Raw genomic sequence first — 72,089 nt, forward strand, 5'->3', positions numbered from 1 at the left:
TTATATGCTTTTATTTGGATTTTGTATGTGTAAAAGTGTTTTACCATGCCTCCGCTGCGATTAAAATCCAACACCATATACTTCTTTAACTCTTCGAATGCCTTCTGGTTTTCCTCATTCCATACAAAGTCCATAATATTCTTTAGTGACTTGAAGAATGATAAGCACTTGTCTCCTGACTTAGAGATGAATCGTCCCAAAGCAGCAACCCTTCCTGTGAGCTTCTGAACATCCTTGATAGTTTTTGGTGGTTCCATGTCCAGGATTGCCTTTATTTTATCGGGATTAGCCTTGATTCCTCTCTTGGAGACCATTAATCCCAAAAATTTTCCAGACCCTACTCCGAAAGCACACTTTGTAGGATTTAACATCATCTTGTGGTACCTCAGGACCTCAAAAGCTTCCCTCAAATGGGCTATATGATCAGTCTTTACTAGACTCTTGACTAACATGTCATCAACATAGACTTCCATTGTCTTGCCAATAAGATCCTTAAAAATTTTATTTACCAACCTTTGATAGGTGGCTCCTGCATTCTTGAGACCAAATGCCATAACAAGATAACAATAAACACCAAAGTCAGTGATGAATGATACCTTTGGAATGTCGTCCTTGTGCATCTTGATCTGATTATATCCACTAAATCCATCCATAAAGCTCAGCATTTCATGTCCAGCAGTGGCGTCTATCAAAGTATCGATCCTTGGTAACGGAAAACAATCCTTAGGACAGGCATCATTTAGATCAATGAAGTCCACAGACATCCTCCATTTTCCATTAGTTTTCTTCACTATTACAGGGTTTGCTAACCATTCTGGAAATTGAATCTCCTCAATGAAACCAGCCTCCAAGAGCTTCTCTACTTCTTGTTTTATAGCTTCTTGCCTTTCTGGAGCAAAACTTCTTTTCTTTTGTTTTACTGTCTTCCGATTTGGGTCCACATTCAACTTCTGAGTAATTAGTTCTGGGTCTATGCCTGGCATATCAGCTGCTGACCATGCAAAAACATCACTATTTTCTTGCAAAAATTTTACCAACTTCCCTCTAAGGGGCTCCTCGAGCGTTGCTCCAATAAAAGTCACCTTCCCAGGATCTTCGAGGGCCAAAGGAATTGAAACCAAATCTTCTGCTGGTTTTCCTCTTTTCTCATCATTCTCTCAGATATTGTAATAACCCCAATTTTTGGAAATTTTTGTAACCCTTATGAATAGTGTTTTTGCTGAATGAGAAAACTTTTCATGCCACACTATGTAGGGGTTCTGTTATGGATATTCTGAGATTTTATTAGTACTCTATATGGTATATAAGTGTATGTAAAGATCGTCAGAATCTAATTCCGAACACTTTGGTTTTTCCCGGAAATCCACTAGATACGGAAAGAATTGAGTATAAGGTAACAGGATAAAAAGGATTTAAATAAAAGAATTATAAGAGAGGATCATAAAAGGATTAGAATGTATTGAGAAAGGTTAAGGAAACCCAAGTAATAAGATCCCGGGTATGATTCCTCAAACGATAAACAAAAACGAAAGTTAAGTGAACCGTATAACAGATCAGCGGTCATTAGGCAAACAATTAGGAAGTTAATCAAGGAGGTTAGGGATGATGAGGTCATCCAACCAATAAGGAGAGGACAAGTAAGGGATGATGACACAATAAGGTGATGTAAGCATGACATAGGAGGGAAGGAGGTGTGGATGAATGATAACCACACAAAGTTCAAGGTTATTAAGGTAATTAACCAAAATCTAAACAACCAACCAAAAAACAAATCAAAGCAAAAAACACAAAAATCTCTCTTTCTTCCAAGCTTGCTCTCGGCTTTTCTTCTTTTTCAAAGAAGAAATTTCCAAAATTCAAGATCCAAGGCTTGTTAATTAGTGAGGTAATTATCTAAGGTTCCTTGTACATAGATATGGATGTCCTATAAGTTTAAGCTTCTAATTCCTTCACAATCTCTTCCAATAAATCAAGGAAGAAGATGGTGAATAGTAACCTTCAAGAAATAACTTTGGTTTTCTTGATTTTTTATGAAAGTTCAAGGTAGCTTAAACATAGATCAAGGCTTCCATGGGCATTCCAAGGATCTTTCATTGATTAAAAGCTTCAAGGAAGGTATAAATCTTCATTATCTTAGCATTTAGTTGGTTGGTAAAAATGTTTATGATAATGGAATGATAGATTAAGTGTAGTAGTTGTTTTGTCATGTTGAGATCTTAGTGGTTAAGTGCTTTTGTTGATTTTGGAGTTAAAAAGTAGCACTAGTTGTTCTTGATGATTCATGGTGTGATTTGAGATTGGTTTAAATGGTTTAAAGTGTTTGATGAGTGATATGGTCATATGGTTGTATTGGGATTGATTGGTGATGGTTTGGTGTTGAATTGGTTGGTAAAATTTTGGGAAATCGCGTAAACATAGCCGTCGTAATGTCCGATTTACTTTAGGCTGTTTTTGTTCATAACATTAGGACCCGAGAACTCCCGGCTAGGTTTTGACCATTGCTATTTTTAGATAGTTCATGTTACGAGCTTCGTTTTGATATGTGGTTCGTTTGATTCCGATGTACGGTTTAGGAGAAACGGCCGTTTTAAGTAACGACATTTCGCGAACGAATCATTACCCCTCGCCTTACTTTGAAACATAGGTTAAAGACCTAAAAGGGCTAATTGGAGTAAGAAACATTTATGTAAAGTGTGATAGGCAGTTGGTAAGACACTCGCGAAAGAATCTCCTTGAAACTAATAATGGTTAATTTATTAAAAATGGTGGAGCCGAGGGTACTCAAGCGACTTAAGAGAATCACTAAGCGCAAAGCGAGCGTTAGAGTCTAATTTGGTTAAAGTATAGGTTTACAAGTGACTTTGGTTTAATTCCAACTTACATGTTGTTTATAGGTTACCAGACTCGTCCCGAGCCATTTGTAACCCCCAGTCGCTCAGGCAAGTTTTCTACCCGTTATACTGTTGTTGTGATGTATACATATGTATATGCATTATCTTGTGATAGATGCATGGTGGTTAATTAGCAAATCTTGCGATATATTGGAGCATGTGATATGGTATATATGCATGTCTGTTTCGTAATCTTGATATATATTGTTGATTCAATTGCTTATAAGTTGCATAATACCTATGCCAGAGATAAGCAGTAGTTGCGTATACCCTTAGTATAGGGGACCCAAAGGTGAATATTTTTCTAAAACCGGGAGTCGATGTTCCCGAGTATATTATATATATTTATATATATATAGATATAGTTTTTAAAACTATGAATCAAATAAGGTTTATTCGATAACTTTATTTTATTAATGAATATTATTTTGAATATTCATTCGAGGGCTTATGACTCCGTTTATTTTACTAATGAATATTATTTTGAATATTCATTCAAGGACATATGACTCCGTTTATTTTATTAATGAATATTATTTTGAATATTCATTCGAGGACTTATGACTCCGATTATTTACTAATTAATATTCTTTATTTTATTAAAGAATAATGTGTCGATAATCAAACTTATTTTTGATTATTCAATTAAAGATAGTACTTTCGTATAAGTATATCTTTGGTTATTTAATATTCATTTAAAGTATAAGTTTTAAAACTTCTAATTCAATTATTTTTATAAAGATTATTCTTTATGGGAATAATATTTAAATAATAATATTCAGATATTTTCTAATATATTGGGACAGATTTATTTTATTAAATCAGCATCACTCCAAACATTCTTAAAAATGTTTTCGAGTCATCAAAATGATTTTTAAAGGTTCGGGCGGATCCCAAAACTTATTTTTATATTTAAGATCCTCCTTTCGAAGGGGATTTAAATACTCGCTCAAAACCTGAGGGATCCGGCTCTGTGGTGTATTTTATATTCGCAACAAGGTTGCTATTCTGATAAAAGAGTTTTTGATTACCTACCCAACACTCGGGAAGTAAAATTCTTGGAACAAGTTAATCCATTAACAGGCATCGCCTGGGAAATATCGGTGAGTTTTCCTTTCCATCTAGATACGACTTCTTAGTGGAGCCGTATCAACAAGTTTCCACTTGGGGAAAGGGAGAACGAGCTTTACGTTTCAGGGTCATGAATTTCATCTGAACTAGGAGTGGCGTAAGTGGTCGAGTAGCGCCGGCCCAGCCTTATTATATTGGCCCAAATGGCCCGGAAGTTCCGCTAAGACGGTCCATTCCTTAGGAGTTCAGTGTTCGGTTGACAAGTAAATCCGACAGGTTCTCCTCTACATGTAGAAAATGGTGGGGTTGCACTACTACGACTGATCATCGTAAGTGGTCTTCCTGGCGCGATAAACTCCCGTAATGAGTTCATCATCCAATTGGATATTTCTGCAACACTACCCAGAGCACTTCGATAGAAAGGCTACGGTTGGGCGATTGTTGAGTGTTGGCAGGGTCAAGTTTTCAAAATGATGTTTGCATCAAATGAAGTATCTCGTAACTTAATTTTATTTTGATGATATTTTAAAGATTGATTCTATACAAGTTTTGTCTCGTAGCTTAATCTATGGGATGAACTATTTATACATTGAACGGTGGTAGTTCAAGTAGTATTCGGAAAAGATATAAGTATATTGGAGTATCTTGTAACTTCATCTTTTAAACTTATATCTAGTAAATGATTATCTTGTGCATGTCAAAGATTTTCAGAAAAACGTTGAGACAAGGTTAGATATATGAGATCACCTTGCAACGATATTTTTATACAGTTATAAACTGGAACTCTGTGTATATTATACATGTCAGAGGATTTCAAAGATTGTGAAAAGTATATATGTATATATATACTGAATATTTTGTGACTTGGTCGCGTTAAGATATCAGCTTGGTTCATTTCTTCTTGACCAAGACTTTCATGAGTACTATGAGAATGCTCATATATTGTTAATCATTATACATATTATTTGATGGGCTTGCTGCTCACCCTTGCTTTCTTCTTTCATCACACAACAACAGATAGAAAAGATGAACAGGACCAAGCTCCCGATTCGCAAGCAATTAGGAAATGTTCCGCAGTTTCCTATAGGCGTTGATGTCGCTGTAGCTGAGGTAGGAACTACCAATAGGCTAGGCTTTCAACTTTTGATGTACCAGACTTATGTATCTTTATCAATTGTAATAATGGTAAAGAAATGTAAATTTATTCAGAAACCCTTTTAAGGTGTATTGGCATATAATTATGGAATTAAACGACTTGTGATTATTTTTTTGGATATTCATCTCTGAGACTATAACTTGTGGTGTGTGTGTTTATTGTGGGGTCACAGTACAGAGTAGTTGATTATTTATTAAGATTGGGTGTTATTAAGGGAAATGGAACTCGTGACAACCCGGATCCCCGACCCCGGATTTGGGGGTGTTACAGAAATGGTATCAGAGCTAAGCGTTATAAACCTCAGAGATGATGTGACATAAAGATAATAAGTTCACTAAGATAATAAGAACTCTTGCCAAGTTCATAGTCGGGCTACCTAACGTAGTACTGACAGTTAAAACCCTTATGGGAACCCTTATAAATATCGTGATAGTAACATAGTTCGTTCTCGTATAGGGCAGCGGGGCACCGAACCCTGAGGTTCAAGAGTATCTGCATGAGGATGTTTTATTACAAGTTGGAGATCAAATTGTGAATCCGATAGAGTACCCTAATGAGGGACCGGATGAGATTCATGAGATTCATATTGAGAATGTTGCGGTTGAGGATGTTATTCCGGAAAGGATTGTGGCTGAGGAGGATCTCATGGAGGATCCTGATGAGAATGAAGAGAGGACCGCTGAGGAATTGATGACCGTAGTCAGGGCGACTACCAGAGCAAGAATGGCCGCGAGGGTGGCACTAGAGGATGAAGAGTTACCAAGGGCACAAAGGTTAATGAGCGCAGAAGGAGTGGGGCCTTCCACGACCCCAATTATACCAGTATCAGACCCTCTTCCAGAGGTTCCTGTAGACATCCATGAGGTTCCACCAATTCCTATTCCCTCCCCTGTACAGAGCCCAGCACCTACTGAGGAAATGCCACCTTTATCTCCTGCACCATTGCCACCTGATACCGTGTTTGGTTATCCGTTTGGATCTCTTGGGTCTGCGCCACCTGTACCCCATGGACTTCTAGATGCTACCACTCAGGCTTCTCTTATCGCCAATTATCACATGACTTTGGGTGGCCTGTCCGAGGCCCGTAATGTTAGGAGTGATATGTTGGATCGACTTACTGCACCAAGGATTGAGAGCGGGGTACTTCCGGCAGGATTAGCTCATAGCATGGAAAGGATTGAGGCTACCACCCGTGTTACAGCTAGAGGCCATCTTGAGGGTCAGATTGATCCAGCTCTACTTGCAACTATCTTAGACCTCATCACCTCTGTGATGGAGCAGGTTAGGGATGTCGTGTGTGCCCGCATGTTTTGATCCATGGTAGTGTGCAGAGCCAGAGCAATCAGACAAGGGTTTCATGTAGCACCGCTGTTGGAGGATTAGCTTAAGTTATGAATGATTAGTTTTAATGACTAGATGATTATCTATGGTAGTACTTTTGGGATAGAAGCAATCAGATCACATGATGTAATTCTCTTTAATGTGTTCAGTTGTTGTACCCTCGAACAAATGGTTATGTATATATTCGTTAATTTCAGTTCAGATCAGTTTGTTTGTGATAAGATCACATTGTTAATTGCTCTATTAACACTTAAGAGAGTGTCATGAAGTTTATCGAACTTGAGAATTCATAATTTGCAATCGTGCAAGGACTGAACGAGGGAAAGACTTAAGCAAAGTAAGTAAGACAAATATCCAGAGATTCTCAAAAAAAATTTCCAAGTAATATGCCCCCACAAGGAATAAGATTAGGGGCAAACCTTGAATGTGATAATCAGGGAGGTCGTAATTAAGATATAAGGAACCCAGAATATAATAAAGTGGAAAATGAGGATTTTAAATTTAAAGATGACCCCAATTATGGGGAGTAGGAAGAAATATTTAGACTGGGAAAATAGAAGTCGAGCGAGATAGGGAGACCCGAGACGGTACTCCTATACGGAAATTCATGGACCTGTCTAAACAGAACTTATACTTTATTCCCAACCACCACCTTGAGGGAAACAATGTAGTGGGAAATTCTTTCAGGACCTTTAAGTCACTAAGCTCTCAGAGTTTCAAGGAACAAGTTGACCCAGTCAAGGCAAAAGCCTGGCTAAAGGAAATAGAGGAATCATTTGAGATTCTAAATGATTGATGAAGCGCAAAAGACTATTTTTGTCACCTACCTTCCTAAGAGAGAGCCCCCCCGCTGGTGAAAGACCAAGAAAGGCACGGAGCCAGAGGTTAGGATAAACTGATTAAAGTTCAGTCAATTGTTCTCGGGAAAGTAATTCCCAAGGTTATGGAGATAGTATAAAAGCTTTAGAGCCAGAACAAAGGCGAACGAGTATGATGAATTATGAAGCTAAGTTGTAAAAGTTGTCAAGATTCGTTCTGATGATAAGAATCCCAGAACGACGTGATGTTTGAAGTTAATGAGTAGTGGTTTCATGAAATGATTGTAATAGAAAAGAAAATAAAAAGAAACTGAAGTGGAAAGGAAAATAAAGATAATAGAGTTTGAGGAATGATAAGGGAGTTGGGTATGAGGAAACCCTAAGACTCGTAACAATAGAAATAGAAAAGTATGTAATCGTCAGGATAAGGGTGATTCCCCATGAGTTAAAGTTGATGGTTGAGGGCATAAGAGATACATATATTTTATCCCCTGTAAGTTGGGAGGATTCGAGGAAACCTTGAGATAGTCCGAAGGATAAATAATGAGACGCGGATAGACTGAGGAGACAAGAAAGTAAGAAATTAGGAAAATTGGATGAAGGAAGTGACCTTCAAGAATGTGAAGTATAAGATCGGTGGCATGATACCCAGAAAGGGAGACGCCAGGTATGAAAGATATCCCAACATTGAGATGACTGTTGAGATAAACAACAAAAGTAAATGAGGAATTATTAAGAAGAAGTTCATGTTGAACACGACCAATATCTTCTAGAACATCCCTGTTATCATTACCAAATCAGGCAAGAAAAGTGGATAATCGTTGTTATCTTTTGGAGGCCATATGGATTGACCTCATTTTGGATAAGGATATTATTATGAAATTAGGCATAGACTAGCGAGGTGAGAATGATTGAATAAGATAATCTATCAAGGATATATGAATTGATTTATCCATGGAAGAGTGTAAGTATCTTTTAAAGGTGGAATTAAGGATAAAACCCCGATAACTTGAAATGAATCCTAGGGAAATGCATAAAGGTTGGCATTGCACCCTTAATAGGGACATCATGAGTTTTGACAGTATGAATTGGAAAGGATTAAGGTAACAACAACCTTTAAGGATCAGTGGAGAAATTTTTCAGAAGCATATAGACAATGATTCTGGTATTAGTAAATGGTATCTTGATATGCCCTGTGCCTAGGGTGTACCTGATGAAGGATTTAAGGATAACCTTAAAGATTTTACAAGGAGAAAGGTAATATTCGAAATTCTCAAGAATAGAAATGTTGATAAAGGAAATATGACGTAATTATAATGATGCCAAGTGGGGCACGTGTTAAACCACGAGAAAGTATGGATCGAACCAGTAATGGTCGAAATTGTTCAGGGCAATTAGGACTTAAGATAAAAAGATGTTCTAAGTATGATTAAAAGTCAGTCGTGACAGTGATTAACCTCTAAAGACTGAGGCAATAACTTATGGAAAAATGGTGATAATTTTTTTTTTATTTTACTCATCAGACTTTAAGGAAAACATCTTCACAGAAGCTGTGATTGAAATGAGGTGGAAAATTATTTAGGGGTGGTTAAAATGACATTGACTATAAGGAAATTTTACTATCAGGAAAGGCCAAAGAGGTGGCCGACACTTTAAAGGTAAGAGAATAATTATAGGCGCTTGTGCCAAAAGAATACAGTGATGATGGTTAAAGCTATGAAGGTTGTATTATGGTTTAGAAGATTGACATTCCTTCTGATGACTGTGCAATACCCAACCATAATAGTAGTTGGTAAAGGTTTAATTCGTGTAATCGCCATGAGCGGGCTATCTATCTCAGAAGATACTATCTTGAGATAAGCCAGGACCATGTTTCAAAAAGGACTAGACGAACCCTTGAGTTAAGTCTTCTATTTAAGGCATACGATTAAGAATGGTATTAACCTGCTATCGTTGCTTTGATTGAAACTCTTCTGCAATTTTATCTGCTTCATGTCATGTATGTATGTCAGGATCAGGAGTGTTTTGCATGAATCATGAATGGTGATTATGTTACCTCCTTAGAAGAATTCTATAAGACATGTATGGACTCCGTATGGTTAGATATTAAGATTTCATGGAAAGTGAATGATGACAGTAGGTCAGTGGTGGACCATAGTAATGCAGCAATGATTCTGCGAGTAATGAGCTGATTACAACCGTGAGAGTTGTATTGGAATGGATGTTGAGATTGAGTACCACTAATCGGGTCGTGGTAGTGTATAAGTTATCATTGATAGACTAATTAAGTAGAGTATCTACCTATTGAATATTTATTCCCTCTTATGAAAAGAGAGTCGTATTACTATATGAGGAAGGTTGCGGTGCAAGCATAGAATTCTAGTAACGATGATGTCTAGAATGAGATCCCAGATTTGATTTTCGATGTCCAGGGAGTTTCAAAGGTGATTGTGTATAAGCTCGAGCAAGAGCATGGGTCCATAGAATGATGGATGGAATAGTAAATATTTAAGCATGTGAAATGCGATGCTATTATACTTGATGTGGATTTATATACATATATGTTTTATTCTCCTATGTTAAACCTCTATAGTTCAGAGGTAGATTCCAAGCCAAATATTTTGTGGCAGTATATTTTTTTTATATATATACAATTCTCTTCAATTCGTTCTTTTCTCTCCTTTTCATTTCATGTAAGCCGAGAAGAACAACCCTTCCAGAAGGGGAGGTATTGCCGAATGACTATCTATCTGTGTGATAGAAGCCTAGTAGGATACCACAGGTTGTTTAATTGCTTGTCAAGTACTAAAGGCTGGCCACCTTCTGTACTAACTATGCAAAAGAACAAGTGTTCATGATCATAGTGATCTCTCAACAAATTCCTTTACTTCTATATGATTGATCAAACTTTGGGAAAATAGAAACAGCTGAAAAAGGAGTAGTAAAGTTATGGTGGTATTCGGAATGGAAAAACATTCGTGATACTAAGGTTGACGTGGTTATTAAAAGGTTATAGAATGCTAACGAGCAAAAGTATAACCAGTATAATATTAGGAACGGAAGGTAGTAGCGATTACGAACTGGAAAAGAGTGGGTATTGAGAAGCAAAACCTATAGCGCAAAAAGCTATAATAAGAGTCTGTGCGATAGACTTGGAAGAATTTGGAATGATCACTTAACACGGATTGAGTTTTCTTACGACAATAGATCATATGTCAGTATTGAGATATCGCCTTATGAGATCCTTGAGGGAAAACAATGTCGATCTCCCTTATGTTAGGATGAAGTTGTAGAGCGCAAGATGCTCGGACCCGCAGTAGTCCAAAGGACCAGGGATATAATAGATCTAATCAGAGGACGGCTGGTAGTAACCCAAGATGGACATAAGAGGTATGCTAATTTGACTCGAAAGGACAAAGAGTATGAAATAGGGGACCTAGTGATGTTATAGGTATCCCTTGGAAAGGATTGATGAGGGTTGGAAAGAAAGGAAAGTTTAAGTCCATGAATTGTTGGACCCTTGGATATACTAAAACATATTGGGAAGTTAGCATACGAGCTAGCCCTACCCCCGAACATGTAGCAAGTTCTTAACGTGTTCCACGTATCAATGTTAAGGAAGTGTAATTCGGATGCCAGATAAATAGGGGCATATGAGCGCATAGACATGCAACCCGACGTAACCTATATGGAGCAACCAGGAAGGGTTATAGAGTGAAAAGGAACAAGTGCTTAGGAAAAGGGTTATCAAACTATTCAGAGTTTGATGGAAGAACCACAATGTGGGAAAATTTACTCGAGAGTTAGAAAGTGCAATGTTAAGAGAGTATCCCTATTCATTTTCTATCTGATTCCGGGATGGAATCCTTTTAAGGAGGGGAGACTGTAATAACCCCAATTTTTGGAAATTTTTGTAACCCTTATGAATAGTGTTTTTGCTGAATGAGAAAACTTTTCATGCCACACTATGTAGGGGTTCTGTTATGGATATTCTGAGATTTTATTAGTACTCTATATGGTATATAAGTGTATGTAAAGATCGTCAGAATCCAATTCCGAACACTTTGATTTTTCCCGGAAATCCACTAGATACGGAAAGAATTGAGTATAAGGTAACAGGATAAAAAGGATTTAAATAAAAGGATTATAAGAGAGGATCATAAAAGGATTAGAATGTATTGAGAAAGGTTAAGGAAACCCAAGTAATAAGATCCCGGGTATGATCCCTCAAACGATAAACAAAAATGAAAGTTAAGCGAACTGTATAACAAATCAGCGGTCATTAGGAAAAACAATTAGGAAGTTAATCAAGGAGGTTAGGGATGATGAGGTCATCCAACCAATAAGGAGAGGACAAGTAAGGGATGATGACACAATAAGGTGATGTAAGCATGACATAGGAGGGAAGGAGGTGTGGATGAATGATAACAACACAAAGTTCAAGGTTATTAAGGTAATTAACCAAAATCTAAACAAAAACAACCAACCAAAAAACAAATCAAAGCAAAAAACACAAAAATCTCTCTTTCTCCCAAGCTTGCTCTCGGCTTTTCTTCTTTTTCAAAGAAGAAATTTCCAAAATTCAAGATCCAAGGCTTGTTAATTAGTGAGGTAATTATCTAAGGTTCCTTGTACATAGATATGGATGTCCTATAAGTTTAAGCTTCTAATTCCTTCACAATCTCTTCCAATAAATCAAGTAAGAAGATGGTGAATAGTAACCTTCAAGAAATAACTTTGGTTTTCTTGATTTTTTATGAAAGTTCAAGGTAGCTTAAACATAGATCAAGGCTTCCATGGGCATTCCAAGGATCTTTCATTGATTAAAAGCTTCAAGGAAGGTATAACTCTTCATTATCTTAGCATTTAGTTGTTTGGTATAAATGTTTATGATGATGGAATGATAGATTAAGTGTAGTAGTTGTTTTGTCATGTTGAGATCTTAGTGGTTAAGTGCTTTTGTTGATTTTGGAGTTAAAAAGTAGCACTAGTTGTTCTTGATGATTCATGGTGTGATTTGAGATTGGTTTAAATGTTTTAAAGTGTTTGATGAGTGATATGGTCATATGGTTGCATTGGGATTGATTGGTGATGGTTTGGTGTTGAATTGGTTGGTAAAATTTTGGGAAATCGCGTAAACATAGCCGTCGTAATGTCCGATTTACTTTAGGCTGTTTTTGTTCATAACATTAGGACCCGAGAACTCCCTGCTAGGTTTTGACCATTGCCATGTATAGATAGTTCATGTTACGTGCTTCGTTTTGATATGTGGTTCGTTTGATTCCGATGTACGGTTTAGGAGAAACGGCAGTTTTAAGTAACGACGTTTCGCGAACGAATCATTACCCCTCGCCTTACTTTGAAACATAGGTTAAAGACCTAAAAGGGCTAATTCGAGTAAGAAACATTTATGTAAAGTGTGATAGGCAGTTGGTAAGACACTCGTGAAAGAATCTCCTTGAAACTAATAATGGTTAATTTATTAAAAATAGTGGAGCCGAGGGTACTCGAGCGACTTAAGAGAATCACTAAGCGCAAAGCGAGCGTTAGAGTCTAATTTGGTTAAAGTATAGGTTTACAAGTGACTTTGGTTTAATTCCAACTTACATGTTGTTTATAGGTTACCAGACTCGTCCCGAGCCATTTGTAACCCCCAGTCGCTCAGGCAAGTTTTCTACCCGTTATACTGTTGTTGTGATGTATACATATGTATATGCATTATCTTGTGATAGATGCATGGTGGTTAATTAGCAAATCTTGCGATATATTGGAGCATGTGATATGGTATATATGCATGTCTGTTTCGTAATCTTGATATATATTGTTGATTCAATTGCTTATAAGTTGCATAATACCTATGCTAGAGATAAGCAGTAGTTGCGTATACCCTTAGTATAGGGGACCCAAAGGTGAACATTTTTCTAAAACCGGGAGTCGATGTTCCCGAGTATATTATATATATTTATATATAGATATAGTTTTTAAAACTATGAATCAAATAAGTTTTATTCGATAACTTTATTTTATTAATGAATATTATTTTGAATATTCATTCGAGGGCTTATGACTCCGTTTATTTTACTAATGAATATTATTTTGAATATTCATTCAAGGACATATGACTCCGTTTATTTTATTAATTAATATTATTTTGAATATTCATTCGAGGACTTATGACTCCGATTATTTACTAATTAATATTCTTTATTTTATTAAAGAATAATGTGTCGATAATCAAACTTATTTTTGATTATTCAATTAAAGATAGTACTTTCGTATAAGTATATCTTTGGTTATTTAATATTTATTTAAAGTATAAGTTTTAAAACTTCTACTTCAATTATTTTTATAAAGATTATTCTTTATGGGAATAATATTTAAATAATAATATTCAGATATTTTCTAATATATTGGGACAGATTTATTTTATTAAATCAGCATCACTCCAAACATTCTTAAAAATGTTTTCGAGTCTTCAAAATGATTTTTAAAGGTTAGGGCGGATCCCAAAACTCATTTTTATATTTAAGATCCTCCTTTCGAAGGGGATTTAAATACTCGCTCAAAACCTGAGGGATCCGGCTCTGTGGTGTATTTTATATTCGCAACAAGGTTGCTATTCTGATAAAAGAGTTTTTGATTACTTACCCAACACTCGGGAAGTAAAATTCTTGGAACAAGTTAATCCATTAACAGGCATCACCTGGGAAATATCGGTGAGTTTTCCTTTCCATCTAGATACGACTTCTTAGTGGTGCCGTATCAACAAGTTTCTACTTGGGGAAAGGGAGAACGAGCTTTACGTTTCAGGGTCATGGATTTCATCTGAACTAGGAGTGGCATAAGTGGTCGAGTAGCGCCTGCCCAGCCTTATTATATTGGCCCAAATGGCCCGGAAGTTCCGCTAAGACGGTCCATTCCTTAGGAGTCCAGTGTTCGGTTAACAAGTAAATCCGACAGGTTCTCCTCTACATGTAGAAAATGGTGGGGTTGCACTACTACGACTGATCATCGTAAGTGGTCTTCCTGGCACGGTAAACTCCCGTAATGAGTTCATCATCCAATTGGATATTTCTGCAACACTACCCAGAGCACTTCGATAGAAAGGCTACGGTTGGGCGATTGTTGAGTGTTGGCAGGGTCAAGTTTTCAAAATGATGTTTGCATCAAATGAAGTATCTCGTAACTTCATTTTATTTTGATGATATTTTAAAGATTGATTCTATACAAGTTTTGTCTCGTAGCTTAATCTATGGGATGAACTATTTATACATTGAACGGTGGTAGTTCAAGTAGTATTCGGAAAAGATATAAGTATATTGGAGTATCTTGTAACTTCATCTTTTAAACTTATATCTAGTAAATGATTATCTTGTGCATGTCAAAGATTTTCAGAAAAATGTTGAGACAAGGTTAGATATATGAGATCACCTTACAACGATATTTTTATACAGTTATAAACTGGAACTCTGTGTATATTATACATGTCAGAGGATTTCAAAGATTGTGAAAAGTATATATGTATATATATACTGAATATTTTGCGACTTGGTCGCGTTAAGATATCAGCTTGGTTCATTTCTTCTTGACCAAGACTTTCATGAGTACTATAAGAATGCTCATATATTGTTAATCATTATACATATTATTTGGTGGGCTTGCTGCTCACCCTTGCTTTCTTCTTTCATCACACAACAACAGATAGAAAAGATGAACAGGACCAAGCTCCCGATTCGCAAGCGATTAGGAAACGTTCCGCAGTTTCCTATAGGCGTTGATGTCGCTGTAGCTGAGGTAGGAACTACCAATAGGCTAGGCTTTCAACTTTTGATGTACCAGACTTATGTATCTTTATCAATTGTAATAATGGCAAAGAAATATAAATTTATTCAGAAACCCTTTTAAGGTGTATTGGCATATAATTATGGAATAAAACGACTTGTGATTATTTTGTTGGATATTCATCTCTGAGACTATAACTTGTGGTGTGTGTGTTTATTGTGGGGTCACAGTACAGAGTAGTTGATTATTTATTAAGATTGGGTGTTATTAAGGGAAATGGAACTCGTGACAACCCGGATCCCCGACCCCGGATTTGGGGGTGTTACAGATATCCAGATCTTCAATAGGTAGAACCTGCCCCCCAACTCCATCTGCCCTCAAGGAGGCTACATAACAGCTTCTAACCATTTTTTGATCTCCTCTCTCCTCGCCAATCCCATTCCGGTTGGGAAACTTCATAACTGAATGGTAGGAATAAGGGACTGCCTTGAAGGCATGTATCCATGTTCTCCCCATGATAGCATTATAAGTTGAACTAGCCTTTACCACCACAAAGCCCAACATCTGCGTTGCTCGCCTCGGTTCCTGACCTATTGTGGTTGGCAACTTGATTATCCCTTCCATAGGACATTCTATTCCTGCAAATCCATATATTGGCATGTCGGTTGGTGTCAACTGGGAGTCGTTATACCCCATCCTTAGAAAGGCGTCATGGAGCAAGATATCCACTGAAGCACCATTATCCACAAGGGCCCTCTTGACCGGGCTATTTCCTATTACCGGTGTTATGACCAGCGGGTCGTCATGAGGAAACTTCACACTCTCTAGGTCAGAATCATCAAAAGCCAATGTTACTTCTGTCCTGGCCCTCTTCGGGGCTTCTCCAACAATATGCATAACCTCTCTAGTATATGCTTTTCTGGAGTTTTTGGATAATCAAGCAGTAGTTGGACCTCCAAAGATCGTGTTTATCACAGGCCCTCGAGGTCGCGGCCCTCCATAAATTGTGTTTATAACTGGTCCTCTAGGCTGGGGGTTTCGCCCCTGATCGTCTTGGTCCCTCCTACGATCTTCAAAGTTCTTCCTTCCATTATTATTCCGGTCCCCTCCTTCTCCAGTGTATTTGTTCAATCTTCCTTTTCGAATGAGGAACTCAATTTCATCTTTCAGCTGCCTACACTCATCGGTGTCGTGACCAACATTTTTGTGAAATCTGCAATACTTGCTCTTGTCTAGCTTGGCAGGATCAGCCTTCAGGGGCTTAGGCCAATGAATATCTCGATCTTTCTCGATTTCCATCAAGATCTGGCTTCTAGGAGCATTCAGCTTAGCGTATTCGGTGAACTTTTGCCCAGGTCCTCCCTTCTTGGGGGTTAAATCAGGGTTTTGCTCGATTGTAGGATACTTGTCCTTAGCGATATACTCTAGATCAGTCTTCCGCTTCTTGCCTACAGCGGGCTCATTACTCACTACGGTCTTCCTCATGCTTTCTTCGACTTTGATATACTTCCATGCCCTCTCCTGGAGCTGCAACATGCTTTCAGGGGGGCGTTTGGCCAAGGACATCTTAAAAAACTCATCCCTAGTTCCTTGTTGCAGTGCTATCATGGCTACCTTATCATCAAGGTCTGGGACTTTTAAAGCCTCCTTTGTGAAACGATTCAGGTAATCTCTCAAGGATTCCTTTGTCCCCTGCACAATGCTCATAAGAGATGCTGAACTTTTCTCATGAACTCTCCCACTGATGAATTGCTTAATAAAAGCCTGGCTTAATTCTCTGAACGACCAATATAGTTTGGGGGCAAGCGACTGTACCACCTTTGAGCCATACCCGATATGGTTTGAGGGAAGGCCCGACACTTTATAGCATCATTCACGGGCTGCAACAACAGTGCATTAGAGAATGTTCTAACATGATTAGCGGGATCACCCGTGCCATCATAAGCTTTGATAGTTGGCATCTTGAACTTCCTTGAGATATGGTTATTCATTGGGTTAAATATCAAAGTGGTCACTTAACTGAAACTCATATATCAGTTTAATCATCAAACTTAACGGGGTATCATTTGAGTCACTAAAGTCATAATAAATATCAAACAGATACCTCAAAATATGTGCTCGAGGATTAAAAATTATTTTATGAAGTTCTAAACATTTTTCTTAAATTATATTACAACCAAATGAAAAGTGATGAATTCATAGTATTTTAGATGATGTAGTGAGATTTTTAAAAAATTATCCACTAATTATTTTTATTTAAATAAAGAAAATGACTACAAAAATAAAAATAAATAGTAGATAAAATTTTAAAAATCTTACTATATTATATAAAATACTAGATATCATACATTTGCATTTGGTTGTAACAAAATTTAAGAAAAATATATAGAACTCCATAAAATAATTTTTAATTCTCGAACACATATTTTGAGGTATCTGTTTGATATTTTATTATAATTTTAGTGATTCAAATGATACCCCGTTAAGTTTAATGATTAAACTGATATATGGTCTTCAGTTAAGTGACCACTTTGATATATAACCCGTTATTCATTATTCCTTCAGTGAATGGTGGAGTAGGATTATCAGGATCTCCAAGGGGAAGAAGATTGCTTAGATCAGCCCTTAGGACAACAGCCCTTCTCTGCACCGGACCGTCCAGGTCTATGATGGGAGGATGATTTCTCCCTCTAGGAGGTGCTTGGGGTCTGGTGGTCTGGTGCGCCTCCAAGTCGCGCCTCAGCCTTTGAATCTCAGCCTCATGAGCCCTGATCCTTTCCTGCACTTCTTGGGGATTCACTCCTTGGGTGCTTTAAGGGCGTTGGCTTCCATCAGCCATCGACTCTTTGCTAGCACGCCTCCTTCTTGGGGCTACTTCATTATCCGAAGATTCGGAGTCTCTCTCAGTGTAAGGACCAGAAAATTCCCGATCCTCGGGGATAGGAGCCAAACCTTGTATGTAGGGGGGTGATTGCCCTCGTGCTTCACTTCGCCCAGCATGTCCACTTCCTCCAAGCTCGGGGTAAAGGGGCATCCCATAAGGGGGGTTAGTAGTAACAACAGTTGAATATTCATACCCGACGGGTCGAGAATTCACAGGTACATGTACTTGTTGAACTTGAGGATTCGTACCTTGAATAGCCAGGGGAATCGTCCCTTGTGGCTGAGGTTGAGTTGCCCCTATCTGGGCTTCCCCTTGAGTAGATGCATAAGTTGAGTGAGGGGGTATCTCCACGGTTGACGAAATCACCTGGGTTGTCGCCGATGGTGTTCCTTCCTCCAGAGCTCTAATTATTCTCCGTGTTCTTGCCATGGTTGTTGTTGTGCTTTTCCCACAGACGGCGCCAAATGTTATGGATTAAAAACTAATATATATAATTGTTGTATTTATTACTAAGGAGCGTGAGCTTCGAGGCTCGATTTGACTGCTCTTATGTTTCGTGACTCAATCTGCCTTAACAAGATGTCTACGTACCTCGCTGATTGCCAAGGATCAAGTCAAAAAATGTAGTTCTTGGTCTGTGGGGGGAGGCCCCTTATATAGATGTGGGAGTCCTTGAATTGGACTTGGTATAGGAGACTTGGTGGTCAAGTCTCTGAATTAGGATGGACTTAGGAGTCCTAGGAAGTAGGAAGCTGATTCATTATCCTATGAGGTTCCTTGGAGGCCAATCTATAAGGATTTTTATCCCCACTAGGACTTATCTTAATAGCTGTTTTTCTCCCTTATTAATTAATTATGAAATTAATTAATAATCAGGGTTTTGGGCCTTCTTTGTTCCATCAGGCCTGATTCGGTCCATCAGGCCTGATTCGGTCCATCAGGCCTGATCAATGTATTAACCATTTGGTCTGAATATCATACATCTTCTGATTGGGCATAGCAGCCCACACCTTGTATAATCAATGTAAATTTTAATTACACAATCAGGATTTATTTATCCCTATCAATCGGAGTTCTTCGTGGGTGTAACCGGAATAGCAGTTTTGATGTTGTTTTGGTGTTGTTGATTATATAATAGAGTTTTTGGGTTGTTGTTTAGTCGATTTGGACCGAAAACCTTGTAAAACAGAGTTGTTTTGGTCGGATTTGGAGGCTGCCGGAGCTTTGGGGAGTTCGCCGGAAACTGGTGGCGTTCTTCACCATTCCGGTCATCTTCCTAACCAAATTTCTTGTTTGATCCAAGGTTGAAGACAACCCTGACTCCTAAAGCTATTCTGTGATTTATTTTTTTTAAAATAAATCAAAATTCTATTTTATATTCTAAATTTCATTTTTAATTCCAAATTAAATTTGGTTAATTATTTTTAATAATTAACTGAGTTATTTTAATTCCAATTTTTTTTCTTTTATTATTTTCGGAAATTATAATTTGATTTAATTGTTTATAATTTGTTTTGATTAATTATTTATTCATTTAATTGATTGATTAATTCATTTAATAATTTTTTTATTTATAAATAGTTAAATAAAATATAATTATTTATAATTAAGCAAAATAATTTCTAAAAATTATTTTGAACTTTTCAAATTTTTATTTTAGTATTTAAAAATCAATTAATATTATTATTAATTGATTTATTCTTATTTTATTTGTATTAAATAAACCGTTCGTCCGTTTAATACGAAACGAACGCATATAGACTCAGAAAAATATTCCGCTTTCAATAAAAATACTTTCAAAACCCAATGTCTACAGTCTCCATCTAGTAGACATGGAGAGAGGGCTGCAAATTTGCAAGGAATGATACACACAGATGTATGTGGACCAATGTCTACGCAAGCCATACGTGGATTTTTTGTACTTCATTACTTTCATAGATGATAGATCTAGATTCGAATATGTGTTTGATGAAACACAAGTTTGAAGCCTTTGAAAAGTTCAAAGAGTATAAGTATTAAGTGGAGAAACAAACCAAACATAGTATTATAATTCTTCGATTAGATCGAGGTGGTGTATACTTGAATGGAGAGTTTCTGGATTATCTCAAAGTAAATGGTATAGTCACCCAGTGGACGCCTCCAGATTGGTATCTGAAAGGAGAAATCGAACTTTGTTAGACATAGTTCGGTCCATGATGAGCTATGCAAATCTTCCAGTATTCCTATGGGGTTATGCATTGGAAACCTCAGCATATTTACTGAATAAGGTGCCTTCCAAATCTGTTCCTCAAACTCCGTATGAGATATGGAAAGAAAGGAAACCGAGTCTTAAACACGTTAAGATTTGGGGATGTCCAGCTTATGTCAAATAAGTTGACCCAGATAAGCTGGAATATCGATCCGTAAAATGTAGTTTTGTGGGATATCCTAAAGAGACTTTAGGTTATTACTTTTATACCGATCATCGGGTGTTTGTCTCCAGACATGCTACCTTCTTAAAAAAGGAGTTTATCGTTGAAGGAAACAGTGAGAGCAAAATTGAACTTGATGAAGTTCAAGTAGCACAAACTACTACGGATCAAGTGGAAACACCTGTTCTGACTGAACAACCTTCTGTGGAACAGCCCATTCGTAGGTCAGGGAGAGTGTCTCGCCAACCTGAGAGGTAATATGGCCTTGTCATTGAGAATGACAATGAGTTGTCGATCATTGATGATGACGACCCTGTGACCTATAATGAGACTATGAGTAGTGTTGACTCAGAGAAATGGCGTAGTGCCATGAAATCCAGAATGAAATCTATGTATACGGGATACAAAAGAATGATTAGAGCAGATGGCCAGGTGGAGACCTTTAAGGCCAGGCTTGTGGCAAAAGAATTCAAACAAAGGCAATGGATTGACTTTGATGAAAGCTTTTACCTGTAGCCCTGTTATAATCAGTTCGGATTTTGCTTGCGATTGCTGCTTACTACGACTATGAGATCTGGCAATTAGCCAGATGGTTTTCTTTCCAAGAGAAATGAAAACTTAGTGTGTAAGCTGCTGCGAACCATATGTGGTTTAAAGCAAGCTTCTCGTAGATGGAACATCCATTTTGATGAGACAATTAAAGAGTTTGGTTTTATGAAAAACGTAGATGAACCATGTGTCTACAAAAGGGTTAGTGGGAGCGCGATAACATTTCTTGTGTTGTATTGAATTAGAGTTGACACACATAACAACATAGCAGACCCACTCACAAAGCTACTTTATGAAAGTCGCTTTGATCGTCATAAAGACAAGATGGGTATTAGATACCAGAGTGATTGGCTTTAGTACAAGTGGGAGATTGAAAGGAATATGTCCTAAGTCCAATCATGTATTAGGATTTAGGAATAACTTTTTATGTAATCTGTTTTGATTCCATTGATATTAATAAAAGACTTGTTTTATTTTTATTACGGGCTCTATCTATTTAAGTGTTTAAATAAGATATACCATAGTTTAGAGTAAAGCTTTTTATGGATTATGATGAGATCATAATAGTGAGACCTAAAAGATGATAACTCTAAACTTAAATAGTTCCTGATCATAGGATTACTAACTGGTAATTAATAATCCGCAAAGATCGGTACATACTATGTTTGCTTCATTATGAAGGATGTCTGTTCTCATAGACATTTGTGTGGTGACACTATAGCTAGTATGTAGGTGCTTATTATAGAATAAGTTCACTGAACATGACTCGCACAGCTGAACAACTGATGGAGTTCACTCACGTGTCAGCAGTTGTTCACATAGTAATAGTTGTACAAGTATCCTTAGACTTGAGGTCATCATAGTCATCTTGTGTACACTGAACTATGCTTTGGTTTAGTTCTTAGTCTCCAGGGACAATTATTAGGGCTCTACTGGGTATAGGAATTTGTACACGAAGATAGTGTATGATCAATAAAGGATCTACCCCTTCCAGTGAAGGAAGCGAATGTTCAAGGCTGATCCACTTATGCTAGTTCAGGAATCTCTGGCCAGAGTGAATGAAATTAGAAAGGAGTTTCTAATTTGCATAGAACTAAGCATAGTAAATGGTAAGCAAGTGATTAAATTAGATAGGCTTGACACAAGATCCATGCCTTATATTTAATCAGGACATTGTAGGGTAGAAGGAGTTTATTGTACGGTAACTATTCACTGAATAGGTTCTTGGTATTCTAAGCAGTGAATTCGTATTATCCGGATAGTCGCGATATGCTGAGAAGTATATCCCTCACGATGTAGAATAAATATGATTAATTAATTAATCATATTTAATAAATTAGAGAATTTATATAAATAATGATAAAATAGTTTTATTATTACTTATTTCTACTACCGGCTTAATATTGAACCTACAGGGTCACACCATAAAAAGAGAATGATTTAATGGTGGAGAAATTAATTAATAATGGCTGATAATTATTTATTTATGAAATAAATAATTAATTGGCAAATTTAATAATTGATTAAATGAGATTTAATTGTTTATAAATTAATTAAGAAAAGTTCTTAATATTATTAATTAAGAATTTAATTTTGGAAACTAAATCAAGAGAGAGAATTATTTCTAAAGTGTTTAGAAAAAGGATTAATAATTAAAAGGTGTTTTAATTATTAATGAGAATAATAAATGGGTTAATAATAATAATTTTTATGGGAAAATTTCAGCTGAAAATTTTGCCTATAAATATACTATTATAAACCCTATTTTTATTCTAACCCCAACCCAAAAGTTTTAGAAAACCTAATTCTCTCCACCTCCTCCTCCACCTTAACATCGTTTTCTTGGTGGATCGCTATTAAAGGTTAGTAATCAATCCATATGTTTTTACCACGATTTATATGCTTTTATTTGGATTCTATATGTGTAAAAAGTGTTTTACCATGCCTCCGCTGCGATTAAAATCCAACAGGTGTTGAGTATTATGACCCCTCTCAATAAAATGTTTTAAGATTGGATGGTTGCGTAAGAGGCCATGGCGGCGGTCCAGTGGAGATTTAGGTATTATACAGGTTATAATACCATTAGGCTGATATGTGCCTTGGGTACCCCTTTGTTTAGTTGGATATGCTTTGGCATACCGGTGTTGCTCCGCGGCTGATCACCGGCAGCAACACACCGTCGTTCGAGGATTCCAATCTAAATTATTATATTATTTTTGATAATCTTATAAGGAATAATTTATCAACTATTTTGGTTTTAAATAAAGATGGAATACAGTTTTGATTCGGTTGCTGATTGATGTTGATATTTAAGTTGTTGTTAAATATCAAAGGTGGTATTAATGCAGATGATTGATGTTGACTTCCATATTTTAGCGCGGGTAGGTTGTGAGCATCAAAGTTCATATTGATATCTAATTTAATATGACATCAAAATGAATATTAATATCAAGAGTTGAGTTTTGAATAAAGTTTTATGATTCAATCCATAGTCATTGCTTCTTGTTGTTGTTGTTTTACGATATTTCCGTAAACACTGTTTTACGAGTTTGATTCTCGTCAAGATTCAAAGTATTGCTGAAGCATTTCGCTCAAAAATATCAAAATGGTTTTGAATACAATTAAGGAATCAATTTTGATATTCCTCAACTAAAATTTTATGATTCAGCAATTATAATTTTAAATGTTCTGCTCTAATGCATATGTCGGTTTTATATCAAAACGACCCTATATTCGCTATAATGATCTTGTTGAGCATTTCTTTCGCTCATACTTGCATGTTTTCAAATTTAACCTCTAGTGAGGATTAGCTTGCGCTGTTTAGCTGCGAAATTCGAGTAAGCAAAGAAAAAGCTCTTGAAAGGTGGTTAGTCCAGGATTTGTGAACTAGTGTAAGTTTTATTGTGTAAATTTGTTTTTATTGTATTATATATTATAGTTGTATATTTATTTGGGCCTAGTATACTTCATTTCGAAGTTATACTAGTGGGTTTAGTTTTGAGTTGGAATTTGTTGAAAAGAGTTTTAAGAGAAAGTGAAAATTTATTTGTGGAATTTGGATTTCTTGTTTCCAGAAACCTTAAAAGATCTTGAAGTAGTTTGGGGTCATAAATATTAATTATCTTCCGCTGGCATTTATTTATTGAGTTAACAAGTTAATTTAAATTGAGGTTTTATAGTGACGACCAAATCCTCTGACCCCGAATTTGGGGGCGTTACACATAAGGTATTGACAGTAATCATTCCTTCCATCACATCCGTATTCTGGATAACATGTTTCACAAACATATCATAAACTCTTGCTCTTGGAGACTTATTCACTATTGGAGTAGAACTCATATTTTGTAACGCCTGTAAATATTTGATATGAATGTAATATAATATTCCGTTTTGTGCACTATATAATTTTTCGTGTAATAGATGTCAGAAATTATGTGAATTCAATGTGTTCATATACATTCTTCGTTCTGTGGCATTGCAAACATTGTTAGATTATTTATAAGCGTACGCAAGAAAATTTCGTTAAGCAATTAATTAATATTTGAGTTTATCACAATTGGATAATAAAAGTTGCAATTAGACAATAAATGATAATTCTTATAATAGCGGCTTAGAATCAAATTACTTGCATTTTCTTATGTGGCTTAGAGTTGTTAATCATATTTTTATGTGGCTTATATATTAGAGTATTAATTTTAGAAATTTCTTTTAAAATATATTCTTGTTCAAAATTTTTTAAAACAATTTTATAAAACTTCTAAAATCTCATAGTATTTATGGTATTAATCTTGTGATTTGTGGAGTTGTATTTTATTTACTAAAATCCATTCTTTTTAATCATACTTTTATTAATTGATAGATTACTAGTATACCCTTGCATGCATTTTAGCTTATAATAGAGTCCTAGGCTAAGACCATAACTTCCAACCCCACTAACTTGCTACTTTACTCCTTTGACCTTGCATGCAATTTTTGTCACAACTAGCAAGAGGGACACTTGTGTAATTTCTCCATTCGACTACCACTTTTAATCAAATCAAAGTATCAAAACCAAGGAAATGATCGCGTTTCACCTCATACCCACTCAAACACCTCACCCTCTCATCTCCTCTCTCCCTCTCGGCCAAAGCACACCCCTATCCCACACTTGCCATTTTTCTTCACTTATTTTCATTTTCTTTCACTTCTCAAGCTACTCAAGCCAATACCTTCATCACCTAGAGGAGTATCTTCATTTTAAGGTTGGTTTTGTGGGTGCATATTGATAAAGCCGAAGATAAGACCTTAGTTCTTGTGAACTCAAGGTTTCAACCATGGTGGCTTATAGAAATGAGCAAGATGTGATCTTGGAGAGGTGTTGCACTTCTAATTTGCCAAGTCATAATCTTGTTCATAAACATTTGGCAATCATTTCTTAAGAGCCGAATGTTTAGAGTGTGGATCTTGGGTAGTTTTTATAAAATGACCATGCATGTTCTTTTGAAAGTCTTGTTCTTTAAAAATGTTGTTTTATCAAGTTTAAACTCTTGTATACCATTTTTTCCTTCAAGATACATTAATTTTAGCACTTGCATGTAGGATTTAGTACTTGCATGTAGGATTTAGCACTTGCATGTTGGTTTACAAGTGGTTTTCGAAGTAAAAACCATACTTGTTGATTTTGTGCTTTGGTACTAGACTTGTATGAGATGCATGCTATGGTTTTTGTTATAAAAATTCTAGATGAAGTATTCCATGATGATAATGTGATTATATTCAGTAGATATTAAGTGATTATTTTGGATATGTAGTTCAAATATTTGCTTAAAAACTCGAAGATGTGATATTGCCAATATAGTTGTTCTTTTAACCTCTTGATAATTGATTTTTGTGAGTTGCATGCCATGATTCCTTTAAGAAAAATTGTAGTTTATATTATATATGATGATATGAGCTTATGGTCAGAAGGTGTCATGATGTTACCATGCATGTTTACTTCGAATTTTTGCCTTAAAATGCTAAGTGATGGTTTGTCTCGTGATGTGTTACTTTGCTTGTCTTTATAAGTGATCTTCATGCTAAATAAATTGCAAATGGACCTTATAAGTTGTTATTCAGTAGATGTTAGTGTATGTTAGTACTTACCTTGGTTGGTTGTTGATTGATTTTAGAGTAATAAAGGGAGTTAAGGTGGAAGGAGTCGCATTAGTCTAAGCAGGGCATAATTTTGTTCTAGAAGTTTAGGTCATTTTAGACGAGTTTTAGTATGGCCTTGGTAGGCCTGAGCTCAGGGGAGTTGGAACTTGGTTCATACTTGAGTCCAGTGGCTTTAGAATCAATAAAAACTTGCATTTGGTTAGGTGCACACACACAAACACGAGAGCAGCTCAGAACAGGGCAGATTTGAGTAAACTTGACTTTTGATTGATTATCATCATGTCATAGGTTAGGCCTTCATGGGTAATTAGTCTAAATAGATATAATTAAGTGTTAGGAAGCTTAGAAAGACATTAAAATCAATAAATGAACTAGATAAGTGAGTATTAAGTTGGTAAAAAAAGGGCAGTTTGGAAATTAGGGGAGGCTGTTTTGAGTCAACTTCCACTTAAGGCCTAGGGAGGCCTGAGTGAGGTCTTTGAGTCTTTCCAACTTTGAGAGTCAGTTTGGAGTCTTAATAACCTTTGAGAGTTGGTTTGGAGGGAATTCCCAAGGTGTAGATACCCTATTTCCACCAAAACACCCGAGAGTCACCATTAGAGTTGCCTTTGGAAACTTTACAGAAGTGCATTGCATTTGTGTATCTTTTAAGTAAGGGCATGATGTCAAACCAATTTCTAAAGCTAGCTTAAAGTCATAAGAAGTAATAGGAGTCAGAATATAGCAAATGCCCAAGGTATAAATTCATATTTTTGCCAAAGCACACAATTTATGTCAAGGTGTAAATTCGGTAAGTTAAGTAGTGTGCATTGCTTTTCTGAGTTATTTGAAGTGAGGCACAAGTGTGACTTACTAAATCTAGGTTGAGTGTAGGTCTGTAAAAGAGAATTAGGAGTATTGGTCATGATATTTGTATGTTATATGGTTAATTGCTTATGTGACTAAGGTTGTAAATAGAGTCTAGGTATGTACTATTAATTAATTGATAAATTGCCATGCCATTTCTTGCTATGTGGTTTATGTGATGCATATATTACTTGTAATTAGTAGAATCTAGGTGTGTATATATGTATGTATATATATATATATTTTTATATTTATAGTATATAAGAAAGGGTAGTTAGCAAGAGTTGTGACGAGGATACTATTTATTATAGGTTCAAGTAGGAGGCCAGGAAAGGAGCCCATAGACTATTCCATACAAGTGCTCAGTAAGCATAGTCCAAGAAAGTGAACTCTCAACTTAACTCTATAATTCTGTTTCTTGTGATTAAATACTCTGTGAATGCATGACTACAGTTTTAATAGAATTAAATAGTCCCCAACATCACCTAATGATTAGATCTTGGATTTAATTAACCTCTTTCATACTTGAATTGACCCATTTTCATCACATATTACCTCATACCCTCATTGTAATAACCCCAATTTTTGGAATTTTTGAAACCTTGATGAATAGTAACTTTTGCTGACTATGCTGATTAAGAAAAATTATCAGACCACGCTATATAGAAGTACTGTTATGGAAATTCTTAGATCGTATTAGTATTCAATAAAGTAAATGAATGTATGTAAAGGTCGTCAGAATTTGAATTCGAACACTTTGATTTTTCCCAAAAATCCACCAGATACCGACAGAATTGAGTATAAGGTAACATGATTGAAAGGATTTTAATTCAAGGATTATAAATGAGGATCATTAAAGGATTATAAAATATTAGGAAAGATTTAGGGAAGCTCAAATAATGAGATCCCGGATATGATCCCTCAAACGGGTATCGAGAACGAAAGTTAAGCGAACCGTAAAACAAAAACGCAACCAAGAGATAAGCTTGTACAAGAATCCAAGGTATTATGACATCATCAAACCACAAGACAAAGACATGTGGCAAATAGATGACACAAGCAAGATGACATAAGCATGACAAGGGGTTTTGTTTTGTTGGTTGATTTTGAGCCATGTAAAATTTACCATGGTAAAAAGCTAAAACATTTTCCAAGGCAAAAAGGAGAAGCAACCAAGCAAATATCATAAAACACAAAAATTAGAAGTTGACTTTTGCTTCCAAGAGCAAAAGCTCTCGGCCAAAACAAATCCAGCAACTTTAAACTACCATATCTCCTTCAATACTCACTCAAATGTTGTGTTCTATATCTTGTTGGAAAGGTATTGATATGGCCTACAACTCTTGTTCACAAGTCTCATCCAAATTAGCATGGTAAGACCCTCATTTTTACAGTTCTTTCAATCGGACTTTTAGAAACTTCAAATCCTAACTTTGTGTTCTTGATTTCTTTGGAAAGATCAAGCTTGTAGGAGGCTCCCTAAGGTTTCCTAGCAACTTAACACCTCCCAAGGAAGGTATAAACTTCAAACTCTAGCCTTTACTTTGATTATTAGTGAGTTTGAAGGTTGAGTTTCTAAATGAGAAGCATGATCTTTGATTATTAGTAGTTTGATTTGAATTTGGAGTGATTTGGTGAATGAATCTTGTTATAGTTAATAGAACTTGATTGTGGTTGGTTGAGGTGAAGAATATGAAGAATAAGGACTGGTATAGTATTATTTAGTTGATGTTTTGATGTGTTAATGGTTGTGGGTTGTTTGGTGAGGTTTTGGTGTAGTGAGAAACTTGGAAAACTCATAAACATAGCCGTCGTAATGCCCGTTTTCCTTAGACTGTTGTACATGAACCTCGGACCAGATAACTCACTGACCAATCTGTAACTTTGCCATTATTAGATAGTTCATGTTACGAGCTTCGTTTTGATATGTAGTTTGTTTGATTCCGATGTACGGTTTTGGAGAAACGACCGTTTTAAGTAACGGCGTTTCGCGACCAAACCATTACCCCTCGCCTTACTTTGAAGCCTTGGTTAAGGACCTTAAAGGACTAATTGGAGTACGAATAATTTATGTAAAGTGTATTATGCAGTTGGTAAGGCACTCGTGAAAGAATCGCCTTAAAACCCTTAATGGTTAATTTATTAAAAATGGTGGAGCCGAGGGTACTCGAGCGACTTAAGTAAATCGTTAAGCGCGAAAGCGAACGTTAGGACTCTAAATGGTTAAAGTCTAGTTTCTTAAGCGACCGGGGTTTAATTCCGACTTATGTTGTTGTTCATAGGTTATCGGACCCACTCTAAGCTTAAGTCTACCCCGGAGCACTCAGGCAAGTTTTCTACCCGTAATACTGTTGTTGTGATGTAAATATATGTATATGCATTATCTTGTGATAAGTGCATGATTGTTATTAGCAAATTTTGTGATATATTGGACCATGCTGATATGGTATATATGCATGTCTGTTTCGTAATCTTGATATCTAATTGTTGATTCAATTGCTTATAAGTTGCATAATACCTATGCTAGAGATAAGCAGTAGTTGCGTATACCCTTAGTATAGGGGACCCAAAGGTGAACATATTTTCTAAACCGGGAGACGATGTTCCCGAGTATATTATATATATATATATTTATATATATATGAATAGTTTTTAAAACTATGAATCAAATAAGGTTTATTCGATAACTTTATTTTATTATTGAATATTATTTTGAATATTCATTCGAGGGCTTATTACCCCGTTTATTTTATTATTGAATATTATTTTGAATATTAATTCGAGGGCTTATGACCCCGTTTATTTTATTATTGAATATTATTTTGAATATTCATTCGAGGGCTTATGACCCCGTTTATTTTATTATTGAATATTATTTTGAATATTCATTCGAGGGCTTATGACCCCGTTTATTTTATTAATGAATATTATTATTTGAATATTCATTCGAGGACTTATGACTCCGATTATTTACAAATTATTATTCTTAATTTTATTAAAGAATAATGTATCGATAATCAAACTCACTTTTGATTATTCAAATAAAGATAGTACTTTCGTATAAGTATATCTTTGGTTATTTAATATACATTGCAAGTATAAGTTTTAAAACTTCTACTTCAATTATTTTTATAAAGATTATTCTTTATGAGAATATTATTTAAATAATAATATTCGGATATTTTCTAATAAATTGGGACTGATTTATTTCATTAAATCAGCATTACTCCAAACATTCTTAAAAATGTTTGCGAGTCTTCAAAATGATTTTAAAAGTTAGAGCGGATCCCAAAACTCATTTTTTTTATATATTTAAGATCTTCCTTTCAAAGGGGATTTAAATATTCGCTCAAAAACTGAGGGATCCGGCTCTGTGGTGTGTTTTATATTCGCAACAAGGTTGCTATTTTGATAAAAGAGTTTTTGATTACTTACCCAATACTCGGGAAGTAAAATTCTTGGAACAAGTTAATCCATTAACAGGCATCACCTGGGAAATATCGGTGAGTTTTCCTTTCCAACTAGATATGACTTCTTGGTGGAGCCGTATCAACAAGTTTCTACTTGGGGAAAGTGGGGATGAGCTTTACGTTTCAGAGTCATGGATTTCATCTGAACTAGGAGTGGCGTAAGTGGTCGAGTGGCGCCGGCCCATCCTAATTATATTGGCCCAAATGGCCTGGAAGTTCCGCTAAGACGGTCCATTCCTTAGGAGTCCAGTGTTCGGTTGACAAGTAAATCCGACAGGTTCTCCTCTATATGTAGAAAATGGTGGGGTTGCACTACTACGACTGATCATCGTAAGTGGTCTTCCTGGCGCGGCAAACTCCCGTAATGAGTTCATCATCCAATTGGATATTTCTCCAACACTACCCAGAGCACTTCGATAGAAAGGCTACGGTTGGGTGATTGTTGAGTGTTGGCAGGGTTGAGTTTTCAAAATGATGTTTGCATCAAATGAAGTATCTCATAACTTCATTTTATTTTGATGATATTTTAAAGATTGATTCTATACAAGTTTTGTCTTGTAGCTTAATCTATGGGATAAACTATTTATACATTGAACGGTGGTAGTTCAAGTAGTATTCGGAAAAGATATAAGTATATTGGAGTATCTTGTAACTTCATCTTTTAAACTTATATCTAGTAAATGATTATCTTGTGCATGTCAAAGATTTTCAGAAAAACGTTGAGACAAGGTTAGATATATGAAATCACCTTGAAACGATATTTGTATACGGTTATAAACTGGAACTCTGTGTATATTATACATGTCATAGGATTTCAAAGATTGTGAAAAGTATATATGTATATATATACTGAATATTTTGCGACTTGGTCGCGTTAAGATATCAGCTTGGTTCATTTCTTCTTGACCAAGACTTTCATGAGTACTATGAGAATGCTCATATATTGTTAATTATTATACATATTATTTGGTGGGCTTGCTGCTCACCCTTGCTTTCTTCTTTCATCACACAACAACAGATAGACAAGATGAACAGGACCAAGCTCCCAATTCGCGAGCGGATAGGAAACGTTCCGCAGTTTCCTATAGGCGTTGATGTCGCTGTAGCTGAGGTAGGAACTACCAATAGGCTAGGCTTTCAACTTTTGATGTGCCAGATTTATGTATATTTATGAATTGTAATAATGGCAAAGAAATGTAAATTTATTCAGATACCCTTTTAAGGTGTATTGGCATTTAATTGTAGAATAAAACGACTTGTGATTATTTTTGGATATTCATCTCTGAGACTATAACTTGTGGTGTGTGTGTTTATGGTGGGGTCACAGTACAGAGTAGTTGATTATTTATTAAGATTGGGTGTTATTAAGGGAAATGGAACTCGTGACAACCCGGATCCCCGACCCCGGATTTGGGGGTGTTACAGAAATGGTATCAGAGCTAAGCGTTATAAACCTCAGAGATGATGTGACGTTAAGATAATAAGTTCATCAGATAATAAGAACTCTTGCCAAGTTCATAGTCGGGCTACCTAACGTAGTACTGACACTTAAAACCCTTATGGGAACCCTTATAAATATCGTGATAGAAGCGTAGTTCATTATCGTAGATGGTAGCAAGACTCCGAACCCTGAGGTTGAGGAGCAACAACGCGATGATGTTTTATTAGTTATTGGAGATCAAATTGTGGATCCAATAGAGCGTCCTAACGCAGGACCGGATGATGTTCATATTGAGGATGTAGCGATTGAGGATGTTGTCCTAGAAGGGATTATCGCTGAGAAGGATCCTGTGAAGGATCCTGACAAGAATGAATAAAGGACCACTGAGGAATTGATGACCATGGTTAGGGAGACTACCAGAGGTAGGATTGGCCGGTCACTACCAGAGGTTCATTCAAGTTTGTAAAGATAGTAGCCCCTTTAACGCGGCTTACTCATAAGACTGAGAAGTTCGAATTGACAGAGAAATGCGAGAACAGCTTTTAAGAACTGAAGCAATGATTGGTGACGGCCCCTATGATGGCATTGCCGGATGGAAAAGGAGATTTTGTGATCTGTAGTGACGCTTCGCATAAGGAATTAAGGTGCTTCTTATACAACACATCAGGTAATCGCGTACGCGTCAAGACAATTAAGGGAATATAAAATTCGATATCCCCACCCATGAGCTTGGGCTCATGGCAATAGTTTTGTCCTAAAGATTGGAGGCACTACATGTATGGAGAGAAGTGCGAGATTTACCTAAGCCATAAGTGCTCTAGTACATTTTCACGCAGAAAGAGCTCAACATGCGCCAAATGAGGTGGTTAGAGCTAATCAAGGATTACGATTATAAGATTCTTTATCATTCGGGGAAAGCCAATGTGGTGGCTAATGCCCTTAGTAAAAAGGAGAGACTCAAGATGATAATGTCTTTGAGAGAGTTTATAAGTGGTTTTGAGAAAATGGAAATAGAAGTGAAGGTAACCGGAGCTGGTACCGAAAAGCTGTTTGAGATTGCAATACAGCCCAAATTATTGGAAAAAAAGAGATTGTGCCAGAAAAAGTGATGAATGAAGGCAGAGAGCCAACAAATAGATAAGAGATTAATACCGAGAAAGATGATAAGGGAATAATGAGGTATTCCTACAGAATTTGGGTTCCAAATGTTCAAGAGCTTAAAGATGAGATCTTAGATGAAAGCTAGTTTGAGGAATAAGATTTAGAGCAAACCCTGAACGTGATAGTTAGGGAGGTCGCCATCAAGATAGAAGGAACCCATAACATGATGAAGTGGAAAATGAGGATTTAAAATATGTAGGATGACCCCGATTATGGGGAGGAGGAGGGAATGTTCAGACTAAGGAAACAGAAGTCGAGTAAGGAAAGGAGACCCGAGACGGTACTCCTATACGAAAATTTATGGACCTTTCTAGACAGAACTTAGATTATTATCCCCAACCACGACCCTGAGGAAATAATGCGGTGAGAAATTCTTTCAGGACCTTTAAGTCGCTAAGCTCTCAGAGTTCCAAGGAACAAGCTGACCCAGTCGAGGCAAGAGCCTGGTTAAAGGAAATATAGGAATCATTTGAGATTCTAAATGATTGACGAATCACAAAAGACTATTTTTGTCACTTACCCTCCTAAGAGAGAGGCCACCTGCTGGTGAAAGTCCAAGGAAGGCACGGAGCCAGAGGTTACAATAAACTGATTAAAGTTCAGTCAATTATTTTCAGGAAAGTACTTCCCAAGGTTATGGAGATAGTGTAAAAGCTTTAGAGCCAGAACAAAGGCGGACGAGTATGATGAATTATGAATCTAAGTTGTAAAAGTTGTCAAGATTCGTTCTGAGGACACGAATCCAGAATGACGGGATGTTTGAAATCAATGCTTATGTTGTGTTGGTTCATGAAATAATGATAAGAGAAAGGAAAATAAAAAGAAACTGAAGTGGAAAGGAATATAAAGGCAATAGAGTTTGAGGAATGATAAGGAAGTTGGGTATGAGGAAACCCTAAAGACTCGTACCAATAGAAATAGAAAAGTATGTAATCGTCAGGATGAGGGTGATTCACCATGAGTTAAATTGATGGTTGAAGGCATAAGAGATACATATATTTTATCCCCTGTAAGTTGGGAGGATTTGAGGAAACCTTGAGATAGTTTGAAGGATAAATATTGAGACGCAGATAGACTGAGGAGACAAGGAAGTAAGAAATTAGGAAAATTGGATGAAGGAAGTGACCTTCAAGAATGTGAAGTGTAAGACCGGTGGCTTGATACCCAGGAAGGGAGATTCCAGGTATGAGAGATATCCCAACATTGAGATGAATGTTGAGATAAACAGCAAAAGTAAATACAGAATTATTAAGAAGAAGTTCACGTTGAACACGACCAATATCTTCCAGAACATCCTTGTTATCGTTACCAAATCAAGAAAGAAAAGTAGATAACCGTAGTTATCTTTTGGAGGCCATATTGATTGACCTCATTTTGAATACAGATGTTATTGTGAAATTAGGCATATACTATCGAGGTGGGAATGATTGAATAAGACACCCTTATCAGGGATATATGACTTGATTTATCCATGGAAGGATGCATGTACCTTTTTAAAGGTGGAATTAAAGATAGAACATCGGTAACTTAAAATGAATCCTAGGGGAATGCATAAAGGTTGGAATTTCATCTTAATAGGGATAATATGAGTTTTGACAGTACAAATTGGAAGGACTAAGGTAACAACAACCTTTAAGGATCAGTGGAGAAATTTTTCAGAAGTATATAGACAATGGTTCTAGTATTAGTAAATGGTATTTTGATATGCCCTGTATCTAGGGAATACAGGAGGAACGATTCAAGGATAACCTTAGAGGTCTAACAAGAAGAAAGGTAATATTCAAAGTTCTGAAGAATAGAAATCTTGATAAAGGAAATATGATGTAATTATAATAATGCCAAGTGGGGCACGTGTTAAACCATGAGAAGTATAGATTGAACCAATGGGGGTCAGAATTGTTAAAGCAAGAAGGACCCAAGATAAGAGACGTCCTAAGTATGATCGAGAGTCAGTCGTGACAATGTTAACCTCTAAAGACTGAGGCAATAACTTATGGAAAAATGGTGATATTTTTTTTACTCATCAGATTTTAAGGAAAACATCTTCACACAAGTAGTGATTGAAGTGAGGTAGAAATTGAGTTGGAGGTGGTTAAAAGGACATTGATTGTAAGGAAATTTTACTATCCGGAAAGGCCAAAGAGGTGGCCAACACTTTAAGTGTAAGAGGACAATTATCGGCGCTCGTGCCAGAAGAATACAGTAATAATGGTTAAAGCCGTGAAGGTTGTATTATGGTTTTAAAGATCGATATTCCTTCTGATGACTGTGCAATACCCAACCGTAATAGTAGTTTGGCAAAGGTTTAATTCGTATAATCGCCATGAGCGGGCTATCTATCTTAGAAGGAACTACCCTGAGGATAATCCAGGACCATGTTTCAAAAAGGACTAAACGAACCTTCGAGTTAAGTCTTCTATTGAAGGTATATGATTAAGAATGGTATTAACCTGCTATCGTTGCTTTGATTGAAACTCTTCTGCAATTTTATCTGCTTCATGTCATGAAACTATATCAGAATTTGGAGTGTTCTTCATGAATTATGAATGGTGATTATGTTAACTCCTTAGAAGAATTTGATATGACATGTATGGACTCCGTATGGTTAGCTATTAAGATTTCATAGAAAATGAATACCTACAGTAGGTCAGCGATGGACCACAGTAATACAGCAATGATTCTGCGAGTAAAGAGTCGATTACAACCGTGAGAGTTGTATTGGAATGGATGTTGAGATTAAGTACCACTAATCGGGTTATGGTGATGTATAAGTTATCATTGATAAACTAATTAAGTAGATTATCTACCTATTGAATACTTATTCCTTCTTATCAATAGAGAGTCGTATTACTATATGAGGAAGGTTGCGGTGCAAGCATATAATTCTAGTAACGATGATGTCTAGAATGAGATCCTAGATTTGATTTTCAATGTCGAGGGAGATTCAAAGGTGATTGAGTATAAGCTCGAGGAAGAGCATGGGTCCATAGAATGATGGACGGAATAGCAAAAATATTTAAGCATGCAAAATGCGATGCGATAATACTTGATGTTGATATATATACACATATGTTTTGTTCTCCTATGACAAACCTCTATAGTTCAGAGGTAGACTCCAAGCCAGATATTTTGTGGCAGTATATTTTTTTTCATATATACAATTCTCTTCAATTCGTTCTTTTCTTTTCATTTTATATAAGCTGAGAAGAACAACCCTTCTAGAAGGGGAGGTATTGTCGAATGACTATCTATCTGTGTGATAGAAGCCTAGTAGGATACTGTTGGATTTTTAAACGCAGCGGGGCGTGGCAAAACACTTTTACACACACAAAATCCAAATAAAAGCATATAAATCGTGAATAAAAATTCGAGGGATCGAATCTAACCTTTAAAAATAATTCGGAGACAACGATCAGAGATCCTTAGCAGTTTCTCCTCAAGTGTGAAGCACTCCACCGGTATCCACCAAGAAAACGACTTTTAGGAGGAGGAGGAGGTGGAGAGAATTTGGTTTTCTTAAAACTTTTGGGTTTCTGGGGTTAGAATAAAATAGGGTCTATAATAGTGTATTTATAAGCAAAATTTTTAGCTGAAATTTTCCCATAAATATTATTATTATTATCCCATTTATTATTCTCATTAATAATTAAAATACCTTTTAATTATTAATCCTTTTTCTAAACACTTTAGAAATAATTCTCTCTCTTGATTTAATTTCCAAAAATTAAATCCTTAATTAATAATATTAAGAACTTTTCTTAATTAATTTATAATCAATTACATCTCATTTAATCAATTATTAAATTTTCCAATTAATTATTTATTTCACAAATAAATAATTATTAGCCATTATTAATTAATTCCTCCACCATAAAATCATTCTCTTTTTATGGTGTGACCCTGTAGGTTCAATATTAAGCCGGTAGTAGAAATAAATAATAATAAAACTATTTTATCATTATTTATATAAATTCTCTAATTTATTAAATATGATTAATTAATTAATCACATTTAATCTACATCGTGAGTGATGCTTCTCAACATATCGCGACTATCCGGATAATATGAATTCACTGCTTAGAATACCAAGAACCTGTCAGTGAATAGTTACCGTACAATAAACTCCTTCTACCCTACAATGTCCCGATTAAATACAAGGCATGGATCTCGTGTCAAGCCTATCTAATTCAATCACTTGCTTACCATTTACTATGCGTAGTTCTATACAAATTAGAAACTCCTTTCTAATTTCATTCACTCTGGCCAGAGATTCCTGAACTAGCATAAGTGGATCAGCCTTGAACATTTGCTTCCTTCACTGGAAGGGGTAGATCCTTTATTGATCATACATTATCTTCGTGTACAAATTCCTATACCCAGAAGAGCCCTAATAATTGTCCCTGGAGACTAAGAACTAAACCAAAGCATAGTTCAGTGTACACAAGATGACTATGATGACCTCAAGTCAAAGGATACTTGTACAACTATCACTAAGCGAACAACTGCTGACACGTGAGTGAACTGCATCAGTTGTTCAGCTGGGCGAGTCATGTTCAGTGAACTTATTCTATAATAAGCACCTACATACTAGCTATAGTGCCACCACACAAATGTCTATGAGAACAGACATCCTTCATAATGAAGCAAGCATAGTATGTACCGATCTTTGCGGATTATTAATTACCAGTTAGTAATCCTACGACCAGGAACTATTTAAGTTTAGAGTTATCATCTTTTTAGGTCTCACTATTATGATCTCATCATAATCCATAAAAAGCTTTACTCTAAACTATGGTATATCTTATTTAAACACTTAAATAGATAAAGCCCGTAATAAAAACAAAACAAGTCTTTATTAATATCAATGAAATCAAAACAGATTACATAAAAGTTATTCCTAAATCCTCATACATGATTGGACTTAGGACATATTCCTTTCAATCTCCCACTTGTACTAAAGCCAATCACTCTGGTATCTAATACCCATCTCATCTTTATGACGATCAAAGTGACTTTCAAAAAGTAGCTTTGTGAGTCGGTCTGCTATGTTGTTATGTGTGTCAACTCTAATTCAATACAATACAAGAAATGTTACCGCGCTCCCACTAACCCTTTTGTAGACGCATGGTTCATCTACGTTTTTGATAAAATCAAACTCTTTGATTGTCTTATCAAAACGAATGTTCCATCTTTTGAGAAGCTTGCTTTAAACCACATTAATCGCAAGCAAAATCCGAACTGATTTTAACAGGGCTACAGGTAAAAGGTTTCATCAAAGTCAATCCATTGCCTTTGTTTGAATCCTTTTCCCAAAAGCCTGGCCTTAGAGGTCTCCACCTGGCCATCTGCTATAATCTATCTTTTGTATACCGTATACATAGATTCCATTCTGGATTTCATGGCACCATGCCATTTCTCTGAGTCAACACTACTCATAGCCTCATTATAGGTCACAGGGTCGTCATCAACAATGATCGACAACTCATTGTCATTCTCAATGACAAGGCCATATTACCTCTCAGGTTGGCGAGACACTCTCCCTGACCTATGAATGGGCTGTTCCACAAAAGGTTGTTCAGTCAGAACAGGTGTTTCCACTCGATCTGTAGTAGTTTGTGCTTCTTGAACTTCATTAAGTTCAATTTTGCTCCCACTGTTTCCTTCAAGGATAAACTCCTTTTCCAAGAAGGTAGCATGTCTGGAGACAAACACCCGATGATCGGTGTAAAAGTAATACCCTAAAGTCTCTTTAGGATATCCCACAAAACTACATTTTACGGATCGATATTCCAGCTTATCTGGGTCAACTTACTTGACATAAGCTGGACATCCCCAAATCTTAACGTGTTTAAGACTCGGTTTCCTTTCTTTCCATATCTCATACGAAGTTTGAGGAACAAATTTTGGAAGGCACCTTATTCAGTAAATATGCTGAGGTTTCCAATGCATAACCCCATAGGAATACTGGAAGATTTGCATAGCTCATCATGGACCGAACTATGTCTAACAAAGTTCGATTTCTCCTTTCAGATACCAATCTGGAGGAGTCCACTGGGAGACTATACCATTTACTTTGAGATAATCTAGAAATACTCCATTAAAGTATTCACCACCTCGATCTGATCGAAGAGTTATAATACTATGTTTGGTTGTTTCTCCACTTCATACTTATATTCTTTGAACTTTTCAAAGGCCTCAGACTTGTGTTTCATCAAACACATATCCGAATCCAGATCTATCATCTATGAAAGTAATGAAGTATGAAAATCCACCCATGGCTTGCGTAGACATTGGTCCACATACATCTGTGTGTACCATTCCTAGCAAATTTGCAGTCCTCTCTCCATGTCTACTAAATGGAGACTGCAATGCCACTATGAAGTGAGATTTTCATCATCCCTTTTCTTTTATTAGTTTGTTCAATCTGAAGTAAATTATGTCACATATATACAGACCATTATTTAAAGTACCACGTCCATAAAGAATATTATCTCTAAGAATAGATCATTCATTATTCTCAATAATAAATGAAAATCCAGCCAAGTCTAACATGGGAATAGTATTCCTCACAATCGAGGGAACAAAATAACAATTATTTCAAATAATAGTCTTGCCCGTAGGCCTATGTAAATGAAATGATTCTACATCTTCAGCAGCAACTCTTGCTCCATTTCCATCAGTAGAATCACCTCCTCTTCCTCAAGAGTCCTACTTCTCCTTGGTCCCTGCAACAAATTGCAGATTTGAGAACCACAGGCGGTATCTAATACCCAAGTAGAAATGACATATTCACTTCTATCATGAACATACCTGAATCAGAAGCGGTAGTCTCATTACCCTTCTTCTTAATTCTGCAAGGTAAACCTTGCAGTTCCTCTTCCAGTGCCCCACCTTATTACAGTGAAAGCAAACAACTTTGCTCTTGGGGACTTCAGCTTTTGGTGGAACCGACGTTTTCTCACCTACTTTCTTCTTCTTGGAAGAGTTCCTCTTCCTTTTCTTAGGATTGGAACCTTCACCAATTAGAAGAACAGAACTCTTCTTAGGGGGAAAATTCGATTCCGCAGTCTTCAACATGTTATGGAGTTCAGGCAGGCTGACATCCAACTTATTCATGTGAAAGTTCACAACAAACTGCGAGAACGAACTCGGAAGCGATTGCAAGACCAAGTCTTGGCTCAGCTCCCCATCCATGGCAAAACCAAGTTGTCCAAGACGTTCAATCAAATTGATCATCTTAAGTACATGGTCATTCATAGATGATCCCTCAGACATCCTACAACCGAACAGCTCCTTCGATATCTCATATCGAGCTGTCCTCCCCGCCACATCATACAACTCTTGTAGATGCATGAGGATAGTGTGAGCATCCATATGCTCATGTTGCTTCTGTAGCTCAATGTTCATGGAAGCTAGCATGATGCATTGAGCAACATTTACATCATCTATCCACTTACGATACACAACATGTTCATCATTATGTGCATCACTAGCAAGTTCAGTAGGCTTAGGTGAGTCAATCACGTATTCCGGCTTCTCAATCCTGAGAACAATTCTCAAGTTTCGAAGCCAGTCAGCATAATTAGGACCAGTCAATTTGTGAGCATCTAGTATGCTCCTGAGTGATAGTGCAGAAGACATAACGTACAAAGTAAATCTGTAAATGATAAACACATAACAACATTTAGCAAATATTCGATTTCATTTTAAAACACTATATGAATCGGGTCTTTATTCATAAGTGGCTCCCACTAGTTTTCCTAATTTATTCAACCCCCTACGTGAAAAATTAAGCATTCATAATGCTAGTGGGAATAGGGATCCTACATTCCATCACACAACCCCGGCTGTGGCACGAAACGCCATGTAATGTTCAATAGGCAGACAACTCTTGTCAATTACATCTAATGTTATTCCCTAATCAAACTTTAGCCTCTTGAATAATTGAGTCACGGCTGTGGCACGACAAACTTAATATTCAAAGTCAAGTCTAACCCAACATTCCATACAATTGAATCAGTCCCCAAAAGCCCACGGCTGTGGCACGTAACGACCTTTAGATTCTTATTCAATGTACACATCTCTATGTAATAGACAAGTATTTCTTATTTCGAAATCAAAGCCCTCGGCTGTGGCACGAAACGACAATGATTCAAAAATAAGAACTACTTTCTATCATGTTGGAAGGCTATGACCGACACAAGCCCGTTGTATCATTGGCCAATTACTACTTGATATTATTTAATTTTAGAGGGATTATATTACGTTACAATCATAATCATATTATAAAGAGATTCTTCCTTTTAAATTAAATATTTCAAATCAATAATCAATAATCAGATGATTCCCAGATCGGGTGGAGCATTGTCAAGAGGCGTCACTTAATAACCCTTTCTTACAGATAGAAATCTGTTGTTGACAAAATCATCCTTTCTCTCATATCGAAAATTCATATTCAATTACGTGTTTCACAAATACAAGAATCTCATGATTGTATTCATAATATTATTCTTAAGGTTATGAAACAATTTCACTATACTAGGTTGTCTAACAAACGCCTTATGTTCATTTAAGTTCACCTAAATCTATCATCGCATGATAAACTAAGCATATATCACATATATCAACATGAATAAACATCAAGGTAGGCATGTTATATCATCTAGTACATTAGTCTAAGCATTATACATCTCTATGTATCACATGAAGCATTTAAAAGCAATTTAAACAGTTAAAAACAGCTTAAAAAACACTTCTGTTAGCTTTAAACAGTTCGAAACAATTTCATAAAATATCATATAATATACCATTAGAAGCGTCTCGAAAAGACGAATCCAACGGCACCAAAATCACCCAAAACGGAGCTACCACGCGCCCTCACGCGCCAAAAGAAGTTTCTCCACGCGCCGACACGTGCACACGCGCTGTCAGGCGCATGCCTGAACTCTGCCACGCGCACCCACGCGCTTCACGCGCCTCACGCGCCCGAACCCCTATGCTGACGTCAGCATGACGTCATCTGATGACGTCAGCATGACATCAGCATGACGTCACCAGCGCGTGTCTTCCACGCGCCGCGCGTGGCACGCCAGCGCGTGAGCCCCACGCGTGCGTGGTCGACGCGCGGTCCTCCCCCTGTTTTCGAACGTCGCCATCTTCTCTCTCCCTCGATCTGCGTGCATGACAGACCTGCCATGTCTGTCTCCTCCGTGCCATCAACAGAAAAAAACCAGCAGATGCATATGACAGATATATACATACATACAATTCAAATATATATATAATTATTTAATTACGAATTTAATTGTAAGAACTTCAAAAATTCATAATAAAAAATCTATACATCATAAAATTATGAAAAAAATACCCAGATGACCTACAACACTTGTAGAACCCAGATCAACATTCAAAATTATTCTGAGAAACGATTTCTCATCAGGCAAAATTAATCCATAATATAACTTGTAAAAATCATAATTAATTCATACAAGCACATAAAATTCTGAAATTTTTACCACAGATCTATATGCATACAACCTATGCTCTGATACCAATGTTGGATTTTTAAACGCAGCAGGGCGTGGCAAAACACTTTTACACACACAAAATCCAAATAAAAGCATATAAATCGTGAATAAAAATTTGAGGTATCGAATCTAACCTTTAAAAATAATTCGGAGACAACGATCAGAGATCCTTAGCAGTTGCTTCTCAAGTGTGAAGCACTCCACCGGTATCCACCAAGAAAATGACTTTTAGGAGGAGGAGGAGGTGGAGAGAATTTGGTTTTCTTAAAACTTTTGGGTTTCTGGGGTTAGAATAAAATAGGGTCTATAATAGTGTATTTATAGGCAAAATTTTCAGCTGAAATTTTCCCATAAATATTATTATTATTATCCCATTTATTATTCTCATTAATAATTAAAACACCTTTTAATTATTAATCCTTTTTCTAAACACTTTAGAAATAATCCTTTCTCTTGATTTAATTTCCAAAAATTAAATCCTTAATTAATAATATTAAGAACTTTTCTTAATTAATTTATAATCAATTAAATCTCATTTAATCAATTATTAAATTTGCCAATTAATTATTTATTTCACAAATAAATAATTATTAGCCATTATTAATTAATTCCTCCACCATAAAATAATTCTCTTTTTATGGTGTGACCCTGTAGATTCAATATTAAGCCGGTAGTAGAAATAAATAATAATAAAACTATTTTATCATTATTTATATAAATTCTCTAATTTATTAAATATGATTAATTAATTAATCACATTTATTGTACATCGTGAGTGATGCTTCTCAACATATCGCGACTATCCGGATAATATGAATTCACTGCTTAGAATACCAAGAACCTGTCAGTGAATAGTTACCGTACAATAAACTCCTTCTACCCTACAATGTCCCGATTAAATACAAGGCATGGATCTCGTGTCAAGCCTATCTAATTCAATCACTTGCTTACCATTTACTATGCGTAGTTCTATGCAAATTAGAAACTCCTTTCTAATTTCATTCACTCTGGCCAGAGATTCCTAAACTAGCATAAGTGGATCAGCCTTGAACATTCGCTTCCTTCACTGGAAGGGGTAGATGCTTTATTGATCATACACTATCTTCGTGTACAAATTCCTATACCCAGAAGAGCCCTAATAATTGTCCCTGGAGACTAAGAACTAAACCAAAGCATAGTTCAGTGTACACAAGATGACTATGATGACCTCAAGTCAAAGGATACTTGTACATTTATCACTAAGCGAACAACTGCTAACACGTGAGTGAACTCCATCAGTTGTTCAGCTGGGCGAGTCATGTTCAGTGAACTTATTCTATAATAAGCACCTACATACTAGCTATAGTGTCACCACACAAATGTCTATGAGAACAGACATCCTTCATAATGAAGCAAACATAGTATGTACCGATCTTTGCGGATTATTAATTACCAGTTAGTAATCCTACGACCAGGAACTATTTAAGTTTAGAGTTATCATCTTTTTAGGTCTCACTATTATGATCTCATCATAATCCATAAAAAGCTTTACTCTAAACTATGGTATATCTTATTTAAACACTTAAATAGATAAAGCCCGTAATAAAAACAAAACAAGTCTTTATTAATATCAATGAAATCAAAACAGATTACATAAAAGTTATTCCTAAATCCTCATACATGATTGGACTTAGGACATATTCCTTTCAGATACCACATGTTGTTTAATTGCTTGTCAAGTACTAAAGGCTGGCCACCTTCTGTACTAACTATGCAATAGAACAAGTGTAATAACCCCAATTTTTGGAAATTTTTGAAACCCTTATGAATAGTGTTTTTGCTGAATGAGAAAACTTTTCATGCCACACTATGTAGAGGTTCTGTTATGGATATTCTGAGATTTTATTAGTACTCTATATGGTATATAAGTGTATGTAAAGATCGTTAGAATCCAATTCCGAACACTTTGATTTTTCCCGGAAATCCACTAGATACGGAAAGAATTGAGTATAAGGTAACATGATAAGAAGGATTTAAATTAAAGGATTATAAGAGAGGATCATAAAAAGGAATATAATATATTGAGAAAGGTTAAGGGAACCTAAGTAATAAGATCCCGGGTATGATCCCTCAAATGATAAACGAAAACGAAAATTAAGCGAACCGTATAACAGATCAGTGGTCATTAGGCAAACAATTAGGAGTTAATCAAGGAGGTTAGGGATGATGAGGTCATCCAACCAATGAGAAGAGGGCAAGTAAGAGATGATGACACAATAAGGTGATGCAAGCATGACATAGGGAAGGAGGAAGTGTGGTTGAATGATAACCACACAAAATCAAGGTTAATTAGGTAATTAGCCTAAAACAAATCAAAAGCAACCAACCAAGCCAAAACATTTCATTTTCATCAAAAAACACAAAATCCTCCTTTTTCTTCATGAAGCTCTCGGCTTCTTTTATAAAAAATGAAGATGCAAGCTCCACCACTTACTATTTGGCAAGGTATTTATCTAAGCTTCCCCACGGATAGTTACATACTTCCTATAAGTTTAAGCTTCTAATTCCAAGCCAATCTTTTTTTATAAATCAAGGAAGAAGATGGTGAATAGTACTTCTTGAAATTAATTTTTGTGTTCTTGATTTCTTTGAAAGATCAAGCTTGTAGGAGGTTAGATTAAGGCTTCCATGGGCATTCCAAGGATCTTTCATGGATTAAAAGCTTCACGGAAGGTATAACTCTTCATGATCTTAGTTTTAGGTTTTGTTGTTTAGATTTCCTAATGTTTAGATGATGGGTTAGTGTAATGGGTGTGTAATCATGTTTAAAGCTTGTTATGAGTAGTTTAGTTGGTGAGAGGCATGATTATTGTGTGTTTAGAGATTGGTTGATTTTGTGATATTTTTGGAGTTGAAAATCTTGGTTATTAGTCAATGAACTTAAGTAAACTCTTAGTTCATAATTGAGAAATAAGTATGAATTGGTAATATTGATTTGTTGGGGCTGTTGTAGTATGGTATGGATGGAGTTTTGATTGGGTTGTGAATTGGGATTGATTGGTGGTTGAATTGGTTTGGTAAAATTTTGGGAAATCGCGTAAACATAGTTGTCGTAATGTTCGATTTACTTTAGACTGCTTTTGTTCATAACATTAGGACCCGAGAACCCCCTGCTAGATTTTGACCATTGCCATGTTTAGATAGTTCATGTTACAAGCTTCGTTTTGATATGTAGTTCGTTTGATTCTGATGTACGGTTTAGTAGAAACGTTTCCCCTCGCCTTACTTTGAAACATAGGTTATAGACCTAAAAGGGTTAATTGGAGTATGAAACATTAATTATAAGTGGATTAGGCAGTTGGTAAGACACTCGCGAAAGAATCGCCTTAAAACTCGTAATGGTTAATTTATTAAAAATGGTGGAGCCGAGAGTACTCGAGCGACTTAAGAAAATCAGTAAGCGCAAAACGAGCGTCAGAGTCTAAGTTGGTTATAGTATAGATTTATAAGTGACTTTGGTTTAATTCCAACTTACTTGTTGTTTATAGGTTACCAGACTCGTCCCGAGCCTTTCGTAACCCCCAGTCGCTCTGGCAAGTTTTCTACCCGTTATACTGTTGTTGTGATGTATATGTGTATATGCATGATCTTGCGATAAATGCATATTTGTTATTAGCAAATTCTTGCGATATATTGTAGCATGTGATATGGTATATATGCATGCCTGTTTCATATTATTGAATTATATATCTGTTGGTTAAAATGCTTACAGTTGCATAATACCTATGCTAGAGATAAGCAGTAGTTGTGTATACCCTTAGTATAGGGACCCAAAGGTGAAAACATTTTCTAAAACCGGGAGTCGAGGATCCCGAGTAGATTTTATATATATATATATATATTTATATATATATGGTTATAGTTTTCAAAACTATTGATCGAATAAGGTTTATTCGATAACTTTATATTATTAATGAATATTACTTGAATATTCATTCGAGGAATTATGACTCGCTTTATATTATTAATGAATATTACTTGAATATTCATCCGAGGACTTATGGCTCCTTTTATTTTATTAATTGAATATTATTTGAATATTCATTCGAGGGATTATGACTCAGTTTATTTTATTAATTGAATATTATTTGAATATTCATTCGAGGGCTTATAACTCAGTTTATTTTATTAATTGAATATTATTTGAATATTCATTCGAGGGCTTATGACTCAGTTTATATTAATTAATGAATATTATTTGAATATTCATTTGAGGATCTATGACTCCGATTATTGCTGAGTTATATTCTTTATTTTATTAAAGAATAAGGTGTCGATAATCAAACTTATTTTTGATTATTCAAATAAAGATAGTACTTTCGTATAAGTATATCTGTAGTTATTTAATACTCATTTCAAGTATAAGTCTTACAACTTCTACTTCAATTATTTGTATAAAGATTATTCTTTATGGGAATATTATTTAAATAATAATATTCAGATATTTTCTAAATATATTGGGACTGATTTACTTCATTAAATCAGCATTACTCCAAACACTCTTTAAAGTGTTTTCGAGTCTTCAAAATGATTTTTAAAAGTTAGAGCGGATCCCAAAACTCATTTTTATATTTAAGATCTTCCTTTTAAAGGGGATTTAAATACTCGCTCAAAATCTGAGGGATCCGGCTCTGTGGTGTACTTTATATTCGCAACGAGGTTGTTGTTTTGGTAAATGAATTGATTACTTACCCAACTTTCGGGAAGTAAGTCCATCTATCGAGTCAGCATAAGCAACATGGGCTCAGTGGGCGTCCATGATAGTGTAAGTGGCTCAGTGGGAGTCCATCAAATGCGTAAGTGGCTGAGTGGCAGTCCAACATAAGGTCCTATTGCGACCAGGGTAATGACCAGTGGGGAATTCGTCCATCTACTAGTAGAAAAGGTTACTTATTGGTATCTTTGCCTGATCAGCAAGATATCAGGTTTATGCCAAAATTCTTTCCTTTCCAAATTTATTGGATATTGCAATTTTGTTCATACTTTACATGACAGAGGTTTTCAGGAAACGTATGTATATATATAGGTGTATATATATATCGGGACTTAATGAAGTATCTCGTAACTTCATTATTTATAATGATATTCAAAGATTTAATCTATTCAAATCTTGTCTTGTAGTCTCATCTATGTGATGAACTGTTGAAAGCTCATTATAACTTGAACGGTGGTAGTTCAAGTAGTATTTGGAAAAGATATAAGTATATTGGAGTATCTTGTAACTTCATCTTTTAAACTTATATCTACTAAATGATTATCTTATGTATAATAAAGATTTTCAGAAAAATGTTGAGACAAGGTTAGATATATGAGATCACCTTGCAACGATATTTTTATACAGTTATAAACTGGAACTCTGTGTATATTATACATATAAGAGGATTTCAAAGATTGTGAAAAGTATATATGTATATATACGGAATATTTTGTGACTTCATCGTGTTAAGATATCAAACTTGGTTCATTTCTTTTGACCAAGACTTTCATGAGTACTATGAGAAGACTCATATATTGTTAATCATTATACATATTATTTTGGTGGGCTTGCTGCTCACCCTTGCTTTCTTCTTTCATCATACAACAACAGATAGAAAAGATGAACAGGACCAAGCTCCCGATTCGCGAGCGGATAGGAAACGTTCCGCAGTTTCCTATAGGCGTTGATGTCGCTGTAGCTGAGGTAGGAACTACCAATAGGCTAGGCTTTCAACTTTTGATGTACCAGATTATGTATATTTATGAATTGTAATAATGGCAAAGAAATGTAAATTTATTCAGAAACCTTTTTAAGGTGTATTCGCATATAATTGTGGAATAAAACGACTTGTGATTGTTTTTGGATATTCATCTCTGAGACTATAACTAGTGGTGTGTGTGTTTATTGTGGGGTCACAGTACAGAGTAGTTGATTATTTATTAAGATTGGGTGTTAATAAAGGAAATGGAACTCGTGACAACCCGGATCCCCGACCCCGGATTTGGGGGTGTTACAGAAATGGTATCAGAGCAAAGCGTTATAAACCTCAGAGATGATGTGACGTTAAGATAATAAGTTCACTAAGATAATAAGAACTCTTGCCAAGTTCATAGTCGGGCTACCTAACGTAGTACTGACAGTTAAAACCCTTATGGGAACCCTTATAAATATCGTGATAGAAGCGTAGTTCGTTATCGTATATGGTAGGGGAACTCCGAACCCTGAGGCTGAGGAGCAACAGCGCGATGATGTTTTATTACTTATTGGAGATCAGATTGTGGATCCGATAGAGTGTCCTAACGCAGGACCGGATGATGTTGATATTGAGGATGTAACGGTTGAGGATGTTATCCTAGAAGGGATTGTTGCTAAGGAGGATCCCGTGGAGGATCCTGAAAAGAATGAATAAAGGACCACTGATGAATTAATGACCATGATTAGGTCGACTACCAGAGGTCGGATTGGTCGATCACTACCGGAGGTTCGTTCAAGTTTGTAAAGATAGTAGCCCCCTTTAACGCGGCTTACTCGTAAGACTGAGAAGTTCGAATGGACAGAGAAATGCGAGAACAGCTTTCAAGAACTGGAGCAAAGGTTGGAGACGACACCTATGTTGGCGTTGCCGGATGGAAAAGGAGATTTTGTGATGTGTAGTGACGCTTCGCATAAGGAATTAGGGTGCTTCTTATACAGCACAACAAGGTAATCGCGGATGCGTCAAGACAATTAAGGGAATATAAAATTTGATATCTCCACCCATGAGCTTGGGCTCGTGGCAATAGTTTTTCCCTAAAGATTGGAGGCACTACTTGTATGGAGAGAAGTGCGAGAATTACCAAGCCATAAGTGCTCTAGTTCATTTTCACGCCGAATGAGCTCAACATGCGCCAGAGGAGGTGGTTAGAGCTAATCAAGGATTATGATTATGAGATTCTTTATCATCCAGGGAAAGCCAAAATGGTGGCTAATGTTACGACCGGCATTTTATGTAATATTATTTGTGAATTTGGTATAATATTAAGTCAAATGAAAATATATTCAATGATTGTACGTTTGTGTGAGTGAAAATTTCTGCATTATAAATTTGCTTTGGGTAGTATATGATTTTTCAAAGCAAGAGTTTATTTAATTTCTTTATTTTTGATTTATAAGGAATATTCTAAGCTTTGGAAAAATCTTCTTTTAAAAGGCATTTTGTTCACAAATTTTGAAAATGATTTTATGAAGTCTCTAAAAATACAAGTTAATTTATGGTATAAATTTTATAATTTTTGAAATTGTATTTTATTTTATAAAAATAAATCATTATAAATTTTAGTTGTCATATTTATCAAATTACATGAATAACCTTGCATGCAAACTCTCTTCTATTTAATCAAAGGGCAAAGAAGACATTCTCAACCCCACTAACTCACATTTTGCTAACCAATTTACCCCTGCATGCAAATCTACCTAACTATATTGGAGGGTTACTCTTGTAAAATCTCAAACCCGCTCACATTATAGTCAAATCAATGCATAAAAACAAGTCCAAGAAGTGATCATCACCTCACTTCACCACACCACTTCACTCTCTTCTCCCTCCCTCCTCCCTCACCTCTCGGTTTTTCCCCTCCCCTCTCGGCAACCACCAAAACCGAGCCCCATCCCCTTCTTTCTCCAACTCTCACTCAAACAATCATCTTATATCCAAGTAATTTTACTCCCTATATGTTATTCTTATATATATTTCAAAAGTTTAGAGTGAAAAACCTATGTTTTGACCTTGCATGGTGATGTTTTTGTTAAACTCAAAGTGAACCTCCTTGATTCTTGTGAATCTAAGGCTTTCACCATGAGATATAGTATCATAGGGTCAAGAATGGCTAGACATAAGAGTGTTACACTTATGAAATGTTGTTCTTACCCTAATCCATTCGGCCATGACTTGATAGGAGCCGAATGGATGGTGTTTTGTTGCCTTGTTACATTTTTGTGTATTTTGTGATGATAACGTGAATTTTATAGTAAAAGCTTGATAAAACCCTTTTGCATGCTAGTTGATCATTTAGTTGTAATCCATGTTAGGCTTGCATGTTGAATTATGATAAAAATTTGTTTGGAAATCATGTTGTTTTGGCTTGAAAGATCCGAAAGCATGCATGCATGTAAATCACTTTTGATTTTTTTTGGAAGTTTTGATCATTTAGATTCATGTTGTTAGTGAGCCTTAATTTCAGTAGGAATAATGTATTAATATTGATTTATACTTCTTATTGCATGGTAATAATTCGTGGTTATCTATTAAAAAAATATATATATCTTGTTGCTTCAAGAGCATAAAGGTTTGTGATTTGTAAAGAGTAGTCTCTTTTGTTTTGCCATAGTTGCACCTTAGGTAAGGATGATCTCACCAAGGTTATTTTGAGAAAAAGGGAGTTAGTTCAGTAGAATACCATGTATAAGTCTTTGTTTAAGTTTTGAGTTGTTGTTAGATAGGTTTGTCAAGTCAAAGCCTTGGAAAAATGAGAGTTATAGTTTCTGCAGAAAAATCAGTTTAGTACCCTGAGGTTTAGAGTGAGTTTTGACCATGTCATTGATGTGCACTTTGAGGCCCAAGCTACCAGAAGTTAGTATGGGGAGTATATAATAGGTTTTAGGAGTTGGTTGGAGGTTTGCATGTCATTTGGTTAGGTGCACAAGTAGAATAGCAAAATCTGTCCAGCAGAGGGCAGTTTTGTTGCAACTTAGAAATAGGGAGATTTGGCCATGTCATGGGTAGGCCCTCATTAGGCCCAATTGGGCCTTAGTTAGAGGGTATGTCAGAGAAGTTTTTTCAACCATAGTTCATAGGATATGAGCTAGAACCATGTGTCACAAGATAATTCAAGTCAGGGCATTTTCTGCCCAGAAAAACAGGGGAACCTTGGACTTTTAGCTTAGGCCCAAGAAGGCCCAAGCCAGGCCTTTGAGCCACATTAAGCTTGTGAGATGCCCTTAGGTCAGGAGAGTCTTGTGTAAAAATTTTGAAGAAAAACTTGTAGTTTAAGAGTGTCTAATACACTCAAGAAACCTTAGTTACCATTCTGAAATTTGCACCAGTGAGCACTTTCACTTATCACATAGCTTTAGAACACTTAGAAGTGAGTATTAGGTCGACCACCATAGTTGTAAGATAGTATAAGGTCAGTAGAGCAAAAGGCACAAGTGAGGGTCAATAGGTTTTGGATAATTTAGGAAAGGCACATTGAGTTAGGAAGCCCAAATTTGAAGACTTTGTTTAGTTAGCGACCAAGTGACTTAAGTGGTGAGTCGAGATCATCCAAGCCTAGTGTGGCATTATGGTGTATATGATGTTATTTGGTATTAATATACGATATGTGATTATGTGGCTACGTGTGTACATTTGAAAATATAATGGTGGATATGAATTAAGTGCGTATAGGCCTAAGTGCCATCCATGTTTAATTTCGGGTTGTAAATAGGTTAAGATGGTAAGAATATATTATAATGAGGATTATTATTATTTATGTAGGATCTCGAGACGAGGGAAAACTTGCCATAAAAGTCGAGTGAAGCTCCAGTTGTTGCTCCTACCAGTCAGACCAGACCAGTCTATCTCAAGGCAAGTGATTCAACTTGACCTTCGTATTTACTGTAAACAGTTCATATATATCGATGCAATTATCCTGAGTCATTTTGATATATTTAAATCAAGCATATCTTTTGTTTATCTTTGAGTTACATAGAGATGCCATGAACCCTCGAGTACGTATTGCAAGTAGTTCAAAAGTCTTTCATGATAGTTTAATGCCATGATAAAATAGAGATTTGTTATAATACTTTATTGATCCTTTTGATTATCATGCTATTGATCCCTGAGAAATCTTGATATTGCACCCTGATGCTTTGATTCAACTCTTGAAATAACCTCGATAGAAACTTTATCTTGATACCTAAAAGCCAATCATTTCTTAAATTCATTCATGATTGTTTGATAACCCTATCCTTACCTTAAAGCTTGATACCCTGTTATATCTTGAGCTGATGATCACTTTCTTTATATTTTAACACCTCTATCCTATTGGAACCAGTGATGCTTATCTTCTTGATGTTCTAATACCTATACCTTGTCTACAACCATTGCTTTAAGCCTAGTTTGGCATTACTCTTTCATATTATCCAATAGCCTTGCTCAATTTCCTTGTCAAAGTTCTTATTTATGGAAACCTCTCAATTACCCTAATATAGTAAAGTCTAGTGGATCATGGCCCTGAGATTTAGTGTCATATTTCCAGTGTTTCAAGTTGATCTATAATCCCTTGATAAAAATGATTACAGTCGAAAGAGATTTTGTCATAAATCGGCATCAGTTTTTAAAATGATTAAAATGTGGATTTTTCAGTCCCAAAGGGGGATAAATGTTTTCTTTGAATGGTGGATCTGGACTGAGACGCGAGTCCTTTCCACACTTATATTAGGCTTAAAAGTTGCCTAGGGATTCCCAATAATGTTTTAGAACCCAGCGAGGTTCGGGATTACTTCGCGGCTGATCACCGGCTGTAATCCGTAGCGTCATAAAATGATTTTGATTAAGAATGATTTTAAAATTGTTTTGATGCAAGCAAAATGATGCCAACTCACATAAGTTTTATCTCTCGTTATCATTGATTATGTCTTTCCATTATCATTCCTAAAGGTATATCTCGATTTATGTTTTGCGTTGTACTGTTAGCACTTGTTGAGCTTTTGGCTCACTTCTTGCTTTACCCTGATATTACAGCTAGCAGCTATGGTTAGATTCAAGCAGACTGCCCGTAAGACCTGTGATGCTGATGCTTATGTTCGAGCTCAGGTAGAATAAGTAATAATAGCTGTGAGGATTCGGTATTTGTAATCAGATGTAATAGCTGGTAGTGATGGGCTGTTCCAAACCCTAAACTGTAAGATCTTGGATTGGTTGTGTATCCTTCATTAAAATGATATAATAGCTATATTTATTTCGCTATTTAAGTTGGGGGTGTGACAGGTTTTGGTATCAGAGCTACGGTTTAGAGTCCCTGGACAGCCCAAATAGGTTATAGGATTTGTGTGTAGGTTATAGATATTATGCGAGAGAGTAGGTTAAGTAAATTATTATTAATACTCCTCTTATTGGTTGTCAGCAAAGGGCGCATTCCTCGTCATCCTCTGGGTCGGACGACACTATTGCTTTCTCCGTGTATGCTGAGTTGAGGCGCGAGTTCCACATGCTTCAGGGCAAGTACGACCGACTGATAGACCGACTGAAGAACGTGTATCCGGACAGTCGAAACTACGAAGGGAAGCCCAAGGAGCAGATGATTACGAGACTTGAGACCTTGGTTCAGTACGTCAACACTAAGCTTGAGGAGATGCCAGCACACCGGGACCGTACTAGCCAGTATGTCATTCAGATGGTGGCGGATGAGCTCCAGAGCATTGTGAAGACGCTTCGAGAGGAAAAGACTACCAAGCCCCGTTCAGATGGAGTGGAGCCTTAGTTCTTTCCATTTACCTTTCATGTTGTTGTACTATCAGACTCTATGGAATCCCCAGTTGTTTCCGTCTTTCCTTTAAATAAGCCTGTTATTCCTAGAATCAGACTATGTCCCAATCCTATGTACTGTGACCTTTAAAAATTTCAATAATTATGTGCTATTGTTCCATTTGCTCTCAACTGTTATTTTATGTTTTTATCATCATATCTGCTTAATTTGGAAACTTGACCCCATATGTCAATGAGAATGCCATGCGATACCCTCGAATCATTTTATCATTCATATATGTTATGACACAACTCTTATTTCAGGATCATGCCTCCCAAAAAGAAGAACCCAACAACCACCTTCACCACAGACCTAAACATTCTTCGACTACTGGAAACCTTGCAACAGCAAACCAATGCTATAGCTCAACAACAACTAACTTTTCAACAACGAATTGAAAACCAAGATAACCGTGAGCCACACCAACCACCTGAACCACCAGTACCACCTAGACAAATTGTCACTTTCAAAGCTTTTCAGAATGTGAATCCACCTGTATTTCATGATACCACTGATCCAGTGATAGCAAACACATGGATCAAGGAGATGGAAAGGGCTTTTGAGTTGGTACAGTTAGGAGACGATCAGAAGACGCCGTATGCCACTTACTTCTTGAAGGGAGAAGTCATCTATTGGTGGGAAACAGTAAAAGCTATGGAAGTCACTCAGCAGGTTTCTTGGGAGAGATTTAAGAAGTTATTTCTGGACAAGTATTACCCTAAGTACATGCAGAATCAGATGGAGCTAAAATTTCTTGAGTTAAAGCAAGGGAACATGACTGTACTGGAATATGAGAAGAAGTTCACTGAGTTGTCAAGGTTTGTGACAAAGTATACTAGCACTGAGGAAGAAAAAGCAAAGAAATTTCAGCAAGGATTGGAGCCTTGGATCAGAGATAGGGTGGCTATGTTTGAGCTTGAAACTTATGCGGGAGTAGTACAGAAAGCTGCTCTGATTGAGAATAATGGGATGCAGTCAAGGAAAGAGAGGGATAACAAGAAGAGGAAGGTTCCATTTTATGGAGAAAAGTCTGAAGCTGGAAGTTCGCAAGATCGGAATATAAAGAGGATTGGTTTCCAGAAGGGCGGAAATTTTCAAAGGAAGGGAAATTTGGGCAAAAGGCAAGAATCAAAAGGGAACAATCAGGCAAGCCAAGGGCAAGTTGGAGAAAACAGGTTCCAGAGGCCAGAATGCAAGCACTGTGGAAGAAGGCACCCTGGAGTATGCAATAAGCTGAGTATGACCTGTTATAGGTGCAATCAGAAGGGACATTTGGCAAACGAGTGCAAGATGCCGAAGCCAGGAGTTACGTGTTACAAGTGTGGGAAGACTGGACACATGGCTAGGGAGTGTAAGGCAACAGGACCAGTCAGAGCTCTGATGAACGTGGCAAGTACCAGTGCAAGCATGCCAGCTGAGGTATTGGCATTACCTCCACCACCCGCACCAACCCCGCAAGCAACAGCAAGGACATTTGATCTAAAGATGAAAGATGCTGTTCAGAAGTCTGAGGTGATACCAGGTACACTTTTATTCAATAATGTCAAAGCTAAAGTATTGATTGATTCGGGAGCAACAAGATCTTTCATATCAGAATCTTTTGTTGATAAGCTCCAATGTGATAAAACGGTTATGAGTGAGGTAGTAAATGTGGTAATTGCGAACCAAGAGAAGATTCCTGTGAATCAATTTTGTCCAAAATGTGAGATTGATATTTCGGGATATAAGTTCTCAGCCGACTTGATACTCTTCAAGCTGGGAGAGTTTGATATAATTTTAGGAATGGATTGGTTAGGAGAGAATAGCGCTCAGATAAATTGTAAGACCAAGAGAGTGTATTTAAAGACGAAGAGTGGAGATAAGGTAGTATTTAAGGGGCAGAGGCAAGAGCAACTATTTCTTACAATTATTCAGGCTAAGAAGTTACTTAGAAAAGGTTGTGAGTCGTTCCTAGCATATGTAGTGGATTCAGAGAGAGGCAGCCCCAGCATGGAAGATATTCCTGTAGTTAATGAGTTCCCCGATGTGTTTCCCGACGAACTACCAGGCTTACCACCAGATCGACAAATTGAGTTCGAGATCAACCTTGCTCCAGGCACGGAACCAGTTTCAAAGGCTCCGTATAGGATGGCACCAGCAGAAATGAAAGAGTTGGTGAGCCAGCTACAAGAATTATTGGATAAGGGAGTGATACGACCAAGTACGTCGCCATGGGGAGCACCTGTTCTCTTTGTGAAGAAGAAAGATGGGAGTATGCGTCTATGCATAGATTACCGGGAGTTGAATAAAGTAACGATCAAGAACCGCTACCCGCTACCAAGGATAGATGACCTTTTTGATCAGTTAAAGGGAGCAAAATGCTTTTCGAAGATTGATTTAAGATCGGGATACCATCAATTAAAGATCAAGGAAGAAGATATTCCCAAGACCGCATTTAGGACCAGATATGGGCATTATGAATTCCTAGTAATGCCGTTTGGATTGACCAACGCTCCGGCCGCATTTATGGATCTGATGAATCGAGTATTTACGAAGTATTTGGATAAATTTGTCGTGGTATTTATTGATGACATCCTTATTTATTCTAAGTCGGAAGAAGAACATAAGCAGCACCTCTGGATAGCATTGGAGATACTCCGACAAGAGAAGTTGTATGCCAAGTTTACCAAATGTGAGTTTTGGTTAAAGGAAGTTCAATTTTTGGGGCATGTTATTGGAAATGAGGGAGTTAAAGTGGATCCGGCGAAGATTGAGGCAGTTATGAGTTGGGAGAGGCCAAAGACTCCTACGGAAGTGCGAAGTTTTCTAGGATTGGCCGGATACTATAGAAGATTCGTCAAGGATTTCTCGAAGATCGCCACGCCATTGACCAAGTTAACCAGAAAGAATCAAAAGTTTGAATGGAGTGCAGAATGTGAAAATAGCTTTCAAGAGTTAAAACAGAAGTTGGTAACAGCTCCGGTGTTGGTACTTCCAGATGATCAAGGGAATTTTGTAATATTCAGCGACGCTTCACATAAGGGTTTGGGTTGTGTGTTGATGCAACACAGTAAGGTAATAGCATATGCGTCAAGACAGTTGAAGCCGCACGAGTTAAAGTATCCGACGCATGACTTGGAACTAGCCGCCATAGTGTTCGCACTCAAGATTTGGAGACACTATCTCTATGGAGAGAAGTGTGAAATCTACACGGATCACAAGAGTTTAAAGTACATTTTTACTCAGAAAGAGCTCAATATGAGGCAGAGGAGATGGCTGGAATTGATCAAGGACTATGACTGTTCGATAAATTACCATCCTGGAAAGGCGAACGTAGTGGCCGATGCGCTGAGTCGGAAGGAGAGATTGAATATGATGATAACATCAAAAGAGTTATCTGAAGAAATCGGAAAATTGGAATTGGAACTTTGTGCTTATGGGAAAGTCAAAGAAGTTTGTCGTGCAATTACCTTTCAGCCAACACTAATGGAAAAGATAAAGAAGTGTCAAGAGGAAGTAATGGAAAAAGAGAAAAATCAGTTATCTGGAGAAGAGATTAATACTAAAAGGGATGAGCAAGGAATACTAAGGTTTTCATCCAGAATATGGATTCCTCATGTACCTGAATTAAAGAATAAGATCCTCCGTGAAGCCTACCATTCGAAATTTTCAATCCACCCGGGAAGCACCAAGATGTATCAAGACTTAAAGAAGAACTTTTGGTGGCCAAATATGAAGCGAGACGTGGCAGAATGGGTTGCGAAGTGCTATACTTGTCAGAGAGTAAAGGCAGAACATCAACGACCAAGCGGATTAATTCAGCCCCTGAAGATTCCAGAATGGAAATGGGAAAATATCGCTATGGACTTTATAGTAGGACTACCGCGAACAAAATCCGGACATGACGCAATATGGGTTATAATTGATCGTCTTACGAAGTCGGCGCATTTCCTTCCAATAAATGAGAAGTCGTCACTGGACAAGTTGGTTCATCTGTATGTGCACGAAATCGTATTAAGGCATGGAGTACCCGTATCAATAGTTTCAGACAGAGATCCCTGATTTAACTCGAGATTCTGGAAGCAATTCCAGGAATGTCTTGGCACGAAGTTGAATATGAGCACGGCGTATCACCCGCAGACTGATGGTCAGAGCGAAAGGACGATTCAAACAATCGAAGACATGTTGCGCAGTTGTGCAATCGATTTTGCAGGAAGTTGGGACGACCACCTGCCATTGATTGAATTCTCATATAACAACAGCTATCATTCCAGTATCGGCATGCCACCATATGAAGCTTTGTACGGGCGAAAATGTAGATCACCAACAAGTTGGGATGAAGTAGGAGAAGGAAGAATTCTCGGCTCAGAGTTGGTACAACAGTTGCATGACTCAGTCAAGTTAATTCAGAAAAGGTTGCTTGCTGCTCAAGATAGACAGAGGAAGTATGCGGATCCAGCGCGTAAGGATGTTCAATTCCAAATTGGCGAAGCTGTGTTGCTAAAGGTGTCACCTAGGAAAGGGTTGATGAGATATGGCAAGAAAGGAAAGTTAGCACCTAGATACATAGGTCCTTTTGCGATTTTGAGTCAAGTAGGAAAGGTGGCCTACGAGTTGGCCTTACCACCTCAGTATCGGTATGTGCATAATGTGTTCCATGTGTCGTTACTTAAGAAATATAATCCTGACACTAGCCATGTGATAGAATATGAACCCGTAGAAATTCAGGCAGACCTGTCATTTGTGGAGCAACCGGTTAAAATACTCGACTGGCAAGTAAAGAGTCTTAGAAATAAGTCAGTAAAGTTAGTAAAAGTACTTTGGAGGAACCCTAAGGTCGAAGAGTCGACTTGGGAGTTAGAGTCTGATATGCGTTCCCGGTATCCTCATCTGTTCTCTTAGATTCTGGGGACAGAATCCCTTAAGGGGGAGAGGATGTTACGAGCGGCATTTTATGTAATATTATTTGTGAATTTGGTATAATATTAAGTCAAATGAAAATATATTCAATGATTGTACGTTTGTGTGAGTGAAAATTTCTGCATTATAAATTTGCTTTGGGTAGTATATGATTTTTCAAAGCAAGAGTTTATTTAATTTCTTTATTTTTGATTTATAAGGAATATTCTAAGCTTTGGAAAAATCTTCTTTTAAAAGGCATTTTGTTCACAAATTTTGAAAATGATTTTATGAAGTCTCTAAAAATACAAGTTAATTTATGGTATAAATTTTATAATTTTTGAACTTGTATTTTATTTTATAAAAATAAATCATTATAAATTTTAGTTGTCATATTTATCAAATTACATGAATAACCTTGCATGCAAACTCTCTTCTATTTAATCAAAGGGCAAAGAAGACATTCTCAACCCCACTAACTCACATTTTGCTAACCAATTTACCCCTTTACCCTTGCATGCAAATCTACCTAACTATATTGGAGGGTTACTCTTGTAAAATCTCAAACCCACTCATATTATAGTCAAATCAATGCATAAAAACAAGTCCAAGAAGTGATCATCACCTCACTTCACCACACCACTTCACTCTCTTCTCCCTCCCTCCTCCCTCACCTCTCGGTTTTTCCCCTCCCCTCTCGGCAACCACCAAAACCGAGCCCCATCCCCTTCTTTCTCCAACTCTCACTCAAACAATCATCTTATATCCAAGTAATTTTACTCCCTATATGTTATTCTTATATATATTTCAAAAGTTTAGAGTGAAAAACCTATGTTTTGACCTTGCATGGTGATGTTTTTGTTAAACTCAAAGTGAACCTCCTTGATTCTTGTGAATCTAAGGCTTTCACCATGAGATATAGTATCATAGGGTCAAGAATGGCTAGAAATAAGAGTGTTACACTTATGAAATGTTTTTCTTACCCTAATCCATTCGGCCATGACTTGATAGGAGCCGAATGGATGGTGTTTTGTTGCCTTGTTACATTTTTGTGTATTTTGTGATGATAACGTGAATTTTATAGTAAAAGCTTGATAAAACCCTTTTGCATGCTAGTTGATCATTTAGTTGTAATCCATGTTAGGCTTGCATGTTGAATTATGATAAAAATTTGTTTGGAAATCATGTTGTTTTGGCTTGAAAGATCCGAAAGCATGCATGCATGTAAATCACTTTTGATTTTTTTTGGAAGTTTTGATCATTTAGATTCATGTTGTTAGTGAGCCTTAATTTCAGTAGGAATAATGTATTAATATTGATTTATACTTCTTATTGCATGGTAATAATTCGTGGTTATCTATTAAAAAAATATATATATCTTGTTGCTTCAAGAGCATAAAGGTTTGTGATTTGTAAAGAGTAGTCTCTTTTGTTTTGCCATAGTTGCACCTTAGGTAAGGATGATCTCACCAAGGTTATTTTGAGAAAAAGGGAGTTAGTTCAGTAGAATACCATGTATAAGTCTTTGTTTAAGTTTTGAGTTGTTGTTAGATAGGTTTGTCAAGTCAAAGCCTTGGAAAAATGAGAGTTATAGTTTCTGCAGAAAAATCAGTTTAGTACCCTGAGGTTTAGAGTGAGTTTTGACCATGTCATTGATGTGCACTTTGAGGCCCAAGCTACCAGAAGTTAGTATGGGGAGTATATAATAGGTTTTAGGAGTTGGTTGGAGGTTTGCATGTCATTTGGTTAGGTGCACAAGTAGAATAGCAAAATCTGTCCAGCAGGGGACAGTTTTGTTGCAACTTAGAAATAGGGAGATTTGGCCATGTCATGGGTAGGCCCTCATTAGGCCCAATTGGGCCTTAGTTAGAGGGTATGTCAGAGAAGTTTTTCCAACCATAGTTCATAGGATATGAGCGAGAACCATGTGTCACAAGATAATTCAAGTCAGGGCATTTTCTGCCCAGAAAAACAGGGGAACCTTGGACTTTTAGCTTAGGCCCAAGAAGGCCCAAGCCAGGCCTTTGAGCCACATCAAGCTTGTGAGATGCCCTTAGGTCAGGAGAGTCTTGTGTAAAAATTTTGAAGAAAAACTTGTAGTTTAAGAGTGTCTAATGCACTCAAGAAACCTTAGTTACCATTCTGAAATTTGCACCAGTGAGCACTTTCACTTATCACATAGCTTTAGAACACTTAGAAGTGAGTATTAGGTCGACCACCATAGTTGTAAGATAGTATAAGGTCAGTAGAGCAAAAGGCACAAGTGAGGGTCAATAGGTTTTGGATAATTTAGGAAAGGCACATTGAGTTAGGAAGCCCAAATTTGAAGACTTTGTTTAGTTAGCGACCAAGTGACTTAAGTGTTGAGTCGAGATCATCCAAGCCTAGTGTGGCATTATGGTGTATATGATGTTATTTGGTATTAATATACGATATGTGATTATGTGGCTACGTGTGTACATTTGAAAATATAATGGTGGATATGAATTAAGTGCGTATAGGCCTAAGTGCCATCCATGTTTAATTTCGGGTTGTAAATAGGTTAAGATGGTAAGAATATATTATAATGAGGATTATTATTATTTATGTAGGATCTCGAGACGAGGGAAAACTTGCCATAAAAGTCGAGTGAAGCTCCAGTTGTTGCTCCTACCAGTCAGACCAGACCAGTCTATCTCAAGGCAAGTGATTCAACTTGACCTTCGTATTTACTGTAAACAGTTCATATATATCAATGCAATTATCCTGAGTCATTTTGATATATTTAAATCAAGCGTATCTTTTGTTTATCTTTGAGTTACATAGAGATGCCATGAACCCTCGAGTACGTATTGCAAGTAGTTCAAAAGTCTTTCATGATAGTTTAATGCCATGATAAAATAGAGATTTGTTATAATACTTTATTGATCCTTTTGATTATCATGCTATTGATCCCTGAGAAATCTTGATATTGCACCCTGATGCTTTGATTCAACTCTTGAAATAACCTTGATAGAAACTTTATCTTGATACCTAAAAGCCAATCATTTCTTAAATTCATTCATGATTGTTTAATAACCCTATCCTTACCCTAAAGCTTGATACCCTGTTATATCTTGAGCTGATGATCACTTTCTTTATATTTTAACACCTCTATCCTATTGGAACCAGTGATGCTTATCTTCTTGATGTTCTAATACCTATACCTTGTCTACAACCATTGCTTTAAGCCTAGTTTGGCATTACTCTTTCATATTATCCAATAGCCTTGCTCAATTTCCTTGTCAAAGTTCTTGTTTATGGAAACCTCTCAATTACCCTAATATAGTAAAGTCTAGTGGATCATGGCCCTGAGATTTAGTGTCATATTTCCAGTGTTTCAAGTTGATCTATAATCCCTTGATAAAAATGATTACAGTCGAAAGAGATTTTGTCATAAATCGGCATCAGTTTTTAAAATGATTAAAATGTGGATTTTTCAGTCCCAAAGGGGGATAAATGTTTTCTTTGAATGGTAGATCTGGACTGAGACGCGAGTCCTTTCCACACTTATATTAGGCTTAAAAGTTGCCTAGGGATTCCCAATAATGTTTTAGAACCCAGCGAGGTTCGGGATTACTTCGCGGCTGATCACCGGCTGTAATCCGTAGCGTCATAAAATGATTTTGATTAAGAATGATTTTAAAATTGTTTTGATGCAAGCAAAATGATGCCAACTCACATAAGTTTTATCTCTCGTTATCATAGATTATGTCTTTCCATTGTCATTCCTAAAGGTATATCTCGATTTATGTTTTGCGTTGTACTGTTAGCACTTGTTGAGCTTTTGGCTCACTTCTTGCTTTACCCTGATATTACAGCTAGCAGCTATGGTTAGATTCAAGCAGACTGCCCGTAAGACCTGTGATGCTGATGCTTATGTTCGAGCTCAGGTAGAATAAGTAATAATAGCTGTGAGGATTCGGTATTTGTAATCAGATGTAATAGCTGGTAGTGATGGGCTGTTCCAAACCCTAAACTGTAAGATCTTGGATTGGTTGTGTATCCTTCATTAAAATGATGTAATAGCTATATTTATTTCGCTATTTAAGTTGGGGGTGTGACAGCTAATGCCCTTAGTATAAAAGAGAGACTCAAGATGAAAATGTCTTTAGGAGAGTTGATAAGAGGTTTTGAGAAAATGGAAATAGAAGTGAAGGTAACCGGAGCCGGTACCGAAAAGCTGTTTGAGATTGCAATACAGCCCGAATTATCGAAAAGGATCATATGGTGCCAAGAAAAAGTGATGAATGAAGGCAGAAAGCCAACAAATAGATAAGAGATTAATACCGAGAAAGATGATAAGGGAATAATGAGGTATTCCTACAGAATTTGGGTTCCAAATGTTCAAGAGCTTAAAGATGAGATCTTAGATGACAGCTAGTTTGAGGAATAAGATTTAGAGCAAACCCTGAACAGGATAGTCAGGGAGGTCGCCATCAAGATCGAAGGAAACCATAACATGATGAAGTGGAAAATGAGGATTTAAAATATGTAGGAGGACCCCGATTATGGGGAGGAGGAGGGAATGTTCATACTAAGGAAACAGAAGTCGAGTAAGGAAAGGAGACCCGAGACGGTACTCCTATACGAAAATTTATGGAACTTTCTAGACAAAACTTAGACTATTATCCCCAACCACCACCCTGAGGAAACAATGCGGTGAGAAATTCTTTCAGGACCTTTAAGTCGCTAAGCCCTTAGAGTTCCAAGGAACAAGCTGACCCAGTCGAGGCAAGAGCCTGGCTAAAGGAAATACAGGAATCATTTGAGATTCTAAATGATTGACGAATCACAAAATACTATTTTGTCACTTACCCTCCTAAGAGAGAGGCCACCCGCTGGTGAAAGGCCAAGGAAGGCACGGAGCAAGAGATTATAATAAACTGATTTAAGTTCAGTCAATTGTTTACAGGAAAGTACTTCCCAAGGTTATGAAGATAGTGTAAAAGCTTTAGAGCCAGAACAAAGGCGGACGAGTATGATGAATTATGAATCTAAGTTGTAAAAGTTGTCAAGATTCGTTCTGAGGACACGAATCCAGAATGACGGGATGTTTGAAATCAATGCTTATATTGTGATTGGTTTGTGAAATAATGATAAGAGAAAGGAAAATAAAAAGAAACTGAAGTGGAAAGGAATATAAAGGCAATAGAGTTTGAGGAATGATAAGGGAGTTGGGTATGAGGAAACCCTAAAGACTCATAGCAATAGAAATAGAAAAGTATGTAATCGTCAGGATGATGATGATCCACCATGAGTTAAAATTGATGGTTGAAGGCATAAGATATACATATATTGTACCCCCTTTAAGTTGGGAGGATTCGAGGAAACCTTGAGATAGTTCGAAGGATAAATAATGAGACGCGGATAGACTGAGGAGACAAGGAAGTAAGAAATTAGGAAAATTGGATGAAGGAAATGACCTTCAAGGATGTGAAGTGTAAGACCGGTGGCTTGATACCCAGAAAGGGAGACGCCAGGTATGAAAGATATCCCAACATTGAGGTGACTGTTGAGATAAACAACAAAAGTAAATAAGGAATTATTAAGAAGAGGATCACGTTGAACACGACCAATATCTTCTAGAACATCCTTGTTATCGTTACCAAACTAGGAAAGACTAGCGGATAACCGTTGTTATCTTTTGGAGGCCATATTGATTGACCCCCTTTTTAATACAGATGTTATTGTGAAATTAGAAATATACTATCGAGGTGGGAATGATTGAATAAGACCCCCTTATCAGGGATATATGACTTGATTTATCCATGGAAGGATGCATGTACCTTTTTAAAGGTGGAATTAAGGATAGAACATCGGTAACTTAAAATGAATCTTAGGGGAATGCATAAAGGTTGGCATTTCACCCTTAATAGGGATAGTATGAGTTTTGACAGTATGAATTGGAAAGGATTAAGGTAATAACAACCTTTAAGAATCAGTGGAGAAATTTTTCAGAAGTATATAGACAATGATTCTGGTATTAATAAATGGTATCTTGATATGCCCTGTATCTAGGGAATACAGGAGGAATGATTCAAGGATAACCTTAGAGGTTTTACAAGGAGAAAGGAAATATTCGAAATTCTCAAGAATAAAAATGTTAATAAAGGAAATATGACGTAATTATAATGATGCCAAGTGGGGCACGTGTTAAACCACGAGAAAGTATGGATCGAACCAGTAAAGGTCGAAATTGTTCAGGGCAATTAGGACCTAAGACAAAATATGATCTAAGTACGATCGAGAGTCAGTCGCGACAGTGATTAACCTCTAAAGACTGAGGTAATAACTTACGGAAAAATGGTGATATTTTTTTTTACTCATCAGATTTTAAGGAAAACATCTTCACATAAGCTGTGATTGAAATGAGGTAGAAAATTTATTTGGAGGTGGTTAAAATGACATTGACTGTAAGGAAATTTTACTATCAGGAAAGGCCAAAGAGGTGGCCAACACTTTAAAGGTAAGAGGATAATTATAGGCGCTTGTGCCAAAGGAATACAGTGATGATGGTTAAAGCTGTGAAGGTTGTATTATGGTTTGGAAGATTGACATTCCTTCTGATGACTGTGCAATACCCAACCATAATAGTAGTTTGGTAAAGGTTTAATTTGTGTAATCGCCATGAGCGGGCTATCTATCTTAGAAGGTACTATCTTGAGAATAAGCCAGGACCATATTCCAAAAAAGACCAAACAAACCTTTGAGTTAAGTCTTCTATTGAAGGCATATGATTAAGAATGGTATTAACCTGCTATCGTTGCTTTGAGCGAAACTCTTCTGCAATTTTATCTGCTTCATGTCATGTATGTATGTCAGAATCAGGAGTGTTCTTCATGAATCATGAATGGTGATTATGTTACCTCCTTAGAAGGATTTGATACGACATGTATGGACTCCGTATGGTTAGATATTAAGATTTCATGGAATGTGAATGACGATAGTAGGTCAGTAGTGGACCATAGTAATGCAGTAATGATTCTGCGAGTAATGAGCTGATTACAACCGTGAGAGTTGTATTGGAATGGATGTTGAGATTGAGTACCACTAATCGGGTCGTGGTAGTGTATAAGTTATCATTGATAGACTAATTAAGTAGAGTATCTACCTATTGAATATTTATTCCCTCTTATGAATAGAGAGTCGTATTACTATATGAGGAAGGTTGCGGTGCAAGCATAGAATTCTAGTAACGATGATGTCTAGAATGAGATCCCAGCTTCGATTTTCAATATCGAGGGAGTTTCAAAGGTGATTGTGTATAAGCTCGAGGAAGAGCATGGTCCATAGAATGATGGACGGAATAGCGAAAATATTTAGGCATGTGAAATACGATGCTATAATACTTGATGTTGATATATACACATATGTTTTGTTCTCCTATGACAAACCTCTATAGTTCAGAGGTAGGTTCCAAGCCAGATATTTTGTGGCAGTATATTTTTTTATGTATACAATTATCTTCAATTCGTTCTTTTCTCTTCTTTTCATTTCATATAAACTGAGAAGAACAACCCTTCCAGAAGGGGATGTATTGCCGAATGACTACATATCTGTGTGATAGAAGCCGAGTAGGATACCAGCTATTGTTTAATTGCTTGTCAAGTACTAAAGGCTGGCCACCTTCTGTACTAACTATGCAATGTAACAAGTGTTCATGATCATAGTGATCTCTCAATGAATTCTTTTACTTCTATATGATGGATCAAGCTTTCAAAAATAGAAACAGCTGAAAAAGGAGTAGTAAAGTTGTGGTAGTATTCGGAATGGAAACACATTCGTGATACTAAGGTTAACGTGGTTATTAAAAGGTTATAGAACGCTAACGAGCAAAAGTATAACCAGTATAATATTAGGAACGGAAGGTAGTAGCGATTACGAACTGGAAAAGAATGGGTATTGAGAAGCAAAAGCTCTAATGCTAAAAGCTATAATAAGAGTCTGTGCAATAGACTTGAAAGAAATTGGAATGATCACTTAACACGGATTGAGTTTTCTTACGACAATAGATCATATGTCATTATCGAGATGTCGCCTTATGAGATCCTTGAGGGAAGACAATGTCGATCTCCCTTATGTTAGGATGAAGTTGTAGAGCGCAAGATGCTTTGACCCGCAGTAGTCCAAAGGACCAAGGATATAATAGATCTAATCAGAGGATGGATGGTAGTAGCCCAAGATGGACATAAGAAGTATGTTGATTTGACACGAAAGGAAAAAGAATAGGAAGTAGGGGACCTAGTGTTTTTAAAGGTATTCCCTTGGAAACCCTTGGAAAGGATAGAGGAGATTCGGAAAGAAAGGAAAGCTAAGTCCACAATTTGTCGGACCCTTGGATATACTAAAACATATTGGGAAGTTAGCATACGAGCTAGCCCTACCCCCGAACCTGTAGCAAGTTCATAACGTGTTCCACGTATCAATGTTAAGGAAGTGTAATTCGGATGCCAGATAAATAGGGGCATATGAGCGCATAGACATGCAACCCGACGTAACCTATATGGAGCAACCAGGAAGGGTTATAGAGTGAAAAGGAACAAGTGCTTAGGAGAAGGGTTATCAAACTAGGCAGAGTTTGGTGGTAGGACCACAATGTGGGAAAATTTACTCGAAAGCTAGAAAGTGCAATGCTAAGAGAGTATCCCTGTTAATTTTCTATCTGATTCCGGGATGGAATCCTTTTAAGGAGGGGACTCTGTAATAACCCCAATTTTTGGAAATTTTTGAAACCCTTATGAATAGTGTTTTTGCTGAATGAGAAAACTTTTCATGCCACACTATGTAGGGGTTCTGTTATGGATATTCTGAGATTTTATTAGTACTCTATATGGTATATAAGTGTATGTAAAGATCGTCAGAATCTAATTCCGAACACTTTGATTTTTCCCGGAAATCCACTAGATACGGAAAGAATTGAGTATAAGGTAACAGGATAAGAAGGATTTAAATTAAACGATTATAAGAGAGGATCATAAAAAGGAATATAATGTATTGAGAAAGGTAAAGGGAACCTAAGTAATAAGATCCCGGGTATGATCCCTCAAACGATAAATGAAAACGAAAGTTAAGCGAACCGTATAACAGATCAGTGGTCATTAGGCAAACAATTAGGAGTTAATTAAGGAGGTTAGGGATGATGAGGTCATCCAACCAATGAGAAGAGGGCAAGTAAGAGATGATGACACAATAAGGTGATGCAAGCATGGCATAGGGAAGGAGGAAGTGTGGTTGAATGATAACCACACAAAATTAAGGTTAATTAGGTAATTAACCTAAAACAAATCAAAAGCAACCAACCAAGCCAAAACATTTCATTTTCATCAAAAAACACAAAATCCTCCTTTTTCTTCATGAAGCTCTCGGCTTCTTTTATATAAAATGAAGATCCAAGCTCCACCACTTACTATTTGGCAAGGTATTTATCTAAGCTTCCCCATGGATAGTTACATACTTCCTATAAGTTTAAGCTTCTAATTCCAAGCCAATCTTTTTTTATAAATCAAGGAAGAAGATGGTGAATAGTACTTCTTGAAATTAATTTTTGTGTTCTTGATTTCTTTGAAAGATCAAGCTTGTAGGAGGTTAGATTAAGGCTTCCATGGGCATTCCAAGGATCTTTCATGGATTAAAAGCTTCACGGAAGGTATAACTCTTCATGATCTTAGTTTTAGGTTTTGTTGTTTAGATTTCCTAATGTTTAGATGATGGGTTAGTGTAATGGGTGTGTAATCATGTTTAAAGCTTGTTATGAGTAGTTTAGTTGGTGAGAGGCATGATTATTGTGTGTTTAGAGATTGGTTGATTTTGTGATATTTTTGGAGTTGAAAATCTTGGTTATTAGTCAATGAACTTAAGTAAACTCTTAGTTCATAATTGAGAAATAAGTATGAATTGGTAATATTGATTTGTTGGGGCTGTTGTAGTATGGTATGGATGGAGTTTTGATTGGGTTGTGAATTGGGATTGATTGGTGGTTGAATTGGTTTGGTAAAATTTTGGGAAATCGCGTAAACATAGCTGTCATAATGTCCGATTTACTTTAAACTGCTTTTGTTCATAACATTAGGAACCGAGAACCCCCTGCTAGATTTTGACCATTTCCATGTTTGGATAGTTCATGTTACGAGCTTCGTTTTGATATGTAGTTTGTTTGATTCCGATATACGGTTTAGGAGAAACGACCGTTTTAAGTAACGGCGTTTCGCGAACGAAACATTTCCCCTCGCCTTACTTTGAAACATAGGTTAAAGACCTAAAAGGGTTAATTGGAGTATGAAACATTAATGATAAGTGGATTAGGCAGTTGGTAAGAAACTCGCGAAAGAATCGCCTTAAAACTCGTAATGGTTAATTTATTAAAAATGGTGGAGCCGAGAGTACTCGAGCGACTTAAGAAAATCAGTAAGCGCAAAACGAGCGTCAGAGTCTAAGTAGGTTAGAGTATAGATTTACAAGTGACTTTGGTTTAATTCCAACTTACTTGTTGTTTATAGGTTACCAGACTCGTCCCGAGCCTTTCGTAACCCCCAGTCGCTCTGGCAAGTTTTCTACCCGTTATACTGTTGTTGTGATGTATATGTGTATATGCATGATCTTGCGATAAATGCATATTTGTTATTAGCAAATTCTTGCGATATATTGTAGCATGTGATATGGTATATATGCATGCCTATTTCATATTCTTGAATTATATATCTGTTGGTTAAAATGCTTACAGTTGCATAATACCTATGCTAGAGATAAGCAGTAGTTGTGTATACCCTTTGTATAGGGACCCAAAGGTGAAAACATTTTCTAAAACCGGGAGTCGAGTATCCCAAGTAGATTTTATATATATATATATATATTTATATATATGGTTATAGTTTTCCAAACTATTGATCGAATAAGATTTATTCGATAACTTTATATTATTAATGAATATTACTTGAATATTCATTCGAGGAATTATGACTCACTTTATATTATTAATGAATATTACTTGAATATTCATCTGAGGACTTATGGCTCCTTTTATTTTATTAATTGAATATTATTTGAATATTCATTCGAGGGATTATTACTCAGTTTATTTTATTAATTGAATATTATTTGAATATTCATTCGAGGGCTTATGACTCAGTTTATTTTATTAATTGAATATTATTTGAATATTCATTCGAGGGCTTATGACTCAGTTTATATTAATTAATGAATATTATTTGAATATTCATTTGAGGATCTATGACTCCGATTATTGCTGAGTTATATTCTTTATTTTATTAAAGAATAAGGTGTCGATAATCAAACTTATTTTTGATTATTCAAATAAAGATAGTACTTTCGTATAAGTATATTTGTGGTTATTTAATACTCATTTCAAGTATAAGTCTTACAACTTGTAATAACCCCAATTTTTGGGAAATTTTGAAACCCTTATGAATAGTATTTTTGCTGAATGAGAAAACTTTTCATGCCACACTATGTAGGGGTTCTGATATGGATATTCTGAGATTTTATTAGTACTTTATATGGGATATAAGTGTATGTAAAGATCGTCAGAATCCAAATCCGAACACTTTGATTTTTCCCGGAAATACCCTAGATGCGGAAAGAATTGAGTATAAGGTAACAGGATAAAAATGATTTAAATTAAAGGATTATAATAGAGGATCATAAAAAGGAATATAATGTATTGAGAAAGGTTAAGGGAACCTAAGTAATAAGATCCCGGGTATGATCCTTCAAACGATAAATGAAAACGAAAGTTAAGCGAATCGTATAACAGATCAGCGGTCATTAGGCAAACAATTAGGAAGTTAATCAAAGGGATTAGAGAGAGTGATGTCACCCAACTAATGAGAAGAGGACAAGGAGGGGAGGATGACATCATGAGGATGACACAAGCATGACATAGAAGGGAAGGAAGTGTGGTTGAATTATAACCACACAAAATCAAGGTTAATTAAGTAATTAACCTAAAACAACACAAAAATCAACCAACCAAGCCAATCATTTCATTTTCATCAAACAAAACACAAAAATCTCTCTTTCTTCCCAAGCTAGCTCTCGGCCTCTTTTCTTAAAAAATGAAAGTCCAAGCTCCTCCACTTACTATTTAGCAAGGTAATTATCTAAGCTTCCCCATAGATAGTTACATACTTCCTATAAGTTTAAGCTTCTAATTCCAAGCCAATCTTTTTCTATAAATCATGAAAGAAGATGGTGAATAGTGTTTTTCAAGAACTAAAATTTGTGTTCTTGAAGTTTTGTTTAGATTAAGCTTGGATAAGGACTTTAAGGGTGATTCCAAGCCATTCTCTTGATTCTCCACTCTTCAAGGAAGGTATATCATCTCCAAACCCTAGATTCCTATGTATTATAAGATGATTTTGATTACTAGGGTGATATTGTAGCTTGATGTTTGTGATTTAGAGTTTGGCAGTGAAATGGTATTGAAATGGAATGGTAAATGTTGTTGTTTTGATTAAAAGAACTTAAGTATGGTTAAAGTTAAGCTTAGGCATAAGTATGAATGTTAAAATTGAATTGGTTGGGGTTTTTATGATGTGATAAGGATGGATGTTGGTTGTATGTTGGATTGAGGTTGAATTGGGTTGGTTTTGAATGGTTTAAAATTGGGAAATCGCGTAAACATAGCCGTCGTAACATCCGATTTTCTTTAGACTGTTTTTGTGCATAACATTAGGACCCGAGAACCCCCTGCTAGATTATGACCAATGCCATGTCTAGATAGCTCATGTTACGAGCTTCGTTTTGATATGTAGTTCGTTCGATTCCGATGCACGGTTTAGAAGAAACGACCGTTTCATGTAACGGCGTTTCGCGAATGAAACTTTTCCCCTCGCCTTACTTTGAAACATAGGTTAAAGACCAAAAAGGACTAACTGAAGTATGAAACATTTATGGTAAGTGTGTTAGGCAGTTGGTAAGACACTCGCGAAGGAATCGCCTTAAAACTCGTAAAGGTTAAATTATTAAAAATAGTGGAGCCGAGGGTACTCGAGTGACTTAAGTGAATCAGTAAGCGCAAAATAAGCGTTAGAGTCTAAGTTAGTTAAAGTATAGATTTACAAGTGACTTTGGTTTAAATCCAACTTACTTGTTGTTTATAGGTTACCAAACTCGTCCCGAGCCATTC

The sequence above is a fragment of the Apium graveolens genome, chromosome 2 (genome assembly GCF_009905375.1).
Source record: "Apium graveolens cultivar Ventura chromosome 2, ASM990537v1, whole genome shotgun sequence".
In the NCBI taxonomy this organism is placed as follows: Eukaryota; Viridiplantae; Streptophyta; class Magnoliopsida; order Apiales; family Apiaceae; genus Apium; species Apium graveolens.